The 72,089-nt window shown below is 42.4% G+C and overlaps 2 protein-coding genes across 7 annotated transcripts in view; both read right to left on the bottom strand.

Moving 5' to 3' along the window:
- COL22A1 (collagen type XXII alpha 1 chain) overlaps nt 1-2,789 on the bottom strand; it is a 221,579-nt gene extending 218,790 nt beyond the window's left edge. For all 5 annotated transcript variants that reach the window (XR_006017383.1, XR_006017382.1, XR_006017384.1 and 2 more), the window contains exon 1: nt 2,434-2,789. The gene's annotated coding sequence lies outside the window, so the exon portion shown is untranslated. The remainder of the gene's footprint in view (nt 1-2,433) is intronic.
- Nucleotides 2,790-26,684: 23,895 nt separating this feature from the next.
- On the bottom strand, nt 26,685-46,043 carry LOC121668491. Of its 2 annotated transcripts, none has more exons than XM_042036373.1 (2): nt 45,885-46,043; nt 26,685-28,730 (listed from the first exon to the last, which is right to left on the bottom strand). In XM_042036373.1, the coding sequence occupies exons 1-2, from the start codon at nt 45,924-45,926 to the stop codon at nt 27,717-27,719; spliced, it is 1,056 nt and encodes a 351-aa protein (XP_041892307.1). In that variant the 5' UTR covers nt 45,927-46,043; the 3' UTR covers nt 26,685-27,716. The 2 variants fall into 2 exon arrangements, with proteins under 2 accessions (XP_041892307.1, XP_041892308.1); XM_042036374.1 differs by lacking the exon at nt 45,885-46,043 and adding an exon at nt 43,665-43,687.
- Between the last annotated feature and the right edge of the window lie 26,046 nt (nt 46,044-72,089).

Here is a 72,089-nt window from a genome sequence, read left to right on the forward strand (position 1 = left end):
CCTGGAAGGAGATATTTCAGTGTCATAGGAGATAATACATAATTAAAGCTCATGTAAGAATGACTGGGGAATTTGGCATTGCCTGAAGAGCTGAAATAGTCCAGTACCACCCGTACCATTCAGGTGTGGTGGTACAGACAACATGTTGATATAATGTGAGCTTTTTTCTTAAAGATTTTGATCCTCATTATGAGAAATAGGAAGAATTTAAGAATGGTCTTTAAACACGAGGAATTGTGATCACCCAGCAGTGATTAATCAAAACAGGTTTTAGAATAAAGCATTGCAGTATGACAAATTGAAATATCCTTTGAAGCCAAGATAATAATGGAACAAATCTCAGAAATATATTTTAGCAAGAAAGTTATCACATGCTGGAAACAAAAGTGTTCTTTTATTCCTATTATTTTCAGTATCATAATCTCCAGAATCAAAAGCTAGCTCCGGCATGTAGCGAAGATGTTTGCCTTAAAACCGTATGAAATGCCTGAAGAAGTAAGAAAATACTTCTGTGTATGTATTGTATGTATAGGTGCTATAGCCATGCTCACCCACACATTCTCTGGGTATCTGAGCTCAGAAAAACCTTCCCACAGACCAAAAAAATAAACTAATCCTTCCACTTCATTCTTCCTCTGTTAGATCCCCACTGGGGAGCTTTTCTTCCACTGTAGTAATATGAGTCAGAGTAACATGAGTCAGACAGATACTTCCCCTGCAATGAGTCCTCCATCAGATGTGCTATTGCAACCCAGAAACTCTTCTCATTCATGGCACAGGTCTCACTCAAATTCAAGAGACAATCACTAAAATCAGAGAGACTATCATTTTCTGTTAAAACAAACAAGATTTGGCCCCAAACTGATCCCAGGAGAGAGAAGCACTGTCATCTGCTGGTTAAAAGTCAAAAGACCTGTTTTCCTCCCTTTGCTTTGCAATGTGTTGAGGACCGCCTTTCTGCAAGTTACTTGGAGTAATTCTGCACAAAACCAGATGACATTCATCAGCTGGTGGGCTGCCCATTCCTAAGCTCAGAACTGGACTCTTCTCCATTTCACCAGAAAAGATGCCAAAATATCCAACATTGCCTCTTCCTGGAAGCAACAGAACACAACATACTTACTGAAGATGCACAGTGAATCTACAACACATATTCAGGAGTTTCTTTTGTAATAGTATTCTATAAACACTTCATTGATATAAAATCTATCTTCATGTACTTGATATGTCTAACTAGAAGTTACTTCAGGACACTGTCCCAGCTGTCCAGACCATAGTATTTGTATATTCAGAATAGCAGCATCTTGGTGGAAAATACATATGATAGTTGGTAGGATTGAAACTTTAGCTAAAACTACTAAATTCTTACTCTTCAAAAAAACAAACAAACAAAAAAAGTGATATAGTTTTTGAAGTGGAATAAACCTTGCAATTGCCTGCCTGACCTATTTAGCAACACTTCTTCCTATTATTTTATCAATTATTATCTATACAAACTCCCCCAAAACAGGTGTCTAACCAGTCTTTCATCAAAAAGATTCAGGCATGCACCCACAGTAATTCTGGTTGGTAACTGAGCACATAGTAATACAGATAGACTTTGCAGGTGCATCTTCCTGAGAATGATCCTATTAGTGTCCACACTGCACAGATGGGCTGTGTTATTTTAAGATTTTAATCAAAATACATGCAAACAGGCACAGCACCACATGCATGCTAATGCTGTGAAGTGTCAGCAGTCACTACACTTTTAAGAACTCTAGCAATGTGAAAACACAGAAGAGAAGGATGATTTAGGCAGTTTAGAGGAAGGCTGGGAGGTTACAGCTAGAAGGTGATGCACAGCACATTTGTAATAAATGTGAAGAAAATACCTTGTTAACACAGCAAGGTATTTCCAGATACTGATATAAACTGCACTGACACAAAGACAGAATACAAGAAGGTGTTAGGTCACAGAAATCCCAAGGTATTTATGTTCTGAGACCCAACACTGAAAACACTGATTATAGTGTAATCTTGACATCTGTCAACCTCCTGTCAATGGCTTTCCTCAATGAAGGCATTACACATCCCTCAGTTGCTGCTTTATCACCTGCAATGAAGTCTTCTACATCTGCTAATCCAAATTTGAGGGCTGACCAAACCTGATTCAGGTGACAGACTCACCTAGCACACTCTAGTCTGAAAATGTTGTTGACTAAATGAGAAATAAATAAACCCAGCTTAAGAATAATGGAACACAGATCCTTCTGGATTTCCTTTGTAAAAGACAGACCCTGTTCCTGCATGTTTGCATAGTTTAAAAAAATTAGTCTTCTGAATTTGATATTCCTCCCTGCTGGAGGGAAAAATGAAAAAGACACAGCAGAAGTTGTGTTCAGTAACAGTGCCCCAGGTGCCAGATTTGCAAACCCAATAATGTCCTCTTACCTTCACAGACACAGCACCACCCGAAGTGGTACCTGGAGCCCGGCTCCTGATCCGGGTGCGCTCTGCAGAGCTGTCAGCCCGGCGGGGATGGGGTGCTGATGGGCGGGTGGGGCAGGAGCGCACGGACAGACGCACGGACACGGACTCGGGGACAGGGACACACACAGACAGACACACTCCCCTGAGCCCCCCTGCGCACACACGCGCTCACGGGTCCCTGTCAGCGACACGGCAGGGATGGGCAAAACGCTGCATCCCCTGTGCACCCCCACCTGCGAGAGAAGAGGAAGAGAAGAGGAAGAGAAGAGGAAGAGAAGAGAGAAGAGAGAAGAGAGGAGAGAGGAGAGAGGAGAGAGGAGAGAGGAGAGAGGAGAGAGAAGAGAGAAGAGAGAAGAGAGAAGAGAAGAAAAAGAAGAGAAAGGATGGAGCGGAGGGCAGCGGGCGCTGGGGGCAGCGGCGGGCACGGAGCCGGGCCGGGCCGGCGGCGATGCCGGAGAGGGGCCGGAGAGGGGCCGGAGAGGGGCCGGGCAGGGCGGGCGCGGGTTTAAGGAGCGAGGGGAGGGGAAGCGCTGGGCGGGGAGGGCTGCGGGCCCCGCCGCTGGCAGGGGAGGGGGGGGGGGGTGTCCGGGGATGGGGCCGGGACTGATCGGTCCGGGGGTGTGGGCTGGGGGACGGGGGGGTGGGAGATGTGGGCGATGAGAGAGAGGTTCGAGGGAAGGGGGCTGGGGGTGCCGGCCCGAGGGGCTGAGAAATGTGTTCCCCGAAGGGCAGAGAACTGGGGGAGCTGTGTCCCCGCAGTGTGGGAAGGAAACGCCCTTTCTATCTTAGCAAACAGGTGGTTTCTGCTTTTACCTCCTCCCTGAGCTCAGTGTCTAAATAAAAAGCCCTTAGCTGGGATATTTTTGCTTGAATTTCAGCTCTGACTTGTGAGCTGGAGACACTCTTCCTTCACCCCTCCTCCAGACAAATCCCCGGTCCCCCCTGCTGCCGCACGCCGCAGCTTCTGCCCTGGCGGAAGCATCTCACAGCTGTCCCCGCGGCCCCATCAGGGCGGGTGTCCATGAGGGGACGGATGCCTGCCCCAAACGGGAGGTCTCAAAGCAGGCCCAAAGGACATACAAAGGATGTCATCAGTGCCCATGTAATTCTTTTAGCATGACTGTAAACATGTTTTCTCAGGTTGCTCAGAAAAGTGGTGGGTGTCCCATCCCTGGAAGTGTTCAAGGCCAGGTTGGACAGGGCTTGGAGCAACCTAGGTTAGTGGAAGGTGTCCCTGCCCATGGCAGGGGGGTTGAAACTGGATGATCTTTGAGGTGCCTTCCTGTTACAACAGGGATACTGTAACACGCCTATATCAAACCAGGAGTCCCGTGGAAAAGAAATATATATATGGACAGATTCTTGATAGCTGTTTCAGAGATGTTTATTTCTCCAGCCGCATGGCCAGGGCTCTGCAGAGGAACTGTTCCAGTCACGGGACCAAGGGTCCTTCTGCCCGCGCAGGGAACACAAACCAACCAATGGGAACGAGGCTGAGCAGGGGCAGGGAAACCCCATGTCTGTGCCCTCAGGGCCCCTCTCCCAGGGCTCCATGGCAGGGGAGGGACCCCAACACCTTCCAACCCAAACCGTTCTGATTCTATCATAAACAGTTGCGTCTAAAACAGATCGGTGGGTCAGGATCTAGACCAGGTTATAAAGATGTTCCTGTGTCTGCTGTAATTTCCCAGTGCAGGCCTGAGACCTTAGGTATCAGCAGGTTTGTGGCTGCTCAGATCCATGAAAGCCCACACAGCTTTGGTGGCAGATGGCAGGGTTTATTTCCCTTTTTTTGGTCTATCTACTATGTGGTAGTAACAGACTCAGAAGGTTCTTTCTGTTGTGTTACAGCTCACCCTCAAGCTGAAGAAGCACTGCAGATGCCTTTCCACAAAGTTTTCTGCTTTGCTATGAGAAATCATTGACCAAATTCAGTTTTCTAAACTTCAGAATTTTCTGGGGAACATGCATTCATTATTATACATACTTTAAGTTGACATGTGCTTAAATGGAGCAGATTTCTACCCTGTCAGGTGGTTGCAAAGGCAGGTCTCCAGTGTCTTCTCTAACCCCTTTTGCCAGTTACATGCTATTTTCACTCAGCCCAGTCTCATCCCTGCTACTGCCAATGAGACAAAGTGTAATTATGTATAATATATCCTTCATGTGATATTAAGACCAATTCATGGCCATGCTGTGCATTTTTTAAGAGACCTGTTCACCTCCCAGTTCCTCCGTTCCTTGGACAGAACACATTCAGCTTCTATGTGGCTACAGAAAGACTTGGCTAGTGGAGAAGGATCACCACCTTTGCTGTTCCCTTTCAGGTTTCCTGCAGGGATCTCTACCTCAATGTAAGTTAGAGACTGAGTCTCCAAAGCACTTTGCTGAATTTACTGAATTGGGACTTGAGGTTTGTGTTCATCATATGGCTGTTTAAAATTTCTTGACAGGATTGCATTTTAGGCACAGGTTATTAGACAATCTGTTCAGTGGTATGAAAGAAAATATCCATGAGTGCAGGAAGGTGAGAGGTTTCCTGAGGACTCACAGCCTTGATGACCTCTGCCCAGCTTTCGGAGTGGTTGCATGCTTTATTCACATCTCTGCCATCAGAATCAGCCAGAATCATTGGTCTACAAAAAGCAGATGAAATACTGAATGCTGGATATGCATCTACAAACCTGAGAAGGAATCCACTGTCTCCAGCTGATCCCATTCCAGCACTCATAAATTGCATCAGAAGGGTGGGCAGGCATTGGAACAGGCTGCCCAAGGACGTGGTGGAATCACGATTCCCGGAAGTGTTCAAAAAACCTGTAGGTGTGGTGCTTATGGCCATGGTTTAGTGGTGCAGCTGGCAATGCTGGGTTAATGGTTTGACTCAGTTTTAGAGGTCTTTTCAACCTTAATGTTTCTATGAAAAGAAAAAGGAGGGCAGGGGGTTGCTCAACTCTAGTCTGAAGCAGCAAAACAAAACTTTTCCCATAATAGAGTGCTATGTTCTTTATGCTGACTTTCTGCATAACTTTTTCTTCAGGCTACTTCACTTCCCAACCCAGTATTATATCCAATATTATCTTTACCTAATGTTAAGCCTATGGGATGCTGGTGGTTTTCTCCCTAAAGCTTCACCTTCCCAAGAATATTTTGCCTCACACAAGAATCTTCTCACTGTCACATTAGCTTGATCTGTTGTAAGACATTAAACCAAGTGGTGTAAAGCAGATGAGTGTTGTGTACAACAAAGAAAACCTAATATCCTCCCTTGGTCTGTAGAAGGTTTGTATTTAGATCTTGCAGCAGTTAGTATTTCATCTACTGCACATAATAATCATCTGTCAACATTCTTACAGCAAGCTCAGTTGTTAAAGTTGTTGCTTCTCTTTACAATGTACCAAGGTGATTAACTGAAAGAGAATCATTCCTCTTTGCAGGTACTTTGTCTCCAATGATCTGGAAGAAGTATAAACAAGTAGAAGGCAATTCAAGCTGCTGTCTTATTACGATTTCTGTTGGAAACAGCACTGAATCAGCAGCTCAGAGGATTATGACAAACATCGATGCGCAGATACATAACTCAATTTCCCCACATTTTTCAGTTCTTTCTATTCTGATTGTGAGCCTTTGATTTCCATTTTCACCCTGGGGTTAGGAATATAAAAGATGGATGTACTGCATGGAGAAGAAGGTCTGTGTAGCCTGATATCTTATCCCCGGGAACGGATGGCTCAGCAGGTGTGTAGGAAAACAGTAATCATTCCACAATGCTTCCCAAGAATGATGTCTCGGTCTGTGATTGTTGCAGAGGGATTTCCTCACAAAGACATGGTGTGTGACTTGAACTGCTCACAGTCCTTTCTTCTCTAGTAAATTTACCAGCCACATTTGAAGCCAGATAAATATTGTTTACAAATTTTTTGTGGCGACATATCCTGCAATAGTTCACTCCCAGGAATTATGCAGTCTGCAAATCACGGTGCCTTTACCTCCTGAAACATCCAGTTTGATCACAGATATAACTGGCTTTTCCTTCTGCCCAGTTAATGGTGTCTCAGGGCTCTGACAGGTTTCTTATACAAATTCCCTGAAAATTCTCATGCTGTCAAGGCTCAGATCAGTAGCTGTGTGCTGGCAACTCATAAATTCTTAAGAAACAAGGATTTGCATCACTGGGGAATACTCTTGTCCTTTTTTTATCTTTATATACATTCTCTTGTGCACATTGTGTATTATAGTCCCTAAAGGCTTACATTTCAAGGCATGAAGCAGATCCAAATGGTCTCTCCTAAGAAAAAGTCTACCTAGCAAAGAAATGTTCTCTTCCCTGCAGTGTAGAATTTTCTACGCCAAAACCTATTGAGAGCAATGAAAGGAAAAGACTAAATTCTGCAGAAGAATATATTTTGCATTATTGTGCTGCATGTATTGGTTTAGTTTGTTATAGGTTTTATAGGACTTATGTATCATGAAAGTATTCTGTTTTGGTCTTGTTCTTACTTCGTTGTTGTTAGTGAATTACAGGATTTGTATTTCCTAAATCCTGACACATAAACTACTTCTGTTGGATGAGCATTGCATGCAGCTTTTCATCCAATGCTGCAAGTTACAAAGTCATGAATTATGGAGACCTCACAGTTTAGTGAAGAAAAGACTCATAAAGTTAATTTAAAAACAAATAAAATTTCTACTAATCCTACAGTAAGTTTCAGAATAACACCTTCAAGAGTGAAGAGCAATGGCAACAAAAATGGAAAAATCTACCATCAACATGAGCAAAGACTTTAAAAATTTCCTTCCCACTCTTCAGAAAAACCAGCTGACTCTTGAGCCACATACAATTTGTTCCTATATTGATAACCCCAGTTGCATCTAAATCCCATTTAATATAAAATGGTTGTAAGAACAATGATAACTCACACAAATACTGTTATAATTATTTCTTGTTTCCTGACTTATCTAAGGCCATTCTCATAGTTCTCCATCTCTCTAATGCACAGTGTTTATGTTTATCCATCTCTCAGTCACCAACTTCTGATTCTTTGTTCACAAATCACATTTTAAAAAAACGTAAACTTTGCTTTTATAAGTTAATACCTAAACCATATAACAAACATAGTATTTCATAAAACCCCTTTTTGTCTTCTCTATGTAATTTGGGGGAGAAAATACTATGGTAGAGAAAGGGAGAAATCTTTCCTTATGGTGACCCAACCTTCTGAAACTCATTTTGTAAAACATAACTGTTTTAAGCAGTTCATTGGGCTGACCTATGAAAAGGATGCATAGTGGAAAAAACTTCTCTGTATGTAATAAATGTGATTTATCACATGGCTCCCTCCACAAAAGTCTGCAAAAGCAATCCACAAGCCAAACATATAATTGAGTTCTTGTTAGTTATATCAATATCAAAGAGGACAAAGTATCACATCCTTGTCATAGGTTTAAGTTATTTATTACAAATTACTACAAGGACTAGTGGTAGATTTAGTAGCTTCTGTAAATCTGATATCTGATCACTGGTGACATTAGAGAATCACATGATCACAATATTCTGAGTTGGAAGGGACCCACTGGGATCATCGAATCCAGCTCATGACTGATGACATTACCTGACTGATGACCTGACAGCATTACAAGGTCTATAATTAAATGTTTTTCCTTCTCTCCATTTATAGGTATAAACTTCTGTAATGCCGAGTTCTGGAGATCATAGTAACTCACAACACACTTGAAATCAAGACACTTGTAAAGATATTGATACAGTGAAGGCTTTCTTCTGAATATGTCTGTGACTCAGTGGCTCAAATAGTCAATGAATTGCAAAATGAAGCTTGTCTGATGGACTAGTATGGAACAGTTTTCTTCCTCATTATTGAATTCCAACACAGGGCCTGGAGTGCTCTTCAACTTTGCATTTCCTTGTACTACAGTAAATCAACCTTGATGCCTCTTTCCTGGATTTTCAGTGAAGTCAGGCAAAGTGGGTTGGGACTGGGGTTGCTGCAAGTAAAGCCTAAATGCATTGTCTCCATCTCTAGGACAGTGAAACACCTTTCTTCCCCTCTTCCATTACATTTTAATATTTTGACCATCATCACAGAATCTGGAATTCCACAGCCTAATTCATTTACAAACACTGATCACTGAACTCAAAAGCATCACATATGCTCAGGACAGAACTCAATGTTGAACATCACCAATCCTTTGTTGTCTGCACTTCATCTATAAACATGATCAGAATGGCTTTTTTCTCTCTCTTTTTGAGAATGTAATGCAGACTGAGTGAAAAGATACAGACTACACTGCCTCTCTAGGTAATTTTACTTTTACATATATTGTCTATTTCTTTGAAGTTAATATTGCATTGAAATCAAGGAATTATTCTTTATAATTAGAGACAAGCAGAACAGGAGCAAGAAGTAAAGAATCATAGAATAATAGAATAATTTAGGTTGGAAAAGTCCTTCAAGATGAAGTCCAACCATTAACCCAGCACTGCCAAGTTCACCACTAAACCATGTCCCCAAATTCCACATCTACATGGCTTTTAAGTAGCCCCATGGATGGTGACTCCACCACTTCCCTGGCCAGCCTGTTCCAATGCTTGGTAACCCTCTGAGGGAAGAAAGTCTTCCAAATATCCCATCTAAATTTCCCCTGGTGCAACTTGATGCCATTTCCTCTGGTCCTGACACTTTTTACCTGGGAAAAGAGACCCAGAAGAAGAAGAGGAAAAATACATTTATGAGTCTAAAGCTAAGGTGCCAGTAAACATTAAAAATTCTGTATTTTTGAAGTAGACAATTAACCAGTTTGGTGTCCTTGTGTCCTGGCCTTCAAAGTCAGATTGGATGGGGCTCTGAGCAACCTGGTCTAGTGGAAGGTGTCCCTGTCCATGGCAGGGGGTTCCAACTAAATTATCTTCAAGGTCCCTTACAATCCAAGCCATTCTAGGATTTTGTGACTGTGATTCTTGAAGTTATCATGACCTTTTAAAAATACCTATAAGAACAGAAATTTATTCTGATAGCATAGTCACCACTGTGACCCTTATTTGTGCTGGAAGACCCTTTTCAAGCAGTTGATCTGACATGGTTTCTTCTCCAGCTTGTACTGTTTGATATATCCTGCAACAGCTTCCCACCTGTAAAATTTCTTCATGTTCTCAGCATCCTTGCCTAATTCTAGAGCCACACTGGAGATCTTGCAACCGAACTAACCAGCAGCATGACAGCAGGAAATCAGGTGTAGGAGCCTGTGCATGTCAGACACAAAGGAGATACATGAGGATGAGTGGTGCTGTGGGTGTAAAACCTTTCAGTGTGCACATTTGAGATGAAGGGATAACTCAAAATACAAAGAAACTGGGCAGCCCATGCAAGTGCTAATCATCCCTTTCCTTTTTCACTCTCTTAGCCTGTCAGCTGATATGTTTTTTAAAGGTTAGAGGCTGGTGTTGTTTATCCTCTGCACCACAGTTTCCCGTTTTTACACCACCCAAGTGTCCTTCTGTATGAAGCCATTATAAAAGTCCAGAAATATTTCTGAAACCTTTTCCTCCATATATTTTCAATGCAAAATAATATTTTCAATATGGAAATAACTTTCCACTGGGAATAATTTTGCATCTTGGTAGCTCCTAGGTCTGTAAGTTATATTTTGTATCCCACTGAGAGGAAAAAATCACATTTTAACCAAAGATAAAGTCAAATTTCTTCACTATGACTTCCAGAAAATAAAGTTGTGTAGATTTTTATATACAGAAGACAAAAATAATGACCCAGACTGAATATGGCTTATTCATGGCCTCAAGCCAAGACAAATATAGAAGGAAAGTTTTAAGGATTAAATTTGAGAGATGAAGAAGATATTCTCATACAGGAAAACTTACTTTCATGTCAACTGACTGGTATTTTTCCCAGGTTTGAAATATTGCAATTAGTCTGGGAAGAAAGGTTAAAGGGCATCAAGCTGGTGACGTTGTCAAAGGGAAATAATACACAAATTTATTACATGGATATCCATAACTCATGCATAGTATATTTACTAGGCAGAGCCTATTTTTCCCTTTCCATTGGACTTCAAAATACAGAGAAAAGTCAGTGTCAGTGTTGATGGTAACATCTGCACCTAGCTGCAGTATATTTACAGGTTGAGCAACGCGGTGAAAAAACCCCTATGAATATGAAATACATTTTCCTATTGAAAATACTGATGTATTTCTTTTTGGTGCCTTTAAAGAAATATCAAAATTAGATTACATCATTTGAGAAAAAAAAGATATTTTGAAAGAAAAGAGGTAGAAAAAAAGTTAAGGTTTGTTCTATCAGAGAGGTGGGATGAGTTGAGGTAAAAGCAGGGAGAAGAGCAATTTTGAAGATTATTCTGTGCATATAAATGCACCACACAGCTGAGTGATTGACAGTGCAAGTTTGGTCTTCGGACACAATATAAAATATGAACAGATGGAAAATTTGGGAGGAGAAAGAACTGTGAGTTTTCTGAAGGAGCACTTTAAGAAGCTTGAATTTCACAGAGTGAATGTCAGACAGCTTAGGGCAGGATGGTAGGGTGACTAAGCAGTGACAAGCCAGAAAAATGATTTTACTGGTTGATTTTGGAGCCTGTGGGATACTCTATGTGATTTAGAAATTGGAAGAATATAAGAAGAGCTCTACAGAGTTAGACCAATGCTGCACTTAGTCCTTACTCTTCATTAATAGTTAATAAAACACTCCTAGAGAAAAGCAGGGTGAAACTACAGTAAAGCTCTCCATAATCATCTCCCTTGCTCCAGTAATTTTTATTTTTGTCTTTTCCTAGATGAGAGGATGGTATTTAACAACATTCAGTAGATTTTTCCCTCAGGAAATACACAATTCCTCTTTGAACTAACACAAGCTAATCACACAGCAGGTTTCAAAACTTTACTGCATTGTGCAAAAAAACAACTCCTTCCACATATTTGACACTTATCAATTTTACTTGATGACCCTTAATACCCTTATTGGTCTAGAATGCAGTCCTTCCTTGTTCTGACTCTCCATATCTTCCATGATTTAATTAAGCCTCTATCATAGTCCTCTTCAGTCTTTATTTCTTGCAGGATGATCTGTAGCTCATTTGCTTGACCTTCTCAAAATTCTAATTATCCCTGCCAGTCTTCTCTGTGCCTTGGCAAATATCAGTTTATCCATATTAAGATGGGGAATTGCTTGGGAAGCAACAAGGGCAGGAGTCAGTAGTTATGATTTGCTCCTGCCATGATGTACACATGCAGTGACTTACCTGTTACTGCTTTGCTCTCAGTTCTTCTCCTCATAATTGCAAAATGCTCTTGTCTTTGACTGCTACTAAGCATTTCATGGACCTACCTATTGTAATCCCAACATCTTCTAACAACAGGGTAGAAACTTATCACTCTCTGTATACATTTGGGATTGGATTCCCATGTACACCCTTTTATACTTACCAATAAAGAATTTCATCTGCGGTTCTATATCCCAGTCCTTCACTGTCATTAAGTCTTTCTGTCACTATGTGCAGTTGGTTTATCTCTCTTCTAACACTAATGATTTACTATTATTAGATGATTTTGCCTCCTTGTTATTCCATTAGTTTTTGAGGACGAGATCTGCTCACACCAACCCCAGTGAGACTCCACAAGTGACTTCTGGCCACTGTGAAGCTCTGCACTGAGCACTATAGTAAGCTCTAAGTAAAGTAAAAGGCTGCCACTTGCAGTGGAAGGGGAGCCTGAAAAACAGGCATTATTTTCCAGCTTTTGCTGACCAAGTGTAGTTTCTTTCCAGGAAAGTGGTATATTTTAAAAAGACAATCTGATTGTCAGGTTCCTGATGTCATTTGTTGTACTCGGAAATCTTTGCTTCTTCCCAAACCCAATATAGAACTTTTCCCTGAAATGCAGACTGAAAAGGTAGACATGCTGTTCAAATCAAAATACAAGTTCAGCAGGTAAATTATGAGCTCTTGCTCCTTTGGCTGGTCTGATAAGCTGCACTCCCTCTGGAAGGTATCACTGGATCACAGAATCGCAAAGACCCTTAGGAGCATTGAGTCCAATCATTAACCCAACACTGCCAACTCCACCACTAAACCATGTCCCTAAGTGACACATCTACACATCTATTAAATACTTGCATGGATTGTGACTCAACCACTTCCCTGAGCAGTCTGTTCCAAAGCTTAAGAACACTTTCCGGGAAGAGATTTTTCCTAATATCCAGTCTAAACCTCCCCTAGTACAACTTGAGGCCATTTCCTCTCAACCTCTTGCTTGTTACTTGGGAGAAGAAACTGATTCCCAACTGCCTACACCCTCCTTTCAGGTATTTGTAGAGGGTGATAAGGTTCCCCCTGAGCCTCCTTTCCCAGGCTAAACACCCCCACCTCCCTCAGCTGCTCCTCATCAGACTATTGCTCCAGCCCTTTCACCAGGTCCTTGACCCCTCTGGACTCACTGTTCAGCAAAGTCTGCTGCCTCACTGGGACCCAGGTGAAAGGTGTGATGAGAATACTTCCTATATTGGTAAAGCCCTTGGGTGATTATCCATTATTGTTTTTTCATGCAGGCAGCGATGAAGTTGCCATAAGAAGTCCAAGAGCGAACACGAGAGACTTCAGAATCTTGGCCCAAAACAACATCCAGTGTTCCAAATGAAATCTCACGGGGTTTAATTGCAATGGAATAATTGATCCTCCTGCCCATTAATACTTTTAAAAAATATGATTTTTCCTTTTCTGGAGTAGAATTCTGTTGCCTGTTGCTGGAAATCTACATCTGGGAGTTACCGGCAGTAAATCAGATACAAAATGCACCTTAGAAGAGCATGGAAAAGGAAGGCAGCTTTGTTAGGGACATGCACACCCGCACTGACAGTCACTGCAAAAGAAAAGGTAAAGTAAGACAAGCCAAAGAAATTCTGGAGGAGGATAAATAGGCAGACTACCGGAAAAAGAAGACAGCAGTGGTTTTCTGGATTAGACATCAGTGTTTTGAACCACACATGGGTGTGTGAGGAGATTCATTCAATTGTCCTATGAAACAAAGATGTGGCAATAATAAAACAAGGAAAGAAACCCAGCAGCATCAAATAAGTTGAAAGGCCTCACTAGAAGTATTTTCTGCAGAAAATTAACTTTCTCACGCAATGTTTTTAATGTGAAAATTTTAGTTTTAAGGACTTTTGATAGAAGCTTATGTCAGGGCAAAACTTTGTGACGCAATCTGACCCTCTTTCTAGATTCTTCACAAAACATATTTTTTAACCAAGTCCTCTAAACTACCTCAAACACAGAATAAATCTCTGACCTTCAGGTATGGCTTTCCCAGGATACACAGTCATGACATGCATGAAGGAAGGGACTGCACTTGGGGACTACCTGGGCAAGGCCAGACTCTTTTCTGGTAGCGACAAATGTGGTAAGCACCAGACACAACAATCAATCATGATCAGTAAGTGCAGCTAAGAAATGGGAAGCCAGATTTGACCTTTACCACATCTTTGCCCTCCAAATGTCAGAGCGGTTAAATTGCTCTTGTTTCATCAGACAGGACATTAATATCTGCCTGCTCTTTCCAGCTTGTTGTGTTCCTTTTACTGATATAACCGTTTTGTGGATCTGGTGAAAAGTCCCATCACTACACATTCTTCATGGGTTTTTTATCGTTTTTTCACTACTGATGAAAAGAAATATTACAAGGGAGCCAAAAACTGGTTCAGTAATTTTTCAGTAATCTCCGTAGGATCTAACTCATGATATCAAAGGAAGCCTGAGACCTTCCCCTTCTTCTGTCAATGCTGAGAGCTCCTCCCCTGAACTGAAAGTCCTACTTAGGTGATACAGCTTGTGATGACTGTAGGATGCCTCAGCCTCATCACAAACTAAGCAAAATGCCTTCAGTGAGCATAGCAGCACAGTTACATTCTCTTCAACACGGTCACAGGAGGAGTCTGCAGCACCATTTAAACTCCAAGGAGTGGCAATGCAACATGGTTCATCAGTGAGCTTTGTTCCATGAGTGTCACCAGTGAGGGTGTGCAGAACTCAATACACTGTACAAAAATATGCATGTTGCCAGGACACTGAGACCAAAGAGTCTTAAAGATTTGGAAACATCGCTGTGGTCATTGTCCAGCAGCCATAAATTCCACCACATGAATGGGTGACTGAAATACATACAACTCCGAGAGCAAAGCTTCTGTTCATCTCCAGTAAAGTTACAGTTTTAAGTCACTGATTAAATTACCTCTGATTTAGTGTGACCATGATTTGAGGCAAATAAAACAGCTTCATAAGGTACTTCCATTTAGCAGGAAGTTGGGTGACAAAGTGGCACAAACTGGCACCTGATGACTTGTCTGAACAGCAAACCTGGCTTACATGGATAAGGAGAAGTGTAAGAAAATCTTGCTTGGCAAGTTGCTGCAGTACCATTCTGGGTGAGTGTCCTGGTACCGAGCAAACTGCTCCTGCCCCGAGCGGGACAGACGGAGCCCGACCGCGGCGCGGGGAAGCCGGCGAAGCACCCGCTCGTGTTCGCCTGGCTGCCCGACGGCTGGTGCCCAAAGGAGGCAGGATAAAGCAGAGGGACTCCACGTGGGGAAAGACAGTTTATTGCAGGGTAGAAACCCACCAGGAAAAACAAGCCACGTGCCTGGAGGGATGGTTTTGTGGCCTGACAAGCAGGCGTGGAAAACACACAGTAACCAATGATACATCGGCCAGGGGGTGTTATTGGGGTGGGGAGAAGGAATTACAGCCAATGGGGGAAGTGGTAGGAGAGGAGGAGTAACATAGACCAATTAGCTACTGAAGAACATAGAACTCTTTGGAAATGCAACTGAATGTGAGAAATATGGGGAAGGGAGAGCTGCAGCTACAGGTAAGGCACGGATCGCAGCTTTTGGGGTGCTCAAGGCTTTTGGGGCTTGCCCTGGGGTTGGTCATGGTTCACCGCAACAGCATGTGATTTATTTCTGAACTAACTACTCTATAGAAAGTTAGGATTCCTCTAGAAATTGTCTCTCTTCTCCATCCCACCTGTGTCATCTGGCCTCAGCTGCCTTCGCAGGTGACTCCGAGTTTTGGAAGCTCTCTAGTGAGACAGTGTCACTGCATGTGAGTGATAGTCTCATGCAGCTGTTCTAGCTCACATGTCTTTAAGCTGCTCACATGACATTTACTGCTTGAACAGTCTTCTACAGGAGTAAGACTGTGAACTAGATAAAAGTGCCTCATGGGCTGGGTGTGCCCACGAAGTGAACTTGATAAATCTGACCATCCCACTGGAAGCCTGTCCAACCTGGATAATGATGACTGCCCTCAGAAATTATTCTTTTCTTAATACTTTAAACTATTACTCCTTGTCCTATCACAACATGCCCCACTAAAACATTATTCCTGAAGAATACTATTGACTTGCCCCTCAGTATTCTTATTTCATATCCTCAAAAGCTTTTGCCAGCCTTGCTGCTTTTTTTCACACCTCTCTAATTAGTCTCTGTATTTAAGTCTACATCAGTAGCTGCACATAGTCATCCATTCATAGACATAAATAAATAGAAATAATTTATTCTCAACTTTTTTACCCTGTTGTTAGTTGCACATTTACTAACATTCACTCTCTTCCATCATCAAAGTCTTTAATGAAGATAAATCAGTAACTGTGGATTCAGTACAGATTCTGCTATAAGCCTACTCAGCATCTCCATTCAAACTGACTAATACTTTTGGGAGTGATTTTCCAATCTGTCATCCACATGTCATCTTTTGCTCATTGTGTATATCTGAAAATGTCACATCAGGCCTTACCAAAAGCGAGTATAACTCATAAAGTACCATTATGTCACTTCCTCTGTATCTGCTAATCCATTACTTCTTAAGTAAGGTGAATAAATTGTTTTAATGGGATGTCACAGATTGCTGGACCTCAAAATTTATCAGTCTGAGAACTTGATCAAACTTCATGAGTGAGGATTATACCAGGCTTTTAAAAGAGTACATAATCTATCAGATTTTAAAGCATTAGCCAATCTGTCTCTCTCATAGGATTGAAACACTTTTCCATGCCCACAACACCCTACAGTGATTACCTATGAGGTTAATGGGACCATCTTTATGGAAGATGACAACCATCAGACAGAAAATCCCCCCTCTGAGGACTATGGGTCTGTTTTTTCCTATGGTGCAGATAGGATGTGAAAGAGAGACTTCTAAATGCTTTTCAGAGTACATTCTTCATTCTGCTTTCATGGGTTTGATCACATTCCAAATAAAAATTCCTATAGAGTTACTTGGAATACAGGCAGATAGGTTTAATCCCCTCACCTCTTCACCTGGAGACAGCATTACAGTACAAACCAAGCAAAGTCCTTGTTGAATTGACAACAGCCACGTGGCAGAACAGGTGCTGTCATCTGCAGACTCAAAGTTATTCCTCCTAACTCCTAAACAGCAGCTTTTTACAACACTCAGGGCTGTGTCCTGCTTTGGGCTCTGCATTACAAGAGTGAAGTGGCTGAGCTGGACTTTATTCAGAGAGCTGGATGGATGCTCAAAAGTCAGGAAAACATAACCTAAGCAAACAGATTGAAAGGAATGAATTGTTTAGCCTAGCAAAGAGGAAATTGAGGGTGGACATGGCAGAAATCCTGAAATATGTAGGAGGTTGCTGAAAGGAGAAAGGCGGTGGATTTTCCTGCATACCCATCTGGGTTAGGTCAACAAGCAATGGGCTTCAATTGTCTTTAGGGAGATAAACTGTCAGAGAAAAACAGAGAGAAATAGTAATGAAATATTTATTCTTGAAAATATAGGTTGCGGGGGCTGGGGGTTAGAATTTGAAGAAGCACTACTAGGACAGATTTGTGTGGAGCAGAAATATGGACTAGGAGGGAGTCTCTGACAGTCCATTAAACCCTGTTTTCTGTGATTCACCACACAGTTGGCCATAACTTCATCACTTTATTGACTGCAGTGGCAAACATCCAATTGTTTGTCAGCTTAGTTATTGCAGAGACAGCAGCAATGGTACCAGTGAGCCAGTTCTGGATGGGCTTCCCGGTGTGTCCTTTATGACTCTTGGACTCAGAGTCCCTTTTTCCCTTGTTTTATTTCAATAGTTGGGAAGAATTGGTATTTACCTACTTTTGCATACAGTGAGACTGAAAGATTTCAGCAACCTAAAAGACTTCCGGGCACATTTGTGTTTGAAACAACCTGAATCCAACAGTTTCCAGTTTTTGAAGATTTGCTTTCTTTACTGTTGAGCACACTCACTTTAAGTCACATATCTGAATGCTCAAGAACTGTCAGATCGTCTCATTTGACAATTCTTATTTCATCTTCCCTTCTCCTACTGAGACAAATCAAATCTGGTTGTTTAGATATATTCAGCCTTTTCCCTTTGGTTCTAGGGAAGGGGAACAGCACTTGTTTTAGCATGACCCACAAAGAATTTATCCAGAATAAGATAGTTAAGTGCATGAACTTAGGTCTGTTCAACCTCAAAAAGAGGAGGCTGAGGGGAGACCTCAGTGCAGTTACAATTTCCTCATGGGGGGAAGAGGGTGGGCAGGCACTGTTCTCTTCTCTTTGGTGACAGTGACAGGACCTGAGGGAATGGCCTGAAGTTGTGTCCAGGGAGGTTTAGGTTGGATATTTGGAAAAGGTTCTTCCCCCAGAGGGTGGCTGGGCACTGGAACAGCTCCCGAGGATAGTGATCGCAGCACCAAGCCTGGCAGAGTTCAAGGAGTGTTTGGACAATGCTCTCAGGCACATGGTGTGACTCTTGGGAATGGTGCTGTGCAGGGCCAGGAGTGGGACTCAGTGATGTCCCTTCCAATTCAGCAGATTCTGTGATTGGCAGTACCAGTTCTTAAAAAGGAGAGCTGAACCGGGAATGGAGTTTTAGTGGCTTTTCTTTAGGCAATTGTGAATCTTTCATGTCAGCAATTTGCTTTGCTTTGTCATATTTGTCTTCCTTGAGCTCCACAGGGTTGTTTTCACTAACGAATTCAGAGTGGAAAGAGAGCTGCTGTATTAATCCATAGCCAAAGGAAATAAATCTCTGCTCTTTCCTGCAAATGTGCTGCTGCATGATGTGTTTTCCTTGGGAAAGTTTTATTCCTGACAGAAGCCAGCCATCTGCTGGAGTGCTGCTGCAATAACCCTTTCTAGGGCTGCAGGACACAGCCACTTGCTGATGTTTGAAAACCTGAGAAATCTTTTTTTTTTCTTCAAATTTCATGAAAAATAAGCAGCTTGGTAAAGAAAGTTGGGAAACTATGAAGAGATACCTTAAAAATAGAGCATTATGCAGATGCTAAATGCTGATGGAGGTGAAAACATCTATGATGGGCAAACAGAGCATAAAATGTTAAGCACAGATACAGCATCCATCTGCATGTTGAAAACCTGAACAATGATACCAGACCCATGAACAGAACTTCAAAGGAGAAGGACTAGAACAGCATCCTGGAATGGAGCCCACCAAAAGGAGCCAGCCAAAGACATTCTGCCCACAGAAAGCCAAGCTACCTGAACAGTTGGTTTGCCTAAAGGGATACAGGATTTAACATGAGAAGAGCATTTTGAGATTTTGTAAAATTCAGGATGGAAGATTTTAAGGAGATTGTGTAAATGTGCAAAATTAATTATGGGATGATTAGGGGAAGAATTGGAAGTGGGGAAAGGGAGGGACTAAGGTGAACTGAGGAGAAAAAAGACAGGAAATAAAGGGGAAAGGAGCTGGATATGTGTTACCATGTTACTGGTGAATGGACAGTGCTCGATCACTACAATCTGTCCTATATCCTCATTAAATCCTATTTCCAGCTGCTCTCTCTATTCTAAATTCATGTCTCAATACCAGTGAGCTGCCAGGTGAGTTGGTTGGTGACTGGGATAAGAGACCTGGGTGCCGGCACCTGGAGAACGCTGAGGTTCAGAGGCTGCTTATTGAGTAGGAGGGACATCCCAGATGAGCTGCTGGTGAGATCCACACTGTGGATGTGTACTTCAATAGCAGCCTTCAATCCTGATCAGCTAGAGGGGAGGAAAGGATTGAGCCATCTTTGTTCATTTTTCTGAGTGCTGAGTGTGTTTGTGGGGATGTTGACCAAAAAAAAAAAAGTAATCTCTTTCTGCGTTGATCTGTGTGCCTGGGCATGTGTGGAGCCTGTGGGGTGTGTGTGTAACTAAGACCAGGAAATTACCAAAATCAAAAATCACCCAAACGACTTCACAGCATATATTCAGTTTCCAAAAGGGACTGAAGGAAGAGGGAGGCAGGTGGAACAAACTGGTCACCATGTTTAGCTTGGAAACTAGGGCTGTGATTTTATTCTTCTCCTTGTGGAATCTGTAGCTCCTGGTCCCATGCCTGTCTTTGCTACTTGTCACCACAATCAGATGGAGAAGAGATCATGTTATCTCACCCCTGAACACTCTGCTCTTTGCCCCACAGTTCAAGTTGATTTTTAGTAATGGTGTAGGAAGTCATATATCAGAAGCAAAAGGCTGAATCAGCTTCAAGGCGAAGCTGATTAACACCTTTCCTTGGGCAGAGAGGTGTATCCCGTTAGCTAATGGGGCTGAAATAATAATGACTTGCTTAATAGTCTCTGGCAGTAACCTGCTGCAGCACTGCTTAGAGATGACAGCTGGATGATAGAACAAACTGGTTGATTTACCAAGTGAATTACCTCTGGAAGTGCACCCAGACCTCAAACTGTGATTTTTAACTTAAGAACAAAGTTTGCTTCCCACCCACACAACGCTGGCTTGCTTACATTTTCATTACCTTCCACTGACAGATCTCTAAAATGAGAAAACCACAAACAGAGGAAACCTGGTGATGGAAAAGCATTAATTGAATTAGAGGCATGAAAAAGCATGCTCACTATCAAGAGGAGAAATAAAAAATATCTTCCACACCTCTGTTCCTAATACAGCAGTCTTGGTTTGTTGGGACAAAGAGGTTATTAAAAGTGGTTGGCTTTACTTCTGTCTGCCCCTGCTGAAGAGGTTGCTCTGCTGGCTGGGTACACGTGGCACTGATGGACAAGGTGTAGTGGTGCACTTGGTGGGTCTGGGTTGATGTTTTGTTGGATTATCTTCAAGGTCCTTTCCAACCGAAATGGTTCTGTGATTCTGTGATTCTCTGACTAGACCATGGATTATCGCTGGCATTCATGTCTAGGGAAGAGTGTCAGGGCTTCTCTCTGTGCACCCAGTGGCACTGGTGTGGCCACTGGGACTCATAGATGGAAAAACACTCACAGCCAAAATGCAGCCTCTGAGAAGACAGGAAATCCACAGTGTGATCCGTTACCATCCATGTGGGCATCCCAGGACAACTCTGGAGTGTACTGGGTGTACCAGAGATGCCCAGGAGCTGCTGGCATGGAGAGTCCCAAGGGGAGCAGCCGTCCCTGAGAGGCTGCAGCCCAGGAAAAGGCCCAGCCTGGGGCAGGGGGGAGGGAGGGGCATCCCAGAGGGGCTGAGAGGGACTGACTGCAGTGCTATCCCACCATGGGGCAGAGGAGTCAGGAGTGAAGGGGGGGAGGGGACTGGGAAAGACCCTTGGGTGGAGATAAGGTGTTGCTTGAGTATTTGTGTCTCACTGTCAGAATCTATTTTAATGTATTTTTTTCTTTCTGTTTCAAATCTCTTTTGCCCTTAACAGTAATTAGTAAGGGATTTTCCTTTCCTTACCTCAATGGGCAAAGGGGAAATGCAAATATAAGGGAAAAAGCTCCTCCCAAACTTCCATTTTGCAGCAATTTAACAACAGGAACTCCACACTTCCTTCTCCACTAAGTAATTAATCATCAAGCAAATACTTTTCAGTAATTTGTCCCCCATATTCTGTGCTCAGTCTGCACCTACATCTTAAAATATGCAGCCTAGACAGAACAACCACAAGCCAGATAAGTCAGCCAAGTCACCTGAAGCTGGAAGTGTAGAGAGGATGTAGCTTACACAACCCGAGTGAATTCCACCTAGGACATTCTGGGGTTTGCTTTTCAGGTGGTTTTAGTGCCTCCAGTCTGAGCTGAGATATCTTCCCCTGTGCATTTGACTCATCTCTAACATTCTATGTAGTACTATCAGAACAAATCCCTGTCTAGGTGTCTGTCAGGAGCTGGATAAATGTAACTGCAGGAGGCCTAAGTAAAAACGTTACCTCAGAAATTCATTGAAGTCCTGCTGATTGATTCCCATTGATTACATTGCCACATAAAAAGTCTTGGTCACACCAAGGCCTCGTGTACTCTTTGCTCACCTCAACTTTATTGGACTTTTTGGATCTTTCTTGCTCTGAAGACATGGCTGATGCTTGCATGCTCTTTTCTGTTCCTTACTGGGACAGGAACACTTAGCGGGCCTTTCATAGCTTCTGTCCCTCTTTCCATCAAGAATTAGCAGGAAAAGAAATATGAGGAGGAAGAAGGCTCTGTGTGTTTTGTACCTCTAACAGCTCGTCTGGGTTTGCTTCTGGGTTTAGCTGGTGGCTCCACACATCCTTTATTTTAACTGAACCAATTTCAACTTCCACTGTTACAATAAATTTCAAGAGATAGAAGTGTCAGCAAGCTGCCTGGGTAGAAGACAATGTATTCAAGGAACAAAGTTAAAAGTACTCCCTGCTAAAGATTTTCAAGCACTGCTCCTTTTATTGCTGTTCCTGCTGCAATTGCCTGAAAGCATGTCACCCCTAGAGCCTCGGTGAATATCCAGAGGAAACAATTATGTTTAAAATCATGTCTCTCACACTGAAAATTAAGGCAACCTGTTGGCACAAACATCCTGAGAGCATCAGCACATGGATCTCAAAGGCAAACATAGTGCCAGCTCGTTCCTGAAGTTGTAAGGCTGTTTTCCAAGGGTTTAGTGTGCCCAGGTTACACCAGCAGGAGCAATCAGAGCCAGTGTTTGTGCTCTCCCAGCCCCACAACAATAACTAGAAATCTCAATTTAGTATAGCAGGATTTTCCCTACTGCTGCTAATTGTTGAGCTCTTCTGGAAAGAACCCTGTGGCTGCTTAAAGTCAGGCAGTAGCAGTGGGATCACAGACTCCGGAGTGGGATCCTGCTCCCTGTGATTCACCCCAGAGAAGTGCATGGACAGAATCTTGTGCAGTCGTTGATTCATTATTTGTGGGCCTGACTCAGGCTCCTCCAGACTGGTATGAACTGCAAGATGGAGACTTTGGGATATTTAAAACTTCTAGATTTTACAATTTGAAGAGATGGGAGAAAGTCTAGAGCAAGCACTAATGGCAGTCAGAATGAAGACTATCTCTGTAGTTCTTGGATTTGTGTTCTGGTTCTTACCTTTCCCTTCCTCTCATCTGTTGATGACTGTGTAGTCATTTCCTGTAATTCTCCACAAAATCCATATGACAATCCCTGAAAATGTAAAGGCAATTGCAAAGAGACTCTAATAATAAGCAACAATAGAGAATAAAAAAAATACTTTTTTTGTAAAAAAAGGGTGCTCTTTTAGATCCTCACCTCTAAAAGCTTTCCTGAATCTCTTCTCTGTTTTCCATCCAGGACTGAGTTATCCTGTTGCTGACTGAAAGGAGAACAAACTGCAAGCAAACACCCAGGCAGTGTTTTCAGGGACATTTCTGCATGGTGGAGGGGACAGCCAAGACATTTGGCTATTTCACAGTGTTCCTATCCATTACAAGTCGTGACTGGGATCCAGTTATCTCTGGGCTGTCCTCTTCACACTTCCAGTGAGGGACCATGTCTGGCTCTAGAGGTCGATGAATCAATGAAGAATTTACCCTTTTTTTCTCATCCCAGTGTTATCCTGTTCTTCTGTGAAGCCTGTAAGACTCTGTGGGGGTGGAAGGTGCTGTTTGTGAAACATGTGCTGTTCCTAAATTAGGTGATTGTGACATTAGCCTGTAAATTTTGCTCATGACTGATTTGGAAGGGATCTCACTTGTCTGTGTTTGTTGTGTCTGCCCACTACCTCTTTATTTTACATTGAGGCTAAAATGTCTTTGGAGTGGAGACCATCTTTGTGCCCTGCTTTTTCACAGCCTAGGGAAAAGGGATAGAAATTGTTTTTGCATTACACAAAACAAATCACCCACTGGGTTCCTGAGCTGCAAAAACATTGGAAGCAAGAGCAATGGAATATACAATCAAAGAGGTTTTCTCTTGGAAAAACCAACTGAACAGAGACATGGATATAAATCCTTAAAGCACATTTATTCCTTTATTAAATTTATTTGCATAAGAATGGATCTCCCTCATTATTAAGTTGCTACATTTTTTTCCTTTATTCTCAATATTTGAAAAGGTCTTTACAGATCAGTTAAATCTCAGCTCCACTGATTGCATCATCCACAGTTCAAACGCTGTGGTTTGAAGTTCCTGAATCATTTTCTGAAGTCAGTCTGAAGATAGGGCAACTGAATTGACTCAAGGGACTGATATTCCATGTACAGCATGTAAATGGGAGCAGAGCTTGGTTCCCCTTCCACAATACTCACCTTGACATAGCCTGAGTTAGGTTGAAAAAAACCCAGCCTCTTTTGCCCTAATCTTGCCTTTTCAATGGGATTCTTCTGAAATTGAATTTGCCCTCAAAATGTTATTTTATGTGTGCACAGCACTGCTTTTTCTCTTCTCACTTTACACACTAGCAAGCATTAGATAACATTGAAGCACACTTTTTTTACTAGAAAAGGGCAATACTTTGGAAGCATTAGCTCTTTTTGTATAGGCACCAGAGTTCCTCTGATGCTCCCACACTGATACAATTTGGTGTTATGGGAAACATTACTTCCATCATGTTTCAGACTAAATAGATTTAAAACCTTAAAAACAGTTGATCAGAAGAGTGAACAGATCCAGAACAGGGAGTGGAGCAGCCAACACTGGACAGGCATTTCTAAACCAAGCCACCATTATTCTTCAGTCTCAGAAGTCTGAGGGTGGAGCCCAGGTTGTTCAAGTATTTGTGTCATGTCACAGAGCCCACTGTGACCCTTGGCACTTCAGTGCAGTAGTTTACTGCCTTTAGAATATAATTTAGATACACTTCAGCATGACAGAAGACCAGTGAGTGAATGTGTGCTTCCCTGTCCTTGCCTCCTTCATACTGACTCAAGCACCAGTGAATCAATTCGCTAAATCAAGCCTGGTGCAAACCCCAGTTAAATACTCATCTTTTGGGGGAATTTTCTATGTTAAATTCACTGTTCCAGATCACTGTGCTGCTGTTTGAGAAGCACTGCCAGCATAAGGGGGTGGTGAGAAGGTCTAAGCAGTGCAAAGAGCCAGGGCAGGATGCATTTATATTGGACAGCAGCCCAACTTAAAATGCTGCACCCAATTCCTATATGAATTTCTCAAGATTCAATTTCTGCTAAATTATTTATATCCTTTTTTTCCTTCTTCCTAAAAAACCTTGTACAAACTACAGCTCAAACTTTTTCCCTGTCTCATGGAAGATTAAGTTTCCCAGAATTCAGATGAGCCCTCTATCACTTTTCCAGTAAATGAAGGTGCTCTTTGAAGCATGGGACACAGCATGAAATTCCTTGTAAAGCTGGATACTGAGTCCTGGGGGCTTCCATTTCCTCAATGACCTTGTTATGCTGGAGATGAAAAAGCTTTTAGTCCCTTTCCCCAGTCAAAAGTCTTCTACCTGTTTATCCAATAACAATTTGTCATTGCAGCCACAGGAGAAAGTTGGGACCTCTAAGTTCTTTTCAGTCTCATTGGTTCACATTTTTAAAGCATCATCTAATCATTTGTTCCTTAAAAATTTGTTTTAAGGCATTTACTTGCATGAAAAGAGCTCACTAAAAAAGTAGAGGAATAGAAAATCATTCTGACACCTGTAGTGGCCTTCCCACAGACAACTGAAGGGGTTGTTCATCCTGGTTGAGTTGTCACTGTATTTCCAAGGCAAGAGACCCAACCAGATGGGCTCAAACACCCATTTGAAGGACCTTCTTACATCATGGCTTAACGAAAGGCAGCAGCTTCTCAGGTAAGCCAGACCAAGCTTAACTCAGCTGTTGCCTCATGCCATCCATCTTCTACTGAAAACTGAAAGTCTTAGTAGCATGTTCTTTGGATATCCCATTAATACTGTCTGTCTGGGAACTTGTGAGATGCCAACAAAATGCACGGGAATTGCAGTTTCACATTCACAATTAAGCTGCACTGAGTCAGAGATGCAGTTGAGTTTATTAATTAAATTTTTATTTCTTCTCACTGCCTAGACATCACAAGGAGGACATACAGCTCTTTTTTTTTTTTTTTATTCCTGGTTTAACATCTCTTTTTAAGTCCAAGTTATTTGTTCAACTGCTACAAAAATTCTTATTCACCTGGAATTATCTGGCCTGCATAGTTGTGAGCCTCATTCCCCAGGTATTCTCAGCATAGAAAATTGACAGATAAAGGTGGTGGCAAGTCACAGGGTGACTGATTTGTATAAATTCAGCCACTGCTACTGTGACAAGCCTGGGAAGAGTTTCAATCCTGGCAATGTCTGTTTTCTCTTCAGCAAGGAACACTCAAGCAAATTCCAAAAGAATCTCTGAATTGTGGGTCTTCCCTTACTAAGAGAACAATCAGGAAACAAACAATCAAAAAAAAAGTTTCACACTTTCTGATATTGTTGGAATGCAGAAAAATACTCAAATATTTTTCAAGCCCTCATCTGCTCTTTCATTGTCTTCATCATGTACATAGAAGAAAGAATTAGAGGCAAAAAAGGCTCACTTCTTTTCTATATCAAAATGTCTTCATCTTCTTTTCTCATCTCCCACCAACCCCAGCATGTTTAAAGACTGAGCTCTGCTGCTTCTACCCACCTTTTGTTTCTCTAGACATCCATGTATTTTTACCAGCTCTTGGGGTTTTATGGCAAGTCTCACCATTGGTTTATTGAAGTCCCAGCCTCTTAAGATCATTTCACCACCTTTAATAGAAAATCAAACAACTGAAGAAGTGAACTACCAGAAGACATTGAGCATCCTAATTCTTTCTGTAAAAGTCATTTATAAAGCAAATGTTATCGTATGTTAACCTTATTAATAATATTTGCACCATGCTAGAAACTCTGCCACATTGTTATAATACCTGTCCTAAACCCCACGAAATAGGTTTTTCCCCCAAAAAAGATTCTAAGGGGGACTAAGTTGAGACTGCATAGGTTTGGTTTATTCCGTATTATACATAAACCCAATACTCAATCTTTACAAGATGACTAAGATCTTAAAAAGTGACCAAAAGTGAAAAGGTAAAAAGGGCAACACAAAAAATATATGGATGAACTGTTCCTCCATTTACCAAGAAATTATGAAAGAATAAACAGAAGTCTGAAGAAACCAAGGGAAAGCAGCACTAGATGCTTCCTTCTGAAGAATTCAGTTAATATCTTGGCACAAGCTGCAAGACAATGAAGAATCAGTGAAAAGTGAAAAGTTGCATTTATTGTATCTTTTTGCACTACATGGCTTAGTTTGCAGCCCCACAGGTAGACAACTGAAAAGATAGACGATACAATATAAGAAAATTGAGACTGAAGGACATTACAGATCATCCGGTCCTTGTGTGTGAATGAAGGATTAATTCATCTGAAAACATCCTTGGCAGGTGTTTGCCTAATGCATTATTAAAAATTTCAGTGACAGAGATTCCCATCTTGGTAAACATCATTCTTCGGTGTCTGTTGTACTTAAAAGTTTTTCTCCTTTTCTGACTTGAATGTCTCCTGCTAAACTAATGCTAATTATTTATTGTTCTGCCAACAGTAGATATGAAGAACTTTTTAATCTTTTTTTCTGAAACAGACTTGCCACATCTGAGAGTGGAAGAGCTATATTCTCAGGAGCAAAAAGCCCCAGACACAGCACTTTCTACATTCCTGTTTTTCTCTTGATCCCTCCACCCAGTCCACATCCATAGTTTTCCTGCATGGTCCATATGTGTCTTGAAAAGTTATACTCCGTGCTGGGCTCAGGATATTTGAGGCCTTTCTAGTGTTGAGCAGAGCGAAATGTTATTTTCTCTGAGCCGCTTGTTTGAGCATCTCAGCAAATGATAGAGTTGTTCAACAATATCGCCTTATTTTTACTTGGTGGTCTACTAATGTCTCCAAGCACTCTTCTGAAGACTTCTAGCTAAGCAGTCATTCTGAAACATTTTTCTGGGTATCTGTGCTGTAACATTCAGTCATCATCCACCTGTATGATATCTCCCAAGGCCATCCTTCGAATGGACTGCCTCCTCCCAAGAGAGGCTTCATCTATTTCCCTTTGCTTTGCTCCTCGTTCCTTCTGCTTTTTGGACACATTTTCAATGAGCTTGCTGGCGTCACTGAGGGTTTTTTGTGTCCGCTGACCTGCAGTTTCCTTCGTGCCTTCTCCCACACTTGGATCTGTGGCCTTTAAGGGTTTGGCTTTCCCGTAGTCTTCCTGCTGCTCTTTCGTGTGTCTTAATCTGAATCGGCGCCGAGAAACATTTTGGCAGGGATCAGGGATGCTCTCGGGGCTGTTGGACTCTCCATGCATGTCAGACACGTGGAGAGTGGGGATTAATGGCTTACAGAGTGTCTTGGGAGCCTCCTCAGCACCTGCTTGTTTAGTCGACTTAGAGGTTGTCTCTGAAGGCAAAATAATTTGGATTTCTCCAAGGGGTTTGCCGCTTTTAGGGGGTAGGGGATCATCTTTGCTCTCCAGAGCAGCCTTCTCACTCAGCTTCATCTGTTGAAGGTTTCCCAGCTCCCCCTGTGCCAGATTCTTTACCCGTTTCACATGGGGCTCATTCCGCATGGAGTTGATCACCATCAGCTTCTGGGCAGCCATTTGGGCTTCTCTCTGGATGCTCATAATCTTTTGGAGCTGGGCTTCTTTTACTTCCACAGGGATCTCCAGAGGGGCCAACTTCACTGGCCTCTTCAGGCTAACATTCTCTGTGCTGCACAACTCATTTGCACGATGCAGGCTGGGAGACAAAACTCCCTCCTTTTTCATCTTTTCTGGCCACAATTTTTTCTCTCCTTGGCATAGCCTCTTCTCTGAAATCCTTGGAGAAGGAGGCTGGAAACCAAGGTTTCTATGTTCACTTCCTGGCTTCCCTCCTGGCAAGAGGAGAACTGGATTTTTATCAGGCTGCAGGTTCACAATCGTGACTTCACTGACAGTGCAGTTATACTTGGGCTTTTCTTCAGCCATTGGGGCACTCTGAAAGAAAAACAGATGTGGAGATCACTATCCTACATTGTATTAATCCTCAGTTAGGTTTTCATGCAATGTTTGGAAGTTTGAAAAGAGTGAAAACTTGGTGTCTCTTGAAATGTACTCCTCAAAACCTTAAATCCTAATCACTGTGCTCCTTAAGCTGTCTCACCCCAGGGTAATCCAAAATAAAGGGCAAATTTAGTCTCCATATCTGGACAACAAATTAACCTGTCAGCTGAAGAATCAGGGCATGTCTCCTCCATGTCTGTCACCAGTGCAACTCAAACATTACCATTCCTCTTCCTACTCTGTCCTAAATATTGAGTCCTTTCTAAGCAGTGAGCAGCACCAGACTGTACACTACACTCACTAATTTAAAGGAAGTTTAGGGTCTCTAAAACACATGGCAAATACCAGAGAATATCTATTAATTTGGGGAATCTCGTAGCTGAGGGTCAGGCATGAGGTCCTTCTCTTTTCCTCTGACATTCTGTAATGTGGACTTTTGCATATACTGACGTGCTTAATAGGGTAGGGAAAGTATCTTCATTTCCACCAAAATTCTGCCTAGTTTCACAAGGTACTTTTCCATAAAGAATAGACTGTCAAACTGGTAATGGTTTTGCTTGTGTCAATGGAAAAGACCCTGAAATGTGCCAAGATGCTGTTCAGAATGCTGTGGATATTGTTCAGTTTCAAAAACAGTGCTGGGGTATTAACTAAAGACACTGCTAAATGGCAGATGTGGCAAACCTGGAGTTATTTATTTGCCATTGTTCAGAGAAACTTTATGTCATGGTTGGGAAATAATATAAGAATCAATAATCAATAATCATTATTGTCAATAGTGTAAGAATCTCATGGTAATCAGGCCTCTGATGTTCAACTTTCTAGTCCTGCATAGGCAATGACAGGCTTATGGGCAGCATCAGGAGATGGGCTCTGTTCCTGCTTCTGCCCAAACAAGGAAGTCCTCTTCTCTAAGGTACCTTTTCCATTCCCACTCTGGTTTCTGTACAGACTATACATTTTATGGGACAGACAAAAACAATATTCTTGCCTGTATCTCAGACTTCCAGGCCTTATTATCACAAAGATATTTTCTTAAATTATAGTATTAACCTGCTTTTTGTCTGACAAACAGAGAACATGAGCTCCTTTCATCTCATCTAATTAAGTCTGTATTGGTAATTCCTGTTCACTGTTATTGGTGGGATTTTTATTTTTGGTTTAAGTACCCAAGCTTAGTATCATTGTAAATAAAAATGATACTTGTCTTGCCCTTTCTGTGTCTTTCTCTTTTCCAGGAAAACACTTAAAGCTGCCCATGACTCTGTAAATGTGAAGTGAAATAAAATAAACATAAATAAACCCTTGTCCTAAGATGTAGGCATATAAAGCAATGGGACAGAGTGAAGGTTCTAATGCAGATGGAGGTATGGGTGTGGAAACAAGAAATGGTAAGCAACATAGTAACAAAGTTTTGCCATTTTGGAAGATATTTTAGTTAAAAAGCCTTTTATTTGCCTTTAAAAATCTAGTACCCATCTAAAACCCAGCCACCTAGCCAAGCCTACAGAACAACCTGCCTAGGCAATCTATCTTTCTGCTCATGACCACTTTTTGTTCTCCTGCTGGTTTCAGACAAGAGTGACCAAGTGATTGGTCCATTCCCTGTGCACTCTTCTGAGGAAAATTCAGACAAGCTAAGAAGGCTTGGAGAAATGTTACACACCACCTAAATCCAATTGGAGTCCTAATGTTAATACACTTAAACCTCACCCAAGGCTGATGTGCAAGATAAGCTGCATCCTCTGTTGTCGTGCACACATTACCCAGTACCTTCCAGAAATGTCCATCTGCTATGTATATCCTCCCACTTAAAATTTAATTAAGTAATTGGCCCAATCTTGTGTGGGTAATTGCTCTGTGCCCAAAATTCCCTTTGCAGTCAATGAGAGACTCGTGTAAAGAATGACTGCTTCAGGTTCTCTAGATCAAAGTATTATGATGGTGGTATTATCAAAGGGACCATCAGCCTTTATTTAGAAGCCACAACCTTCATGTAATTTAAACAATTTCTTTCCCAGTCTCAGCTTGCTGATCCTTCTGGTATAAACTGCACAGTAATGGGACAGCAGAAACAGAAGGGTCACAGTACATCACTACTAATTAACTAAATTTATTGTATGCCCAGTGGCAAATTGGCGTTGAGTGGTTTCAGATCTAGGAAGCCTGGTGTCCCCCATAAACAGGAATCTGATGTCCCTCTAAAGCCAGTACCCAGACTGGATGGTACTCAGAGAGAGGTGCTCCTACTATTTTTAATTAATTTTGGTTACAGGAGTCTGCTCATTGCAGGGCAATAAACACTTGATTTTGGCTGAAAGTGAGATTTGGAAGAGTCTTATAGAAACCTTGTTCGTACACTTGATGACTGGATCAAGAGAAGGCATTGAGCTGAGGTTCCTTTCCAGTATTGGTCCTCACCTCTGTTGTTCTACATCTGAAAAAATCAGATACAAAGCAGCCTCAGGCACCCTGAGGTGTCCTATTGGCATGCATCTGGCAGAAATGGGGAACCAAAGTGAGCCAAGCACATAGCATGTGTTTAGATAACCTGACAACCTGCTGGACTTTAGCCAGGAAGTCAATCTGTCAGCAGGGAAAAGCAGCAGGTTGTTGTGCTGCCACAAAGCTCTGCAGGGCTTGAGATCCAAACCACTGTTTCATGCACGTCACTTCCCCATATGGCTCCAAAATACTTCACCGATTCAGTCCTGTCGTGGATATACTTGTCAGGAGGTAATATTTGGTTGGTAGCATACATGATTATAGATACGTCATGAATGAAGGGAATCCTTTAAAAATCTTAAAGTGTTCAAGGTCACGTTGGATGGTGCTTTGAGCAATCTGGTCTAGTGGAAGGTGTCCTTACCCGTGGCAGGGAGCTGGGAATTATCTTATCTTGAAGGTCCCTTCCAACCCAAACCACTCTTTTATTCTCTGATCTTTGCTTCCTTTAAAAATCCCTGTTTTCTTTATCACCTTCGTGAGGTTTCCTCTCCTTGCTCAATGAAAACAAATTTATAGTGCATTTCATAAGAGTTAAAAGAAAAGAAAAAACGTGCACACACACGCACACACGCGCAAAACCACCACTCTAAATCCCAAACTCTTTCTACATAACAAAAAGCTTTAATCTCATTGCTACAGAATAATCTGTAGTGATAAGCAGATGTTACACAACTCTGATGCTTTTCCTTTCCATCATCACGTGTATCAACTGATTGCTGCAGTTCAAAGGGGAGGACAGAAATACCTAAGAAAGGAAGTTCACAGATCAAATCCTCCAGCTTATCTGGCTGAAAGCTTCTCCCAGAGTGGATTTTATTTTAGCTCAGTTCCAAAATAAACACCAAGCCTTCAGTGTGCCTTAATTCTCCATGTGATGCCTGAAGCACTGCCACTGAAAACCCCTCTGGCATGTGGAGATCCATTACACATGCTGTCATTCATCAGGAGAAAGAAACAATTCAGTTTAAACATCTAGGGATGAATGGCTTTGCTTCCACTGCAGATTATGTATGTACAGTAAATAGCGCAGGTCACCATGAATGAACAATGCAGAAAACAGAGCCAGCACTTGAATAATTCCCAGAAAAGCCTTAAATACGCAGCCTTGCTGTTTGTCAGATGGCATTAATTATCACACCTGCAATGTGAGGGACTTATATCATCGTTTGCTGCGCTAGAAAAATTTAAGTTATATTGTCTGTGAGCCAGTGAGTCTGAGAAGGTCAGAGGGTCCATTGGGCTGGGGAAGATAAAACATAACCACGTTCATAATCATCAGCACTGAACACGGTGCTAACATCACACCTGGCTGTCTTGGATCCCAAAACAAACAGGTACCAAGGTGGACTGAATACAGGAACTCCATACAAATAAATTCCTGCTGTGTTTCCTCAGTGGAGGATCCAGAGATCCTGTGTCATACTGCTACAACTCCCTTTGCACCATTGGTATCTTAAAACAGCAGTGGCAGCAAGAAGAGTTTCCAAAGAAAACAAAGAAAAGATATTTGAGTGGTCTGAAAAACAGCTCATTATCAGGGAATCTGTTTCAAATCCCTTTTCCACCACAAGCTGCTCATGGGATGGCAGGGAAGATGTTTTGTCCCTCCCTGACTGTGTTTTTTGCCTGCAAATTTGTACTGACCCCAACTCCTGGACTATAGGGCACTAGAGAGCATAAGCTACTCAGCAACAGGAACTCACATTAGTTTGAAATGAAGTTACGTTAGTTTCCAAAATAGGTTCCAAAATAGGTTTGATTCTAGATAACTTAATTTTCAGAAAACAAGTGCTTTATAAAAGGTGGTACCTATTGAATAATCAAAGACCGAAAGAATCTATAATCACTCAAAAATTGTGTCAAGTACAAGTTTTGTTTATAGAGGAGTTGTTCTTACATTATGGGTTTTATTTTGTGAGTGACTGAAGGTTTGGGGCAAAACCTAGTATTTGCAATCATTAATCTGAAAGAATGCTTAGTGAAAACATTTAAAATTTGTGCATAAAATTTGGGGGATCTTAAGAGGAATCATCAGATTTTATACAGTTTAGAACACTCTTATTCCTAATGTTATTATTACTTTAATAGCTCCTCCCTGAATTAATGAGGAGACCAGTTTGAATTCTAGGAAACCCACAGCAGATTGTCCCTTGCAGGCACACTCAATTTCCGAACCATGGAGTCTCCAGACTTCCCATATGCCTCCCAGATTTTACTGAGCAACCTCTGTCTTTGGAAGCTTCTTATTGGGATTTGCAGTATTGCAGGAAAGAAGAGGAAGTGCAGAACTCCAGTCCTAATGACAAGTAAGTCATGTAAACGAACTTTTCCAACTTCCACATCTAAATAGGGACATTGTTCCTTATTTAGATCAAGACAAAGATTTATAAAAAATGAGCAACTAACATAGACTTCTAAATCCAGATTTAAGATATAAATAAATGACCTCTTTTTCAACAGTGGCACTGGATTTTACTCCTTAAATTCAGCCAACTTATTTAAGGATCTTGACTGTAACTCAAAATTCCACCTTCAGCTTCAAAACTCTTAGTGTCAGTTGTTAGAATAAGGTGATTGATTTCCCGAAGTTCTGAACACCTCCAAATCCCTGCCATCTCAGCAAGACTGTATGAGAAGTAAAGGCCTGTACATGCAGTTGGACCACTGCTGACCAGGGTGTGTGTCTGACATCACAGCACAAGCCTAAATCTTCTCACTGCTGTGAGGGAAGAGGAGCAGAAATGAAAAATGCAGTATTTCCTGCTAACTACCAGCTCCTGCTTACATTACATGCCCAGAAAGATCACAGCACAAGCAGAACGTGCAGACAAAGCGATTGAGCTCTCCCCTTGATGTTTTTTTCTTAATTTAGAGCTTGGCACTGTAAAATCCAGACTGATGGAGCTATCTGCTGTGGTGGAAGCTCATACCTAGGAATTAATGTGGTACCCTGCCCTATCCCACTGATAACAGAGGCCAGCACCTTGGAGTCAGAGAGAGCAGCTCTGCCATCATTCAATGTCTGTTCTCTAGGTGCCACTCATCCACTGCACTCAGAAATACCAAGGAAGACAAGCACCTTTTCTCAGTTCTCCCAGGCAATATTTCATTCAGAACAGAAGAATGAGCATCCCTGTCTTCTGAAAAGGAGGTGTCAGCAGTGCAACTATTTTTCTTAAAACATAAGGGCTAGAAAATTCACTTTCTCAAACAGAGACCCTCAAGCCGACATATCCTATCTCTCCACAGAACCGGGGGTTCATATCTCCTGCCAGAATTGTTCTTTTGTGTTTTCTTTGGCCAATTAGGCCAGAAGTGAAAAAATGACATGACTGCATGGTCTGGTAGTAAGGGCAGCTTTGGATGAACCCTTTGACAAGGACAATTTAATACAATTTGCTTCACTGCCAAAATCTTCTAGAATGTCCAGTTATAAGGCTAAAAGCTCCTCTCTCACTTTCTTACCCCTTGCTGCAACATGTTTTTATCTCCACATCTCTAGCAGAAGGATTTGAGGTTGTTTCTAGCCCAGGATTGTCTCATGTTTTCTTTAGGACATGCTGCTACTGGGTTGCTCCCGGTTTAATTTCATCAGAACTGTGGATTCTGTATAATAGGAGAGGCTTTGTGGAGGCATCTGGGAGCTATTTGAAGGCTGTGAACAATGGACAGGAGCCAGCTCTGCCCTCTTGAGCTGAAAGAATCCAGTCTGAGGCAGATGCCTGAGGCACCCTCCACTCCAGGACTGGAGAATGACCAGCTCTCAGATTCTGAAAGCAGATATTCCAGACATCACCTCAGACTATGAAGTGGCTCATTTTCCAGGAGATCCTGTCCAATTCAATGATTTTGTGGCTAAAGGTAAAGAAGGGAAGCTAAGACCAGGGAGCCAGCAGTGATCTGGAGCCTGCAAAGCAGACCCCAGCCCTTTAATGGCTGGGGCCATGGACGGGCCCTGAATTCTACCCTTTGTGATAATTTTCTTACCCACATTCTATGGCTATTACTGACTTCAGACTGTCACTCCTTAAATACATTTTTCACAAGTTCCTATTAAACTGTGGGTAGCATATAATGTTATACCAGTATTGATGTTAGAGAATTACCTGCTAGTCCTGCTAATCCACTGATGCTTTGACAGCAGGAATCTTACAAATAGAGATTCTTCATGAAAAAATGATTAAACATGACCTGAAAGGCCGCAGCTTTCCAATTCTCTGAAAACTTACCATTTCCTTGTTGAATGCTGTAGCATTTAAAGCTAGAAGAATCAACGACAGCCCATCCTCTGATCCACTAATGACATGGATGTTGAAGGATTTTGATGTCACTTTTTTTATCCTCAAGCCTATTATCTGTCTCTTCTGCCTTTCGCTCTTCAAACAGAGGCCGCTTTAGAGAGATTGCAGTGGGCGGGCAGGGAATGTAGGAACTGTTCTACTTTTTGTATGGACTTAGTCCACAGCTAGAGACAAGTCACTGAATATCTCTGAGCCTCACAATCAAGGGATGTCCTTTAGAGATCTTTTAGGAATTTAGTCTGTTAAATCTGCTATAACCTCTTTCAACCTCTTTAAATTGCTATAACCTCTTCCAACCTAAATTTACCTCTGGCTTCAGCAAGACAGTGTTTGGTGTATTCCACTTGGCCCAGTGGTCCTAAAGTGATGCAGTGTTGTTCAGTTCCTGTGCTCTGACCTGGGAAGGGCTACATTTCAATGACATGTGGATCGCTGCACCATTTGGAGACCACTGTAGGACGTTCCAGATGGTAGGCAGAATTCATTCATCTATGTCATGAAAATTTAATTTATATGAAGGTAATAAATTGCTTATGTATAAAATAGGCAGGACTAATACATAAGCATTCAGGGCTGAATCACACCAGGATACAGTCACACACAGCTCACAGTGAACTCAGCTTTTTGCCCATTACAACAACAATCAATTGAACAGAATTATTAAGTGCAGATACTCTGTATTTGGGTAGAATATGCCAACACAATAGCTGCTGCACTGTTAAAACAACCCACCCCTCCCCATAGTAATTTTAACTCAATCTTAAGAAGCCAGCAGTGATGGAAGAGAGAAAAAAACATAATAATAGAGAGAGCATCTAACAGCCTGGGCTTGCTGCTGCATTTGCATTGACGTCAGAGCAAACAAGATTAAATGAAGGCAAGCACAGCTACAGAAATGTGACCTTAAACACAGCCTCAGAGTTGCAGATAATGCCAGAATCTTAGCTGTAACTCCACCTGGCTGGCTGACGTAGGCACAGAGATAAAATCTGTGAGAAGCAGCCGGAGACCCCAGTGGCAGCTGGCACGGTGAGAGTTCTGCTCACCATGGAGCTCAGGGCACGGTGCCACAGAGAGAAGCCAGGGTGGGGCAGAAGGGATCGTGCTGACTCTGTCCTCTTCAAGGAACCGTTGAGGTTGGCAGAATTTGCAGCAGCCTCTTACTGCTGGGGTTGCTTCAGTCTAGTCCAGGATTAGGGAAAAGATGGAAAAATGCTTGATCTCATTTTCCCAGTCAATCACACTCTTTCCCTTTGCCCAGTGTAACCTTGTGTAGTGGGTTGAACCTGAGTTGATGGACAGTCTTTTAGACTAATGACACTTCTCACAATTTACATATTTAAACCACACAGAAAGGTGGGAATGGTTTTTTGTTCCAGCTCACCTGCCGGAAGGTGGGGGGGCTCCGAGCCTCCAGGGCCTGCCGGGCTGGGCCAGGGCCCCTGCCCCCCCATCTTTCCCAACGCCACGGCACGGACCCTGGGTCACTGGGGGGGAACTGTCCCAGAGCCACAGGCAGCTCAAACCCAGCCATGGACTGGCACACAGCTAAACCCAGCCATGGACTGGCACACAGCTCAAACCAGCCATGGATTGCCACACAGCTAAACCCAGCCATGGACTGCCACACAGCTCAAACCAGCCATGGACTGCCACACAGCTCAAACCAGCCATGGACTGCCACACAGCTAAACCCAGCCATGGACTGCCACACAGCTAAACCAGCCATGGACTGCCACACAGCTCAAACCAGCCATGGACTGCCACACAGCTAAACCAGCCATGGACTGCCACAGAGCTAAACCCAGCCATGGACTGCCACACAGCTAAACCCAGCCATGGACTGCCACACAGCTAAACCCAGCCATGGACTGCCACAGAGCTAAACCAGCCATGGATTGCCACACAGCTCAAACCAGCCATGGACTGCCACACAGCTAAACCAGCCATGGATTGCCACACAGCTCACACCAGCCATGGACTGCCACACAGCTCAAACCAGCCATGGATTGCCACACAGCTCAAACCAGCCATGGATTGCCACACAGCTAAACCCAGCCATGGACTGCCACACAGCTAAACCCAGCCATGGATTGCCACACAGCTAAACCAGCCATGGACTGCCACACAGCTCAAACCAGCCATGGACTTCCACACAGCTCAAACCAGCCATGGACTGTCACACAGCTCAAACCAGCCATGGGCTGCCACACAGCTCAAACCCACCCGGCGCGGCCTCCTGGGACCGGCGGGTCCTTCTCCTCTCCATGCGGAGCCGGCGGAGCCAGCAGGAGCCGGCGTGGCCTCCTGCCTGAACAAGAACACTCTTCATGGTGGCTTCAGAGTCAGAGAGAAAGTGAGCCATGTGAGACGGAGCTGAACACGGCGATGGGAGAAAAGAGGGCGGTGCCGCGATTCTCGCGCGTAGCTTAAAAAACTTCTTGCATGCCATGGTAAGAAACTGTACTATCACAAACTGTTTGTCTCTTTAATCCATTTGGAGTACATGGGGGGGATGGAGAATTCACGTGTGGCCCATGAAGATTTTGAAGAGTGCCTATGCCAGGCTATATAGAAGCATTGAGAGGATTTTTAGAGACTTGTGGCCAAAAAAAGCCTTTGTGTTCAGGCCAAAGTAACTCATCCTTAAAAAGATTAATAACCCTGTGTGATAGCCTATGTTCGGCAGTGTGAAGGAACTGTGAGATTTTTCATGGGAGAGATGTTTTACACCACAGCAGATTGTTTCTTTCCAGGCAGGTCTGCTGTTGGTGGCAGTTTGGGAACCATGTGCAGCTGAAGAAAACCCTTTTTTCCTTAAGCATATGAACACTGACTAAAATTCCATGTTCTTTTACCCTTTGTGTGAGTTGGGTAAAAGGAGGAAAGTCCTGGAAAGGAGGAGGGGATTTGCTTTAATTTCTTGTTATTTCTCTTTTAGTTCTTTTAGTAATAAAACTCTTTCTTTGTGCTGCAACTGTTAAAGGTTTGTGCCTGCTTTGCTTTCTCCTAATTCTTATCTCACAGAAGGAAAATAAGTAAGTAATGGGTATTTTGAACCAAACCACTGCACCTTGACACTTCTGAGATCCAGACTTGGAAAGCCAGAGAGAGAACCAGGCCACTGGGAACAATGGCTAATGGCACCTTCAAACAGCTAAGAACAATTGCAGCTAGAAGTTTGTTACCATAGGAGCAAAGCCCATTCAAGTCTACTCAATCAAATAAAGCATGATTACATGGTGACATTGCCAAAATCTGAACCACTGTTCACTGAACAAAACCACAAAAAATTGTCCACAACCAATAAAGAAAACTCTCTGGCAAGAGAGCATCCCTTCAAAAATCCTAAGCAGGTAGATCCCAATCTTCCCAGACACTATGATTAAGAGTGGATGAAAGTATTTCCTTTGATTTGAAGGACAGGATTACCTGTTGGGCATCATTCAAACCCCTCAAAACCAGGCCGAACTGAGATACAGAAGATTTAATGACTTCACTGGATCTGACTGCTCTTAGCATTATTTCATTTTACATTTGCCACAAAAGAGATTCCACTTTGGATCTGTGGGGTAAAGCACCTTTCTAAAGGCTCAGATGGAATCAACCAAAGAAGCAATTTCAGGCTGTTTCCCTGATGTGGAGAAGATATCCAAACACAATCATAAGTCTTTTTTCATGTCTCTCTATTGACAACTTCTGGAGTGGTTCAAGCACATGGGGAGAGCTTTGGCAGACAAGTTATGTTGCAGGACCTTCCCCAATCAATTTGTCTCAGCTAAAGAAAACTGGAGATAGTTTATCTGTGAACTGCTGAGAATTCAATTTTTATCCCATTTTCTCCTTAAGGCATCTGCAGACAGCTGGGCAATTTTGTGTCACCTGCAGCTTAGAGTTCATAATAAAACCAGGTAGGTTCCCTGGTGGGGGTAGAGATGCAATAATTAAACTTAGCCTAATAACTGCATTACACTCAGGGCTCCAACCAGATTCTCCTGTTATGGGCCAAGCACCGTGCAATGAGGAGCTAAAAACCCTTTCAAAATTTTGTCCCTGTGGCATACAGAGTTCATGGAGGCTTACTGCCTGTCTGGTCTTGTTTCAGGCACAATATTCAGCCAGTATTTTTGGGAAATGCAGGAGCTTTTGAGAGTCTTTTGGGTCAGATTTCAGGATCTTGTATCACTTTCTGATCCCAGCATGAAGAAAAGGAGATTGTTGTGTTATGTTGTTTTGGTTTTTTTGTTTGTTTACCCATGTGTTTTTGTGGGTACAAATACCTCTGCAGGGATATTTGGCTTGAATACTGGTAGGTTTGGAAAATCCAGTAAATCTCTAATCTAATCAAATTTCACCAAGCAATTGTTCCCCATCCTTTGGAGCCCAGGGATCTAAGCTGTATTATGCTACCTGCCTTATTACTGAAAGGTCACTGAAGACTCAATGGATTCTTCGCTGCATTTCTTCTGTCCTCTCTTTGACATGTCAAAGAGCTGTTGTTGCAATAATTGCAACCAGTCCTGTTTTAGGACCAAAAATCTTAGAATATCCCATGCAGAATGTGCTGATCCTACCCACATGGATCACTGGTGCTGTCCTGGAGATGCTTAATGTACCATTGAATGCCATAGAGCAGCAGGTTTTATTTCTTCTGAACCATGAGGTATGAGATCTTGGCACTTGTGACTTGTGCTTTCAAGCCTTTTCTAGTCAATCAGCCAAGAGTTGCTTTTTTGATTCAACATTTAGCAGCTGACTTTACTTAATTTGGAAGCACAAACAGACCCTTTGCTTCACTCTGTGTGTTCAACTCTTGGCCAAAAGACAACCAACTTTAAACCAGACAAAATTCCTTGCAACTACAGCACTTGCTCCCCCCTCTGTCTCCTGACTTATAAGGAACCATGTTATTGGAATATGGACCACCTAATCCACCAAGCCTGGGAGCATCTGAATTTTTATTTTTATGTGTTGGTGACATTCCAATGTGACCTTGCCAGTGAATAGGACACCCTTAATTGCAGATGCCCCCATTAGTCCAGGTGTTCATGTGGGAGGAAGATCTGTTAATTTCATTATGGAATTTCTGAATCTAGTCCTGCCAGCTCCATAGGAATTTTGATGACTGTACTCATCTCCACTAATTTATTTATTTTTCTCCTGGTTATCAGCATTGCTTTGTGCTCACGAGTTAGGATGGAAAGGAAAACAGCTTTTTGTAGATGCTAGCAGGGCCTGACAGAGTAATTTTCCTGTGAAACTTTCCTTTCTCATAAGAAAGCAGTTAGAGAAATCCAGCTTCTCACAGCTTCTCTGTGAAAGCTTTAGTTCTCTTGAGAACTGGATGGACAACAGTTTGTAAGAATGTAAACCATTTCTGCACCTGCAGGTTGTTGTGAGAACACTACAATTATTTTCAGTTTTGTGAGAATGATATTTGGAAATGGGTGTCTTACTGCTCAACCTATCACCTCTGGAGGTGGTGGGCCAACAGGCCAATCATGTAATTTCTCTTTTGCAAACCATTCTATAAAGGTTATGAGTGATTAAACGAGGTCTCTTCGGCCATACCTTGCAACCTGGACTTGTGTCGTGATTTGCCGTTCTCTGGGGAATAACAGTGGCAGCTTTTCTCATGGAAGTTGAGCACATCTCACTGCACAGGACAAACAAAGCCTGGAAAAAGAGCAGCTTTCCAGCACAATGCCAGGACTAAGGCACCTGTGTGCTTCTTCAGGTAAACTGCTGTCCTTCAAATTCACAAGGACATTTTCTGCTATTTGAGCTGGTCATGGAGACAATTTCAGCTCTCCTGGAGAGCATAATTTAAAGTTAGACCTTCTCCAGTATGGTCCATACCACCAATCAAGGTAATTGTATTGTCCATAGGTTTCAAGACTCTCATAAAAATTTGGTTTTGTTCTGCCCTTGTGTTCAGAAATTCACCTCTCAGTGGAAATCTTTATGTTCACTTTGGTGGGTTTTAGCAGTAAACCAGCAAGCAAATCTTCAGTATTATCCACAGTTGGATATCTGTACTGTAACACAGAGCTACACCCTGGGAAATCCTTCCAGATCCCAGAAGGACTTGATTCTGCTCCCTTCTATAACCAATGATGGTACTGCCCTTGATTTCAACAGAGGCAGAATCAAGATGGGGATTGTTTCAAATTCACCAGGACAATTCTAAAAGTTGTACATAGTCTTCACCCCATTTTACGTGTGGTTAAGGAACAAGGATACCTCCTACACATATTCCTCTTGGGCATTCCATATGTCTCTCAGCTGAGGATCCAGTGAAGCTCACTCACTACATATGTGCGAACAGTCCATTCAAGAATTCTTAAAAGTGGAGAAAAGTGAATATGAAGCCTGTGCCTGTTCAGAATTCCATGCAAGGCCTCAAATTCAAGTGTTAGTATACTGAGTCTTGTTTCCTCCTGATTTTCTGGTAAGACACAGGGTTTTCCTCATCAGTAGAACTGTGCACTCATTAGTTTGAGTAGGATGAACATCTTTGGTCTGTTAAAAGTATCTCTGTCTATACCAACAGTTTTATTTTCAGCTTCAAAAAGTCACCCAAACCAGCACTATCTCCCAAAGACTCAGATGCTTGCTCTTGGCACTGTTTAGCACCTCAGCTTGTTCTTAGCTCATGGACCTTGAGTCCATCTCCTCAGATCTGTGGCTCTCCTTGCTTTGTCTCACCACAGCTTCTGCTCCCGAGCCCTGCAATTTACTTGAGAAGGAGGCAATTTCTCCCTATAAGACTTGGAATGCTTTTGGGACTTATTTTCTCTGATGAGAGGTACAGTGGGCTACCTTAGCCATTGAGGTGGTGTGTCTTGGCACACCCACACATCTTTTGTGTGCCTGTATTGCTTATTCTAATTCAGCAGCCTACTGCCTTATCTAGTCAGAGTGCTTTGAAAGGCAAATCCTATCAGAGCATAATGGGAAGGGAAGTTAAAGCTATTAACAGCAGATTTTTAGCGGGTCAGGGGGCAGAAGAGGAGCTCTCTAATCATCTTCAGATACATTTTCTTTCCTTATAGGCTTGAATAATAACTAAATCTCAGCTCCTCTAGATAGCTTTAGATGCTATTAGCACATTCAATCAGTAACTCAGAAAGGGATAGAAAAGCACAAATACATAAAATCACACAGTCGTAGAATCACAGAATGGTTTGAGTTGAAAGGGACCTTAAAGATCTTCTAGTTTCAAGCCCCTGCCATGGGCAGGGACACTTTTCTCAAGAACAGCTTGCTCAGAGCCCCATGTGAACAGGCGTGGCAGGCCACCAGCTCTGGAGGAGCACTGGCTGTTCATTCCCTGTCTCTAGAACATCTTCAGGGGAAAGGGCCCGCTCTCGATGGAGACACGTGCTGGCTGTCTTTCCTGATAATTGTGTTTCTGGTAGAAAAGAATACAGGCATGGAGAAGCCTAGAGTGAGCTGGGAAGGGACATCATTCCTGTGAAAAGGAGGCCTCACTGAAACAATATTTGCTTCCCAGCATTATCCTCTGATCAGGTAACAGAGAGTCCTCCTTCTGCTGTCTCCTTCATGGCCCTGTACTGTATCCCCTGGCTGAGCTCCTCCCCTGAGAAGCTCTATCATAGTGACAGGGAGAAATTTTTCCATGGCTACTGTCATTAATTACCACGATAATTTCCCTCCTTAAACTTCAAGTCTGAATTATTACTCATTTCCCATCCTGCCCAGCCCACTATCCTGCCTAGATATCTCATTTGGCAGCTAGACCGTATGAGTGTTGCTCCCTTGATTAAATAGTTGGTACAATGTGTATCTTATTACCCTCAGGTAAGTCCCTGGTCAGGGTTTTTTTTAAGCATCTCCTTCCCAGGAGTGGTTGGAGCAAGGGTGAAGGTATTCAGGGGAATCAGGGAAGGTTGTCAGCATCATTCAAGGTAATCTTCAGCCATTTTAGAGCAATGAACAACACCTTGCGTACTGGAGGTGTGTATAAACTGTATACTAAACACAGGGATTTTAGTTCCTCTTGCCATACCAGACCAATTTTGGGCGTAAGCCATACCTCTTACTTGTTTTGAATAATTAAAAATCAAGCCCTCTTGGTGCCTTGCAGGACATTTGGTCCACTCCATCATGGCAGATTAAAAAAAAAAAAAAAAAAAAAAGGAAGGAATTAGTAGATATCAGCTCTTAATCTCCAAATGCTCAGACTCAGGAGCATAAGGAGACAACATCTTTTGATGTGGTTCCCATATTGCAAGCAAACTAAATAAATATCTCTGGGGTCTTAAGGCTAACATCCAACCATCATCTCATAAAAATAAGATGCTGACTGAAAAGTGTGTGTGTGTATACTGGGGAAAGGTGTTCTTGTGGATTGGTCTTACTTCTGTCAGTTTGTGAGGAAACATTCCCAGAACACCACCATCGTTGTCTATGTTGTGATAGCAGCACCACAGCCAGTCTACCTTGTATTATCCAAGAATTCGGATGGTACCACACACCTGCAAAGCCGCCAGCACCCCACATCCCACATGTGCAGGTTTTGTCTCACAACACAGTCCTGAAGGGCTTCTTTATGCTCATGAGCTGTGGAAGGCTTGTGTAGTTCAGGTAGAGAACGTCCCCTGTGCCCTCTGCCACACACAGATTCCCTCTCAGCGTTGAGCCCCAGGCCTCTCACCGTTTTTTGAGTGCTCTCCCAGTTGCTGGGAAAGCAGCATCACTGAAATTAGAATAGAAATGCCAGCTCTTTCCCCATTACTCCAATAAGCACCTGAAATGCTTTCCTCATTTGGAAAACCACCCAGTAAGACCCCAAGTTTACAAAATCACTGTGTGTAATCACCTTCTTGTGGGGCTTTCCTCCTTATCTGCATTTTCATATTGTAGAAATAAGACCAGTATTCTCATTTGTGTCCCATCAATTTCTTTGCTCAATTCATTGATCTTGAAGATCTCCTTAAGGAAATTAGGCAAATCAGGTTTAAATTTCTCCTGAATCCTTTCCCTGATAATGAAAATCTGATGGTGGTTGTTATTAGCAGCTTGGCTTTAGAGTTACATAAGTGATGGGATAAGCTGGTCTATTTTAGTAGCTATTTTCTAATCTATCAGAAGATACTGGAGATCTCAAGACAAATACATCATGAAAAGCTATAAGCATGCTTTACTTATAGAAAAATCCTAGGGAAATGTCGTGAGAAAGGATACAGGACAGTTGTACTTCCACCATCTTTAAGATACATAGAGTTTAGTAGAGCTCTCCTCAGTTTTGCACCCATCCTAGAGGACTGAATAGGAAGACTAGACATTCATAGATTCATAGAACGTGTTGCAAGAGACCTTAAAGATCATCTTGTTCCAACCCCCTGCCATGGGCAAAGACACCTTCCACTAGACCAGGTTGCTCAGAGCCCCATCCAGCCTGGCCTTGAACACTTCCAGGGATAAGGAGAGTCCACGACCTCTGAGTGACCTGTGCCTGTATCTCACTACCTTTATAATAAAGAATTTCTCCTAATATCTAATCTTCCTGATACCCAGTCTAAGTCTACCCTTCTTCAGCTTTGCTAGGATTCAATGAAGTTGAGGGGAAGTACTTTGCTTTCACAGATACAGGCCTCTTCCTCTAAAGAGGATACCAAGTGGTCCTTCACGGAAAGATGCCAAAGGCTGAACAATCATATTGTATAATAGGAGACAGCCTCTGCAGATGAAGAAATTTTTAGAGCCTAAATATCCAGTTTCCAGCTGTGTGAAATTGTCACGCTGTTCATAATGATCAGAAGGATTGAGATTGAAAACTTATCTGGCATCTTTTTTGCCAGCACAATTTTCAATTTTTACATGCTTCAAAGATCACAGGTTCCTGTTCACAGCCCCTGTTAAATATCCTGAAATACATCTCTTCTAGAAAACTGTTTTGTTTTAGCCATTCTTTAAACTAGATGCTTCCATGAGGAGGGATTTTTGGCCCATTTTTGCTGTACAGTTCATTGTCCCTAATCTCCCCATTGCCATTGCTATAGCAATCAAGTGCCTGTCAGATGCCCCAACTAGAAAATGTTTTTTTTTATTTCATTAGCTCCCAAGTTGAATCCTATTACTTATTAATAACCTCATTCCACCCATGCTCTGCATTGATCCCTCTTATCAGCACTGGCTCCTGCTGACTTCTCAGCTTTCTCAGAGTAATGTTTTCAAAGGTAAAAATTTCCAGCCATCTCTCCAAGCAAGACTCCTGGGCAATCAATAAGAAGCTCATCACTTCCACACTTACCAGCCGCCCCGGCAGCTCTTGCTTTGCTCGTTGTTTTATCATTCCCAAAAGCGTTTCCTCCTCCTCCTGATGAGATGGATTTACTCAGCAATACTCAGCCTGCTATGGCAGGGAATGCAGGGACCAGGTGCCTTGCTTGCTCAGGAGGACTGAAAGGCTCAGAAATCTTACAGAGAGATAAGTGGGAGATTAGGGCCAGCATTACTGCAGGCACTTAGGGGCTGAACAGATTCCTGTGGCAAAAAAAAGCGCCTGTGAATGTGTTGTATTCTTCTCCTTCCTTTAAAGAGAGGAGTATTCTTACTTTAAGTACACATCTTTAAAGAATCCCCCTCCTCCACCTTTCTCCATCATGTCCTTTTTCCATCCTTTCATTCTTCTTGCTTCTCTTCTGTGCCCTGCTTGTCCTTTACCTTGTCTTTGCTCTCTTCTTACAGGCCAATATGGCCCCAAAATCCTCACATCTTGTGTGCCCTGCAATTAAGGTGTTGATTCCTAAAATTATGCCCCCACATTTGTGTTTCAACATCTGAGTAGAAACTGATTTTCTGCAGAACCAGTGATGGGGATTCCAGGCATGTTTGGGTTCTGAAAGCCCAGTAATTTATGTTATATCCTAATTGCAGTGCATGATTTGGGGGGCCTAAGTCCAGGGAAATCTGGTAGCCTACAGTGAGGAATGTTGAGAGAGAGGTGCTTCAAGCCTTAGCAAACCTTACTTGCTCAGATACATTATGAACATCCATTGCATGGAGTATAAGAAGTTTTCTAAGATCATACTGAAGGTGCAGCAAGTTTTAACAGCCCTGATTCCACTGACAGCACTCCCAGCTCTGTGCCAAAAGGGAGCAAGGCAATATGAGTGGGCAATGAAAGCCACGAGACCACCTAGTCTGCAACATCTGGGAGATGGCAGGAATGCAGGTAGGGGCTAAATTAGTTAACAGAGACATACAGTGCATTTTAAGTTCATTGTATGTGTTCATTGGGTCAGGGTCTTCACTTGGAAGTGGACAAACTAAGAGGTGTGGTTTTCACAATATAATGAGCTAAGTCCATCTAAAGGACACAATTTTTTCTGATTTATCTAACTTGCATAAAACTTATGGTACATTGCCAAACACAGAATCGAGTGTCTAATTCAAGGTCTCTGTTCGTTATCTTTTCACTTGTTCCAAAATGGTTCTGCAAGACCTTACTGGTTAGTTTCTACTGTTTTCTGTGATTCACTGTGCAAAATCTTTTCTTATACCATTCATCTTTCACCACCAGCGGTCCTTACAAAGCACCAGTTGGAGGCATGACATGTGAATCCCTGCTGTTACTTGATAGCTCCGCTGCAGCAAGATGGGCACCTGAGTTTAGGCTGATCCTTCCCACTTCTTAAACCAGCCTCAGTTTGCTGTATTGTTTGGCTGTGTTTATTTGGTGCTGCTTAACTACCCCTGAGTGTCACTTATGCCCAGCTCTTCTGAATTGTCCTCTTCCCGTGTCCTGCCACCTCCAGGCTTTGCTTTCCTGTAACACAGTCCCGGTCAAGGTCGTCAGAATTACATGGATCTCCTGACAGTACACAGATGCTTTGGTCTGTGCTGCCTCACATCATGAGTCTTTAAAAAAGAAAAGCCTGATCTTCAGAATTTTTAAAAATTTTTTTCCACCGATCCTCATTTGGAGAAGATGCAGATGTTTCCCATTTGGCCAACGCCTCCACGTATCCACTGACAGATGCTCGGCAACGTCAGTGCTTATTTCCAGCCTCTCCTCAGATGTACTGATGAATGACATGTTTGCAGCAGTCTTGTCTCCAATGTTTTTCTAAGCCATGCTATTGTGGCAAGCAAACCTATTCACAACTGCTGTCAACCAGTGGGTATAGCCTTAGAGTGGTTCCTGAGCCTATTTATTTTTGTTTCTGTCTTGAACAGCTACAGGAGCTGGGGTTTTATCAGCACCAGCAGAAATAGATAAATTCAGTACCAGGCATCCAGCCTAAAGGAAACATGAGAACTTCAGAAACATTCTGGAATTTAATCAGGCTGAATATACACTAATAAATTAAATACGCTTTGGTACATTTTTTTTCAAACTGAAGCCAGCTATTCAAAGTGCAACCTGCCAGGCCTGGACTGCTGATCACAGTGGTATTGTACATGGAGAGAATTCAGTTATACAGCCAAGGACAATGTCTGTTGTCACTAATGCCACTGGGGAGACCAGTGCCCTCTCTCTTCTGGTTTGAAGAGTCCATGATCTTAATCTGAAGAGACTTTATTGCTTTTGTAGGGGAGTGTTTTACAGGGAGATAAATGAATATCCAACATTTTCCCTATATTCTCTTTATTCTGAAAGGTCAGTCACCTTCTCTGCAAATAAATAGAGGCTATATCATCACTCCTGCTATGGTATCCACTTTTCCCATCCATCACTGGGTAGGAAGATTACTCTGCCACAGGTATGCAAGCCAGGGAAGCTGCGAGTATCTCTGAGTAGCAGCAGATGAGCCTTGACTTTCACCAATAACCACAGTAAACCACATCACTCAAACAATGTGGGACAGCACAGACAGGACCCATAATATTCCTCAAATTAGGACTCTGAAGAGTAACTTGCTTAAGTGCATGTTCCTTCTGTCTGCATATCAACCTGGGAAAATCAGGGCTAATGATACTTTTGTTCTTAGACAGTTTGATTCAGGAATGAAAAATTCACAGCAGTACCAATTCCTAAAGGCCAGCTTCATCCAGTTCACACACCCAAACATGAAGAGCAAGAACGATTTCAGAACCTGAATGTCCAGCTGTTGGCTGATGTGGGATCAGTGCACGCAACCCCCAACTTTCCTGTGGTCAAGTCGGCCACCAGGAGTTCCCAAAAGCTCCTGGGCCCCGTCATGCTGGGCACAGTCTAAATACCACTGAACAACAACCTCTTGAACATTTACAACCCAAATAGAAAATGCAGAGTCTGGGGGAGGATGTGGAGGCAGCAGAGGGGAGGTGATCCATTTCAGTCCCCACAGGAGGTTAATTGTAGCCATTCGGCCAGCCCAGATGATGCTGCCTTCCAGCTCCCCAGCTGATATGGACTGTGTGTTTCTAACCCTTTGGACTCTGCTTCTTACTTGTCACAAAAGCATTTTTCTTTGGATTATTATAATTACTATTATTATTGTTATCATTATTATTGTTGTTATTATTATTTTATCCTGAATGAGCTGGATGGTGCATGATAACCTTGGAAAACTCAATCCTGGGCCAGCCCTGCCTCCAGTGAGGACCTGATGCTCCTGAAGGTTCCCAGGGCTTGGCTCTCCCAGAAGGACCAGAATGACTTCCCAAGCTGTGTTGTAACAGATCCTTCCAAACAGTGGTGCTTAATGGCTGTAAAGATTCAGTAGTCCCCGTGTCACTTTAAAAAAGCAACAAAACCAGGATATATGATTTTTCCAGAAATAAAGATCAAATAAAATACTGCATTTTGCTGTTAACATGATGATTTGAGCTAAGCACAGCACTATGGAAAATGGCTGTTTAAGAGAGTATGTTCTTTGCTACAGGACTTTCTATTTACTGTGCCAGGGTCCTTTCCACAGATAACAGTCCATAAGACAAGTCCTTCAACCCCTGTGAAAATGGGCTATTGATTTATATTTTAATTTAAAATGATGTACTTTTTCATCCCTGATGTGTTTTTCTGTTTTTTGTCCAGAGTTCACTAAGTTTCACTGAAGTGAACAGATGAGAGATATGTGCTTACAGTTTGGCAGGGAATTGCTGAGGTGGGGAGTTTTCAATAGCAAAAAGAAAGATTGAAATGCCTAAGCAGTTATTTTAATCAATTGTTCTTTCTAATGAGAGCAGCTCAGGGGGTGAAGTAAGCAATTCAACATTATGCATTAATGTTTAAAATCCTCCTAAATCAAAGCTTGGAACAGACTCTCTGGATTGGGAGTCAAACAAAAATAATCAAGATATGCCAATGCATTTTCACCAAAACTTTTTGGGAACCCTGGCTTGTGTAAATTAACATGAATGTGTAGGTTAACATGGATGTGTATAATAAAACGATCTCTTTTTTTTAAATCACAGGCTTTAAAATATCTGAAAAGCATTGTGGAAACAGCAGTCAGCATCTCTGGGTCAGTGCAGAGGGTTACTGAAGGCTTTACCTTTTTACATGAGCAGATAGTGATAGACAAGGGGGAGAGGTTTAGATTAGATATGTGCTGGTTTGGGCTGGACCCAAACCAGCACAAGATACTAGGAAGAAATTATTTTCTGTGAGGGTGGTAAGGCACAGGTTGCCCAAAGAAATTGTGGATGCCCCATCCCTGGAAGTGTTCAAAGCCAGGAGCAACCTGGTTTAGTGGAAGTCCTGCCCATGGCAGAAGGGTTGGAATGAAATGAACTTTAAGATCCCTACCAACCCAAACCATTCTATGATCCCTTGGTTATGTGATTCTTGCTGGCTCCTCACAGCTTTTTCAGAAACATCAGCAGCAAACCCACTCCATCAGGCACACTCACTCTCTTGCTCGTGCTTGTGTGGACACACACAGAGCAACAAGAGCTCAGACACATTTGGGGGTCTCAAGTCAGTGCTCTTTCCTGGTTTTTCCCCTGCCTTTGAGAACTAAATATTCAGAAATTGCCTCAGGCACAAGTGGGTATGGCTCTCAAAAGATTACATGGGGGAAAAGAAAAGGCTTTTGCAAGAGAAGTTAGAAAGAAAAAGATTTCAGTTTTTCAAAAGAAACACTATACACAATCTTGTTCCAAAGAATACGTGAGGAATAAAGGAATAGCAAAAGACAAATTGCTCTGAAGACTGAAATACAATGAAGCTGGGGTTAATCAGCTTATGGGCTGCTTTCATACAAGAGAGAAAACCACGTGTAATTTTCAGAGACATTTTCAATTCTCACTACCTTCGAACAACATCCTTATGTAAGCAGAGGCTCTTCAGAGCAGACCTCTTCTGTTTTCTTCTTTCATTTGCACCTTTATAGACATTCGTGACAAATCTGATCAGAGTCTTCTATTATAATGAAAATGAGAAGTAATTTCAGCTGCATCTGTTGCAGACTGCATGCTAAATTACAGATTTGTTACTATCTGCACAAAAGAAGTCTAGATGACCTCTTGCACCTATGTACAATGATTAAGTTAACAAATTATTATATACACATGAATTTTCTTTTCAAGTCAAGGACAGTTTTTTATGTGGGTTTGACTTCATGAACTGCTTGCTCAAGGAAGGGGGACTTATACTCTTCCTTTTCTAAAAGCTTTGCTCCGGCCTAAATGTTGTTGCAGCCAGAAGTTAGGAAGTTTGAAAGCAGGCGTGAAGAGGAAAAGCAGAGTCAAGTGCACTCTCCTTGGCTAAAGTTCACACTTTTATGGTAACTAATAAATTAAACAGAAAGCTAGCCAGAAATATCAACAGAGTGTCTGCACAGGTAGATTTTTTCTGGCTAAGACTTCATACAATATATTCCCACTCCCTAGAACAGACAGATCAGATTTAATCTCCCATACAGTTTCTCTCCAGGCCACTACTTAACTCACAGGTCTCTGGTGTGAAGCCCAGGGAACTGGAAAAGAAAGAACCAGAATGCTCACTGGTACTTTTTATAGATTGATGATGGACTTCTAAGCTGTCACACTCAGAATCCTGCTACGGGTAAGGAGAGAGCATACCTCACACAGACAGGGAGCTACATGAATCCATTGTTAATCCAGTCAAAATTTTCATAATTTAAACCAAAACAAAACTCCATTTTTTTTAGTATCTGTGCTCATTCTTTCAATGCCTGTCTGGCTCCTATGGCTGACCCTCTCATCCTTACTCAGGAAGAATGGGAGATGGGTTGTGACATGTTGCCAGTATCCTGAGATGTCTGTCACAGGAAGTATAGTATTTGTGATGGGACTTTCTCCACCTTTTCCTTTGGGAGATGTGTGAGGTTGATGCTGATACTTTGCTCTTCCTCAGTTTAGGGTCTGCTTGGGTTTATTTTTATACATTTTCTTAACACAGTCTTTCTTCTAATTATGCTCATTATGCAGCTTTTCTCTTTTTGTTATCTCCAAAATTAGCCTTTACCTGAGCAACATAGGGCTGCATTTCTGCAGTGACCACTGACTGATCTTTGAGATTTGTGCTTACAGTTTGGGATCTCTGTTATCATCCCGTGCCTGTAATCTTTTACACCGCATTTTATTTCGAACTTACAGGCTGTTGAATCTGCACTGTAACTCCTTGTTATCACTGTGAACTGAAGCTGATCTGAAACAGACATGGGCCATACTTACCTGACTGTTAGACAATTGCTACTGTTAAAAAAACAAAGTTAAAATCAACTCAGCCTGGCAAGAAAAGACTAGCCATCAGTCTGGACTGACCAAGCCTCGATGGTAAGGTCAGGGCAAAGCCTGTCTTTAACTTGTATCAGCAGAAATCAGTTACCGGGCTGCAAAGTCTATCTGCTTTACATATGTCAAGACCTGTCACAGAATACTCTAGAAGAACACATTTCTTGGGATGTTGCCATTTGTAGGCCCCAACCATCTGATAAGCCCTGGCAGCTCCCACCAGCTCAGCTGTGGTACCAAAGCATCCCTGAATTCACATCAGGTGGCTGCTCCTTGGCTGCTCTCTTGCTGCTTGGCTCCCATTCACAAGATCAGGAGGAGGATTTTAAAATCTCCCCACTTTCTAAGTGTTTATCTGCAGCCTTTAATCACCGCAAAAGACCCTCTCTAACCTAATGGATTAATCATAAGGTTGGTTTGCCAGAATTTTATGTTACACTGCCATGCTTTCTTGTACTTTTAGCATTGATCTCACCTGTCTCTAATTGCAATACGATTCTGTGGTTCTTCCTGCATTTCTGTGTGTCTGTAAATCATAGAATCAAAAAATCATGGAATGGTTTGGGTTGGAAGGGACCTCAAAGATCCTCTTGTTCCAACCCTCCACCATGGGCAGGGATACCTTCCACTAGACCAGGTTCCTCCAAGCCCCATCCAACCTGGCCTTGAACACTTTAAGGGGCATCCACAGCTTCTCTGGGCAACCTGTTCCAGTGCCTCACCACCCTCACAGTAAAGAATTTCTTCCTTACATCTAATCTGAACCTACCCGTTTTCAGTTTAAACCATTCCCACTTTTCCTGTCACTACATGCCCTTGTAAATTATACCTTTCCTTGTATTACAAACCTAATAAAAGAACTCTTCCCCTCATAATCCTCTTAACTAACTCTTGCTTCTGTCTGTTTCTGTCTCACTACAGTACTCCAGTCTTTGTGTGGGTGCAAGCTGCCATGAAGCAGACACTGACTTTTCAGCAGTTTCTTTCATTTCTATTCATAAATTTGAAAGTGTTACACAGAACAGCTCCCAAAGTCTTTGACCAAGAAACTTCTCACTGAACTGAAAGGTTAATTAAACATCATGTACTTTGGCTCACTAACTGCATATGAATTCACAGAATCAAAGCCTAAGCTGAGTTGGAAGGGATCCACAAGGATCATCAAGTTCAGCTCCCAGCCCTTCACAGGACCTTCCCCAAGAGTCACACCATGTGCCCAAGAGTATTGTCCAAACACTTCTTGAACTCCAAAAATTAAATTTCATTTCCTAGACCTATTAAGTTCTTGGTACTTTTCTTTTTTTTATATCAAAGGAAAGTCGAGGTATAAAATAAAATTCTTAAATGAGACTTCCCATGCCACAGATCAAACCGCACAAACAAATAAGTAAATAATAAATCAAACCAAGCTAGTGATTTGGAAGTTTCCTGAAACTTTTTGATGAAAGTACCCAGAATTACAGAATCACAGGACCTCTAGAGATCATCAGATCCAACCTCGTTGCTCCAGGCAGGGTCAGCTAGAGCAGGTTGCTCAAGGCTGCATCCACATCCCTGCACTGTCTGACTCACAGCACAGCTCAGCTCAGAGCTCTAGGGCACTGCTCAGGCTGCTGTGCAGTTTGGCCACAGAAATCCTTTCAAAAAGCAGTTCCTTTCATACTTGAGGGCAGTGCTAATATTTTGTTTCATATGTTCTTGTGTGGATACTTGCAGAATGTAGGAGAGTCAACAGCTTTATGAATCCCTGAATGCCTTCGCTCATCCTTTGGTGTGGGGCGTGACCTTGCTGTTGCCCTCTGCATAAGGACTGACTGGGACCCTGCCAAGCCCAGAGCCTTCTGACACGATGTCACTCTGATCTTCTGTGCTGTGACTTCTTCTGATCTCATATTGCATTTTGGTAACAGCTCTGGATAACCTCCTCCCTACCCTAAAACAATGCTGTCATTTGCAATCAAAATGCCTGCAGGACTCTCTGATGGCTGGTACAGTGTATATACAGTGTATATACAGTGAGTGATATACTCAGGAGACGGGCTGGTGTCCCCAGGCTTTCATTCTCCTACAGTGCTGCTTTAACTGATGTAGTGATGTCTCATTTTAGAGATGACAGTTTCCCCTTCAGTGGGCTCACTGGACCACATCATATTCTGGTTTTTTGAGAAAGCAAAAGAGTGTAAAAATTTGGCCTTCTTCTATTTGCCATGTTACTGTGCTGTCTTTTGAAATTATTGCTTGCTGCTAATTATCCTTAATGCTAGTATTAAGATATCACACTCAAGCTAAGTTAATTAGGGGAAGAAGAGCATCTATGTTCTTATTAACTAAACCAGCTAACAAGCACAAGCAGATGCTCACTTGTTCCAACTTTCTCCTATTTCCTACAATTTACCAGTTCAAATGCTGTTTGGTGGCCTCCAGGGCACACTGGACTGAAGCTGAACCCTTATCCTTTACATCTCTGAGTGCTTTATCAATGTTCACACTGAGAGTGCTCACAAGCACCCATCCTCTTCCAAATTTCCCACACTGAGGAGGACTCTGGGACTGTACGAGCTGACACAAAAAACATCCCCATCCAAAGTCATTATTGATGAGTGTGCAAACAGCAGTTAAATCACTGTGGGGATCCTTGAGGGTTTATAACATGTCCCATGTTTGACATCCAGATACTTTGTTATTTCTTAGTACTATCTCAAACATGTCTTCTGTGATAGCAGTTATCTCCTGGAGCTGTTTTCCTTATCTTTTGTGGAGGGTTGGACTAGCTGGACATCTACAAGATGCATCCACATCTGATGTTGGTCAGATCTCAAGCCACAGCTGTTCATTAACAGGCACAAACAAACTTCTCCATGTTCTGGAGATGAAAAGTGCATTTATTCTTATTAATTGTACTCTGGTCCTCACAACCAGACATCCACCTTCTTCATCAATATTTTTTTACTCCACTAGAATGGCTGGATGAACTTCCAGGTAAATAGGGCACAGCTTCTCGTGCCCATCTCAAAAGACCTGAGAAATCCATATTGCAGCTTTTCTCTACCTGACAGTCTCAACACCTCCATCAGGGCTGCTTTATGCTTCTAGAGCTTTACCTTGATGTGATTGTGTTTCTCACCTGTTTTCTCCTTTGCCTGAGTGTAGCTGAAACTGGGTTTTGCCTATTTTTTCTCACCCAATTTACATTCTTGGCCAGACTACTTATTTTTCCATCTCCTCTGTTTCCTTCATCCTGAGCCTCTGCATTCATTCCTCATTACTTGTTTATCACATTGTTTAGACAAAATGTCCAAGGTTTGATCCCTTACCAACTTGATTCTGTTATCAGGAAAACAGTAGACCAACAATTGATCCAGCTGTAGTTGAATATAAAGAGCTCTTGGTGTCCCCATCATTTTTTCCCTCCTTCCCCTGCCCTCTGCTCTTTTAATTCCAGCCAAATCTGTGCTGTCTCAGGAGATGTATAAAACTCCCTTCACAAACTTCTGCACTTTCTATACAAAGAAATGCCCTCTATCCATCTTTGAAATTATAGATGAAAATCACTGTCCATTCCCATTGGACTAATACAGGATTGATTGTTCCACACAGGATATTATCCAATCTGACCAAAGAGAACACAAATGACAGCTGGTTTAGTGATTTTCCTGGGAGACTATGACACATCCTGATCAGTGCCTTTGTAAAGAGCTTGTGCTGGTAATCAAATTCATTTTTTCAATTTTAGATTCAACCTGTTACTGTGAGTTATTTTCCATTGTACAGTCCTTAGTTAATTCATCATTATTATTGTTGCTGTTTACATAATGAAGTGAGGAGAGGAAATTCTTGGCTCCAGTAGAATGTTTGCTGGTTTATATGTGTCAAATAAAAGTCTCCCTTGCACTGAAGAGTTTATAATCTCTGTAGGATTTAAGATGAGGCTGTTGCAGTGAGGACTCATGTTGTAATTGCTGGACTCTGCCTAGCAGGCTGCTGCGTGTGGAAGCTCAGCGAGGGTTTCCTAGGGCCGTGCCATCAATCGCATCCCGGAGTCCATTTCGGACAGCCCTGCAATCTGGCTCCGGCAGCCAGCAGCGTTACAATGCAGTAGATGGGAAAGAAGGCAGAGAAGGGTCTCTCATGAGGGTTTGAGATGGCTTTAGACACATCTTGTACCGGCGATGTTCAGAGGTAGAGGGACAACGTGGGCTGGGTGTGGGGTGGTTTTGTCAGGGGCCCAGGGGTGGTCCCTGGGCGGGGTTGGGGAACAGGAGCCAATAGGGAGAAACCGAGGGAGCGGCCAAGGCTAGGGCAGGGACAGGGGGAACATAGAGAATCAGGGGGTTAACAGGCCACCACAAACTCATAGTACAAGGATAGCAAATTCATATAATATCATATAATGAACCAGGCTCAAAAATAGGCAAATTATCCTTTTGAAACCTGATGTATACTAATTGATTATGAAAATATTTAAAATACTTCTGAAAAAATTTAGTTCTATTATTTTCTAGGGCCATAACTGCTATTCTTTTGTGTTTACACCTAGATAGTCTCTGCCTCAAGATGTCCACAGTGTAAATAAAGGGATTTTCAAAGATACAGAGAGAAATCCCAGCCTCAAAAAAACAACTTTCCTCAGTATTACCTCTGAGTCTTTATGAAACAAGTGAATCGGTCTTCAAATATCTTCATGAGGAATTCAATCTGACGTCTAACAGAGTAATCCACATTGAAGCAAAACACAATTGGGCAGCTGTGGATTTTTGGAACCAGATGATCCTTGAGGTCCCTTCCAACTCAAACCATTTTGTGATTCTATGGTTTCGAGTTATAACGATGTAAGATCAGAGAGAGTGATGCAAGGTCACTGTTTCTGACTTTCTTGCATAAAGAGTGTCCATTACACAAAAACTCAGCCTACACATACGAAATCTTATCAGTCTAAGCTCTTAGCTGAGCTGTCCCGGGATTCCAGTGTCGTGGTAAGTGGCTGAAGGGCTTGATGAAGGGCTTGACTCCTTCCCCATCTCCTGCTCCCAAAAAACCAATGGCATTGCTTTTCTGGGTATCCTTCTCAGCCCAAAATCTTCCTCAGAGCCTGCAAGTTCTCATTTTGTCTGCCTAAATAGGTCCCTCAGGTACTTGGACCCTGTAAAATTGCCTTTTATCTGCCTATGGCTGCATAGATCTGCAGTGACAAAAGCAACTGCTTTCAGCACAAAACATTATTTATTTATTCCTTTAAGGTACAAAGCTTTCAGAACAAAGTATGACAACCACAGTCAGGCTAAGAGCAAGTTCACATTCATAAATTCGCATCCTTTCATGCCTTAGAGGTAGAAATCTCACTCTCTCACCACACTTTTGTCTCCCTGACTTTCTGTGTGACAGGAAAACTGTCAGCCTTTTACTTACTCACATTAACCTTACTTACCCAAGCTCCTCCCTTCCCTCCAAGCACCATTAAAATTTTAGACCCCCTTTGATTTTTATGTCAGTTTTAGCTTTGGAAGAGTAACACTTTCCAGCTGAATGGAGCCATCTAGAATGGAGCCATAGAATTTCTCCCTGTAATTCATGACCAGCTGTTGCTATGTAACTCCTTAACCATATACCTGAGCTGCTTAATCTATGTGATGGTTTCATCTTTCTTACTTGGTACAGTGTCTTTTTGCTTCAACCAGACTGGAGAAAAGGGAAAAAAAACCCCAAAACTATCTACAATCAGATTATCAACTTAATTGACATAAATGGTGCATAGAAAGAATAGCAGGTCAGCATAAGTTAAAGAATATTTAAGTTAGGTGCCTGCAAGCCAGGGGGGACTGACGAACTGCGCTGCAGGGTGCATCAGTAACTACCAAAAGGAATCACTGCATGATAAGAGATTGTCTTTAAGATCTTGTGGAGGAAAATTATCAGGAGAGAAAAAAAGGGCAAACAGTGCTGTCATGGAAAGAAAGGTGAATTCCAGATGAGTCAGCCTAACTTTGGCTGAGTGGAAGCAATCTGTTTTTGACAAATCAGTGTTGAATGTTTCTTTATCACTTTCCTTGAGGTACCTATGTATCAACTGTTTTTTTTATTTGGTCCATTTTCTTTCCAAGCATCAAAGACAGGACAACATTAGTTAGTAAGGAGAAGTACAAATGTTTGACTTTTCTCACAGCTATGCTCCACCATCATTGTTAATGTTGTAAATTCTCCAGATTCTCACATTGTAGAAATGTAGCTACATGACTTTCAGCAACCTCCTCTGGGTAGACTGTAACTTTTTCATTTAGTTTAAATTTTAAGGGTTTTTTTTTTTCTTTTAAAATTTGCTGCCTAATTTCCCAGTTTATTGCAGTTCTGAGTTAATGTAATGGTGATTAAAGTACTGGCGCTGCTTCCTTGAGATCTACCTGTTTACCCAGTCAGTGGTGCCAAGGGAATGATACAGCCTCAGCATTATAAATAAGTCTGAAACAGATGCATTTCTTGGAAGGAGAACATTTCCTTGTCCACAGAGAAGAAGCATGCACATATTCCTGGACAGAAAACCATCCAGAGGCAGCTCAAACCACACTTATCATCCATGTGTGGACAATGGAGCCGAGCCCTGGGTACCCTGTGGAGAACCAACCAATATAGTGACAGAGCAGAGCAAATGGGGGAATCACTCATTGCCCATGGGGCTGTGCACATTTTTACCATTTGGGTGATGCCCTGTGATCTGTAAACTGCAGATTGCTGTTGCCAGGGAGGGGAATCAAGGGCATCTCAAAGGGAGGCAGACTTCAGGCAGGGTGTGTGCTATCTCCATCAGATAAATTAAATGTAATCTTAGAAATTTAATTTGCACAGTGGCAGAAACACCTCCGCAGGACTCTATGGCTCCTTAGTCAACATAGTCCATGGCTCCTGGCAAGAGATTCAGCTCACCCTACTGCAGACACCATGGTTCATCTCATTTGTACCCAGAGACATGATACAGAACCTAATAAAAATCCTACCTGCTGGGACTGGTGGCCAGAGGTGAGTTGATATTCCCTGGGCAGCTTCAACAGTCCTGGATGGCTTTCCTTAGGCACTCAAACTTTGCCATACCTCTGGAGTGGCTAAATTAAGACACCCTGCTGACAGTCAGACACCTGTCTGTGGGCACAAAAAGGTAGGACTTCATCTGGACTGAATTCCACCTTTGTTCACAATTTCACTTTTGAATGAAATCAGGCACTTGCTGTTAATGCAAGCCTGGAGAGTCCCTGCAGGGAACTGTTGTGGAGAAGCCAGAGTATCGCATACAGAAACAGATTTCACAGTGCCTCTATTCCGTACTCAAACCCTGTGACACTGCTGCAAACAAGGTACATGGCACTCAGGGACTTCTTATACACCATCATTTACCTAGGGCCCCTGGTGGAATTATTCACTGAACCTGACAGGGTGGAGACTCCAGCAAGAGAACTGTGTCTGGTACTCAGCACTGCTCCACAGTAAAAAATTTGACAATTTGGAGGGAGCCCAGAGCAACAGGAGTGATGCAGGTGCTGAAAATATGGATGATGAAGAAAGAATAAAATAATTTGGTTTGTGGGTCTGTGGCTGTGTGTTAATCACCTTCAAGTGTCTAAAAGGTTGATATCAAGACAATTCTGATTCATTGTTCTCAGTGTCCATGGAGGGAAAGAAAACCTGAGTGGTTTTCAGCACAGGGATAGGCCAGCTAACAAGAAAGGGAAAACAGGCAAGAAATTTTTTAACATGAAGGACAGTGGAGTTCTTACACTACTTGCCTCAGAAGGCAGTGGATTACAAGCTAAGATTCACCTAAGATGTTACACAAATTTCTGCTAGTAGTGGCCAAAATTTATTTCATTTTTCTGCAGTGTGGAAAAGTGAATTCTTCTCATCCACCCCTTCTCATTCTACTTAATTTATAAATGTATTTCAAGCCTAGTCTCTAACCATTTAACTTTGTTGAGTTAGACAGATGAGAACACAGAACTGAACAGGGAAATGGGGGTGCTCGTGTGTTTCATCCAAAATAAGAAAATCATGTTCCCAATTTAATGGTCTTTCCTACAGACTCTATCATCTTTACTGCAATGTAATGAACTCCTGATAGCACCAGTGAAGTTGCCTTTTGGCCTGACTCTTCCTTACAGCACAAAGAAGAGGATGGACATGGTAAGACATCAGGGAAATGCATGAGCAGGGGAAAGAAGAAGAGGAATAAACAGAAAGTAAAACTGGGTAAAAAAAAGGAATTGGTGGAAGGAGAAGTGATGTGGAGACGCAGAGTAAACAGTGCAACACAAAAGATGGTAACAAGAAGAAACGCCCTGTGGCAAAAGAAAGCAGAGAGAAAGCAAAGAAAACTGCAGCAAGCAGGTCAGTGATGTTGCATTAGCACAATTCAGTGTATTTCCCTTGATAAGGAGGGAAACAAGAAGTTAAGCACTTTTTTTTCCATTCGAAACAGGTGTAATGTACATGGCCATCCACTTTGCTTTATTGAGCAAGACAAAGTCTGCAGATGAAATGTTGTCACTGGTTCAAAGGAGAGTGGGAGAGAGCATGGCAGGTTTAACCATCACATGGAAAAAGGAAGACAGAGGAGTGCCAAGAAGGCAGTGCAGGTGCCTGAGCTTGCTCCAAGGCCCATGAGGGTCTCACTGAAGGACAGAACCTGGTGGCTCACAGTGTATGGCCCAGCACAAGCTTGACAGTAAGCTCACACACTTGTGGCGAGAGAGGATGTTTTTTCTTCCTGTAACTGGTGAGGAGACTCATTTCTGTCAGGCAGAAATTATTCATCTTAGCTCAGTGGCTTATATTCCAGCAAGCACTGCCTCTCTCCAGGGCAAGCATGACTGCAGGGTGCACCATTCCCATATGCTTTCCAGAAACACATCCATTTTTCCAGGAAATTATGATGCCCAAAAATGCAGCCTGTATTGCTGTCTGGTGCAGAGCAGCAGCAGCAGCAGCCAAAAGGCAGATGGGAATAGTGACTGGAAGAGAATGGTACCAGGCACTGGGCTGTTACCTTATGTATATTCAGATGTCATATACAGTTCAGGTTTGCAAATCCCTCACACAGGCTACATTAAAAAAAAAAAAAAAGAAACAGAGAAAGGAAACACTATGAGAAAGAAATCTCCAACTTGGTATTTGGAGATGGAGCAGTAAGTAGGGGGATAGAGGGTTGTGGTCACCCTCCTTTGTAAAACCGTCTTGAAAGCAGAAGTACCAGTACATGAGAAGTCCAGCATCTCTATTAGAAAATATGCAAAAACACAATTTTTTCATTCTCAAACATTATCCTGCTGTGTGTGTATACTGATCTCCCACTCATGGCAGTATTTCTGTATCAGGCATATGGATAGTACCAGATCATTCTCAATGACTCAGTATTTACGTGCAAAATGTCATGAACATCTGAGAGTGTTTTACACCTGGAATGCTATATTTGGCAGCACTGAGTGACTCAATTTTGCCAGAAATGTTAGCAACAGTGAGAAAAATAATTGGCAATTTTAATTACATTTTATAGATATTTTGCAGCAAGAATTTTGATTTTGGCAAATAAAGACATCTGGAGTCTAAATATTTTACCTTCTCTGCTCCCACTGCTTTAACATGGCAGGGAAGGGATTCTGTACATTGCTGTTCCCATATGTATTTGCTTTGCTATTCACAGAGGCATCAGAAGTGTAACTCCAGCCAGAAACAACAGCAGCTCTGTATAGTAGTCACAGGATCTGCTGAAGGCAGATGATGGTGCAGAGGTGTTTTTAGGGTGAGGTTAAGCCGTGCACAGGACAGGGAGGATTCATCAACTGCACGTGTTCATTTTTTGCCTTCCACAGCTTCCAATGACAAGGCACAAAAAAAAAAAAAAAAAAAAAAAAAAAAAAGCTATGGTTTTGGGCTTTATTTAAGCCATGGTCTTTCTAAAAGAAGAGCTCACAATTTTTCTCTCCTTCATTGCTAAATATACTGAGTACTATAAAAAAAAGTCATTCCATGTGCTGGAGACTATCCATAAGGGACATTACTTTAAATGCTTTCTCTATTGTTGCAGCAAAGAAGCCATTAGATCCCACTGCAGAGCAGGGAGGGGGACAACACCTCCTCTCCTGAATTTATGATCTGGGAACTAATGCTCTGTCTAATAGAAATGGTTAGTGACTAATGAAAAAATAGAGAATGCAGACAAGCTTGGCCATACATTGGGAAGTTCATCAATATGCATTTTCCCATAATGCTCAAAGACATTTCCCATAAGAAGGCAGGAATCAGGCTGTAAGATATGAAAGCATGAAGCAGATATCCCTACCCCATTTACTCTGAATACTCACCATCACAAAGTACCCTGGACATTCCAGAAACCGTAACTCATACTTTAAAGTCTGAACCTGGAATAAATATTTCATCATCCTCCTAAAATTTCTCCTCTAGCTTCAGTGAAGCTGTGCTTTAAGATCTGGTATATCAGATTTCACATGGGAAAAAAACCTTCCCTTCAGAGATGTGGATATATAGGTTCATTTGCTTTTTAACCATGGATGTGGGAAGAAGTAGGTCTGCTTATACAAAATACTCTTTTGCAGCTAACTGTGAAATCAGAGACAGCTGATTTTAGCAAAGTTCGACAAACTGTGTTAAAGGACTAAATAAATAAATAAATAAATAAATAAAATATACTGTTCCCCACATTTAATTAACTGAAATTGGGGGAAGGGACACACATGAATAGCAGAGCGACTAATTTGCTCCTATTTGACTGAGTCAAAGCCCCAGCAGCATCCTGTGTGTCATTTACCCGGCTTGGTGTTGCTAGGAAGCCTTTTGCTAAACCCAAATTTTAGCTGAAAACTTTCTGAAGCACATCAGGTCACGTAATGGACAGAACTTGAGTTGAGCAGGGATAAGTTAAAGTCTTTAATTTGTTCATCTTACCCCTGATTTAACTTTTCCTTAAGCAAAAACAGGTCAACCAAACCAGGAATATGTGAACTAGGAGTCACATATTTAAAAAAGAAAAATTTTAAAAATAGTATAGAGCCTTGATTACCTGCCTGTACACTCGAATTCTCCATGTCCAGCTGCAGGGTGGTTGCCCAAGTCATTTCCCAGATTTGGAGACTATCCACCGCCAGACAGCTGAAGGTTCTTTAGTACCTTCCACTGGAGGTTTTCACACACACAAACACTACCAGAGCCTGATGCAAAGGCTTCTTCTCTGGGCTGAGTGTGAGGTGAAGGTCTGTATCTGTCAGAAGCTTTAGTTAATAGGTCACTAATGATCTCCTTTGCAAAAAAAAAGTGTCCTCTTTGTTTGGATCTCATACAAAGGATGCTGAAGACCAACAAACAATCTCACATTAAACTAAACATGTCTTTAGCACAGACTTGAACATGGCCCGTCCCTGTTTACCTGTTGCCATGATGTCCATCACAGTTTTGACCACCCTTTCCCAGACAAAGCTGTGCTGACTTTGGAGCTCGCAGGATCAAGGGATACTTCCAACAAGCAGTTTGGACACGGCCACCCTGCTCACCCACAGAAGCACATCTCAGACACTCACCAGAAGGCCAGAAACAGCCCTCGGCTCTTTCTACTTGTTGACATAGATGGAGCTAAGGAAGGTGAGTGGTCAGACCAGGTAGTTAGGATAGTATCCCTTTCATTCCCCAGTCTGGTAAATAGTAAACTAAAACTGTGCTTCCCCTCCCATAGGATGCTGTCAGGAGGCCTCTGTCTTTCCGTATTCCAAGCTATTTGGTATCTCAGCCAGCAGATCTTCCCCCACCATCCACTTCTGCCACCTCTCTTTCCAAGCCTGCTATCAGGGGAAGCATTAGCATTGCAGTGCCACACTCAGTATCCAAAATGAGGGCTCAGGGCATGGAAGGAAGGAGGAAAATACTGTGATGTGACTGGACTGGATGAGAAACTGGTAAAGCAAAACCTAATCAATCTTCTGAAAGGCATAGTTGCAGGTAGAGGTAGGGTTAGTGCCAGAGTAGAATAAATATGCATAGTTTTTCATGCTTTCAAAAAATACTCTCCAAAAGTGCTAAGGGACTTTTCTTGCACAGACCCTGACTGGAGCCATTCTGATGCCAAGCAGGTAAAGACCTGCTGTGGGGTTCAAGTTGCTCTGGGCTGTGTTTCTCCCAGCTGTTCTACAGAGGAAGGCTTCAAAGTCAAAGCAATCTGAGCATTGAAAACTGCCATGAGTGCAGAAATATTCCTGAGTCTTCATGAGCTGCTGCTCTGCACTGACTCTCCACCATCTTCTAGAGACACTTCCACTGCCCACAGAGAAGCAGAGGGAACTGGGAGATGAACTTTGTGTGAAACCTCACACTCCAGACACTACAGCTGCTCAAAGGATCTGCTGCTGCTTTTAAATCTATTCAATAACCAAGGTAGCAGGGGTTTTTTATCAAAAAAAGGAGGATTTTTGTATATCCAGATTAACTCTTCACTACATGTGCCCTTAGCTCAAGTGCCCCAGATGCATCAATATGCATCATTGGACATGCAACTTCTGGGACACACTGAGCCCCTTAGCAGGATAAACCTGCAAGGCAGGAGCTTGTGCGGAGTGCAGATACTCTGTCAAAACACCAAATCAGCCAAAAATAATGGAAATGCAATCAGCCTTGCTAAGATCCTCCCTGCTCTTCCACCACATTTACACTGGGCACAGTATTGATTGAAGCCCATTATTTTCAAGCATCATTAAGAGTACAATGAAGAGTGAAAAATTATTATTTTAATGGGAATATAATGGCATAAAGACACTTTTGAAGTAATTAAATTCTCGGCCTTCAGAGTTTGGAGTGCCTTTCTCCCATCAAGCTCATGCAATGCTGACACTAGTGGGGCTTGGGATGTGCCAAGGGAGTGCTGCGTGGAGAAATACCAGCAGAGAAAGGCTCAGCTCCCAAAGAGGGAGAAGCTGTCTTCAGGATTTCTGCTTGGTCACTGCACGAAAGGAGCATGGGATAGGCAGGAGGGGAGAGCAGGAGACAAAGTCTTGGTTACAGTGTTGGTTAAGTGTTACTGCCCATGACTAACAGGCCCAAAAAGTGTTCCCTGCTATTTGCACAGTTCCCTTTCCCTTCCTGCCACAAGAATCATGGGAATATGTTTCTGAAGTGAGGTGCTTATGGCTTTAAACTCCATTCCCTGCCTAACACAGAGCTGCTTATGACATCCTACAGAGCACAGGCTAGGTCTAGGGAGCCATGTTCTTGTGGGCCTCAATTTACCAAAAGCAGTGACTGGGACCTTCTAAAATCTCTCCATACACACTCAACCACATCAAATCTAGAGTATTCCTGCACATGAAATGCCCTTCACATTCCCCTGCACCCAGAAATCCCAAGAACAAGCTTGGGTTCTCCCGAAAGCAATAAAGGAAGGTGTGAGCACAGGGGAGAGCTTTCCAACAAAAGCCAGGCAGCTGCTCACTCCAATACCCTTCAGGCCCTGGATGCTGCACTGGCAGAGAGGTAGTGCCTGGGTAGACAGAAGCCAGGCTGCTTTGGGGTCAGCATGCACTGATAGGATAAATAACCTTGTGGCCATGAGTACAGGGTACTGGTGTCACCAAGTGCTCCTGCTGAAGAACCTCTGCTTTTCCATATTAAACAGGATGAAAGCATCAATCAAGTCAGGGATGGGAAACATAAAACTCACTTCAGTAAATGGCTCCAGAGCAGACACCTTGTGCAAAGCTGGCAGATGTTCAGGTGGAAGGTGCTGTAATAGAAAAACAAAGTATTATTAAAAAGTCTAATTGTTTAGCTGTGGGGATTCAGGACACCAAATTGAGTTCCTCCTTTCTCCAAATCATTGTAAACAGACCTCTGCATCTGACCAAGAATGTCTTCTAAGTTTTAAGTCTTCTAAAAAATCAACTGCTTTTCTTGTTACACAGTGATTTATACAAGGATTATCTCCTCTCATTAGTCTCTCATGATGATTAAAGACTAAAGTAATGGCCACTAACTCTGGGATTAAAGCTAAAATGTCACTGCCTGGAACCAAAGACAGCAAAACATGGCTGCAGGAATACTGACATGTCATTCTAATGAAGATAAGGGAGTAGCAGCCAAACAGTGATTAGTACATGATGGGGGGGGGGGGGAGAGACCAGAAGGGACCATGTGCCAATTAATTTAAAATTAGATTGAAGAAGGCTTGAGCTGCAATCTCTTTTCTGTAAGTACAGCAGCTGGTTGGCTGAGGAGAAACAGCTGACATTGCATGAGAACTAGAATTTTTTTAATGCAGAGTCCCTCAAGAACAGCTAGTGCAGTTCACTTGTTGATGAGATGTTTAATCAGAAGCAAACCCATTGGTGAGCCTACACAGAGAGGTTTCCTCTCAGTTTAGGCATAGTATAGCTACTTGGCACTCTTGCAGCCTTACAGATTGTAAGAGCAGTGAACTGCAAAACAATGAGGCTAGAGGGGACCTCATAAAATTTAAAACTGTACTGTGTAATTCGTGGCAGTCACATTTAAAGCTCTTAAAATGGGATGGAGCTGGTAATGTTATGGTGGTTTGTGGAGAAGTAACAGAAGAGAGGTGTTTGCCACATAGCAGGGGTTAAGGCTAAAGAACCATCACATGTCCACTGTGTCCAGAGCCTATCCAGGGCCCTACCAAATCCTTAGGGGTCAGTTCTGTCAGATTCCATGTGCTGAAGTCTATCCCTGAACCATCTAGCTCAGTGTTACAGCAGCACCTGCAGACTGCAGTGCCCCTTGCTATAAACCCTCTGGGACAGTCTGAGTTCTGCAAAACCTGGCACAGATGGGTCTTGGTCTGTAACTGAGGTGTTTACTTGCTGTAGTGGGGCAGAGATCTCCCAGTGATGGTTTGAAAAACATGATGTGGCAGAGAGTTCTAGCACATCTGTTGTCCTGCAGTACCCAGGTAGATGCAAGGTCCATAGTACAGAGGTTGTCCTCTTAAATAACATTTTCACCAGTGGGTAACACAGTCTTTGCCATGGAGATCACTCTGACCTTCCCACACAGAGAGGACCTTCCCAGTCTTGCTGCTTGGCCCTGTGCTGGAGATGCTGTTTCTTCATAAGAAGGGGACTAGGGGGTTGGGATACAGTTTTTCTCTGGCAAAACCATCTTTTTCCGGACACCTGCCCTTTGTGGAGTTCTTATTTATTTAACAAATAAGACACAGCCCTGTCATTTGGTACATTCAAAATGTTGCTTCCTCAGAGGGATCTTTATTAGCCAGAGGTATAAGAGCATCTCTAGCAATGAAGGATGACAAATTAATTGCATTAACGTTTTCAAAGTGCCTGGAAGGTTTAAACTTCTCTATATGTTCAAGTAAATTAATAATTAAGATGATCTGAAAGAAGAGACAAATGTCACCACAGGCCAGGGCATTATAGAGTCCCACTCCTTCACTGGCACTCATGATCTTCATTTGAGTGGTGAATACCCAGCTGGATGTGCACACACCACTGGGTTTGTTGGTGATGCTGATCACTGGAGATTTTCCTTTTGTACCAAATGGAATGGTTCCAATGACAGGGACAGGGAGATGTTAAAGAGAAACAGGACTTCATTTTTGTTGGAGTCGTTTTTGGTTGGTTGAGGTTTTTTACGTATTTAATGCAGGAAACCAACATGAAACTTTGAAAGGGATGTAGCAGACAAGGTCAGGACCGTTGAATTTTGTGTGGAAGATGCTGTGAGAGTTGGTACAGGTACATGGGGCTGGAAGAAGTGGGAGAGGAAAACAAAGCTGGAGACAAACATGTTCAACAGTGGAGGGAGAAGCAGCCAGAGCAGGGGTGATCAAGAGCTGTGAGTACACACACAGCAAGGCAAGCAGGTCCTTCTCTTTGCTCAGATGTAACTCCCTGCACAGCTCTTGGCAGCAGGAAGACACATGATCAGCCTTCCATTTCACCTCTGCACACATCATTTTCCCCATCTGCAACATGACAGAAATGAATATTCCCCTATGGCTGGGGAAGTGAATTTTTGATTGCTGGAGGATGCTACAGGAATGCAAAATGGGTTGCTACGACAAGTGTGTGCGTTTATTTTGTGGCTGACACACTTTCCCCAGGCAAAGCAAAGGAAAGGTGACTGGGTGAGATGTAGGACACAGAGTACAGCACACATTTTCAAACCAGACCAATGCTGCCACATTTTGCTGACTGCTGGCACCCAAGAGAGTGTGCCAGATGCCCATGGAGGGCATGGCCCCCTCCTTTCCCTTCCACAGAAGTGCCTTGCTCCTGTAACCTTGTATTTCCCAGGAATTTTCCACCTGCCCAGGTTGCTGGAACATACACAGAAAAGAGGTATTATGGAGAGTTGCTAAATCAGAATGGAGAGCCAGAAGATTTGTATTCCCTGCCAGGAAATATTTTCAGCGACTCCATAAAACATAGTTCACAGAACCACAGGGAATGACTCAAGGGTGGCATCAAAGGTTTGGTGCATCGAATACTTCTTGTGGCCTGGACCAGCCCCTGTGGTGTTCAACAGGAGAAACATTTTAGATAATTTAAAAATTTTGGTTTATACTGTGGGAGCATCAAAGAGACTGAAACAGATCATGGACACACTGTGCCCATGGAAAGGCTCCTCTGTGGACCACAAACTTAGAGCATGTTCTGAATATGAGGGCCCAGCCTCTTCCCTCCCGGTCTGCAGTGCTTCTAGAATTTTCTGAACCTGGTATTTCTGACTGGGGAAATCCTTCAACGTTTTGAGTGCTTCTCCCCATCTTCCTGCCTTCTGTGCACAGGGTTCCCCAACACCTGGGCTCCGCAGGAAGAAACCTCTGACCAGTGCTCAGCCTTTTAGGCTGCCAAAGGACCTTTCAGCAGGGCAAAGAAACTTCACTTATTCAGATTTATAGGGCATTAAGGACAGCTTTAGGTGCCTTTGCCATCTATACAAACCCAGATCACATAGACTGGAGAACCTTTGCAATGGAGAAGTGGTTTGGCAGCAGCTCAGGTCTGTGGGGATACGTGGAGGGAAGGGGGGGAACCAGACCAAAACTCTTACCAAAAGGAAAAAATCTGAATCGATAACCTTCCCTCCCTCCTCCCAGTCAATAGTTCCCTCCCCAAAGACATCACCTGACATTTTTGAGCTTTTTTTTCAACCTCTCCAATCAATTCCCAACTTCTGCCTGACTCTTAACAGGAATCTCAGAGGTTTTCAGACACAAGGCAGAGAGTTGGCTTTGGATGACGAGCTAACTCCCAACAGCTCCTGCTGAACAGGCATGTGGGCAGCAGTTAATGCTCTTTTCCAGTGTGCAACTGCACTGTGCTTTTGCTCCCACCAAAAGGCTGCACTCTCCACTACGTAGAGATTTACAGCAGGGCTCAGATAAACGGAGATGAGTGGTTTTATTATCTATATGAAACCATGCAAATGCAGAGTGCAGGTTACGAGGTGATGGAAAAAGGCTTCATTCAACGAGACAGAAGAGCCAGTTCGGGCAGTAAATAAAATGTTGGCACTTTCCCTCGCAGATATGGTGATAGAGGGGGAGGATTATTTCCACCTCTGAATGTGGTTTCCAGAACTGACAGTAAAAGACACCAGGGAAATGTAGTGGTAGAGGTGAGTTTAATGAGCAGAAATCTCATCAGAAAAATAGAAAGACTTTAAATAAAAAAAATGGGAAATGGAAAGACACAGTTTAACCCCTGGAGCTCCTCTGACTGTGGTTAAAAGTTTCTGTTGAAGTTAGGTAGTGAGGCTCACACCAAAAAAAAAAAAAAAAAAAAAAAGAGAAAACCAAAACAGTCAGACCCTGAGGAATCAGACATTCCACTTAAATACAGATATTTCTGCCAATTCCCTGCATTACAGATCAAGAGATGGCAGATATTACCCAGGCTTTTTGAAAGATAAGAAGGAACTTGCCCATGCAGGAAGGCCTGGGAAGTGAAAAAAATTCACGAGCTCTGGCTTTTACCCAACACAAAATAAGGAGCCGCAGGAACCATTGGAGGAAGAAGGCCAGTGAGATACCAGTGCTTCCTTTGAAAATCAAGAGCACATTTTTTGTAGCTTTAGACTGAGAACCCAAAAATGGGATCACATTTTGAAACAAGGCTATGGAGGGAAAAGAACTTGAAAGTTTGTTCCTGGAAGCAAGACTTATACAAGTCACACAGTGACTTCAGCAGGACTGGTTATGTGAATAATCAGTACTCTCATGCATGGGGGTAAGCCCCTGGATGGATAAAAAGCAAGTTAAATATAGGATGTGTTAGGGTGAAGAAATTGAGGTTAATTTAATTTAATCTAAAACAATTTTGTACCCAGTTAAGGGGCAAGAATACATCTCTACTGGCAATTTCCCAAAAGTGTCATCAGCAGAGTAGTAGTTTAAGAGATTCATATGATATTATCTTTAGACATAAATAAAGTGTTTAAGGATTTTAATGGAAATTAAGGCATGGTCAGGGACATTACTGAAGACTCTTGACTCTTGTTGACTTGGCAAGTCACTAATGCTTAGCACCCAGACCTTGGTGTGTGATGGGATCACACCCTCCAGAGGCAAAAGCCAGTAAGTAAATTGTCAGCTGAGTAGACACACTAATGATTAACTCCTATTAATGTAGTAGTTGTGAAGCTATAAGCAAAAATGCCCAGAATCTCTTAGTCTGGCACTTTTAAAGGTAATCCTTGGAGCCAAACACCAAATTGCTTTGCAAATTAGGAAGATTTGGCTATAGAAAATAAAACTGAACTCATGTATAATCCATGTCTCCTCCTTAAAGTGGGATTGGATACACATAATCTATTTCTACCCAGTATTTATTCACACTGATTTTAAAAACGCCCCTCTCTTTCCCAGTTCTTTGTTATCCTTACTGTTAGAAAACATTTTCCTCATCTAAAAATCTTCTATGATTTAAGCCCTCTACCTCTTGCCCTATATACCCTGGGAAGGGGAGTAGTATATTCTGTTACTTTCTGCAGCAAGAGTAATTTCTATTTTCAGACTCTATTTCTCCAACTTGAGAAAACCCAATTCTTTACATAATTTTTTTTTTTTTTGCCACTGTCCCCAAAGGAAAAATGTACCTTAGAGGAGCCTGGTCATTTCTATAATACTTTTTTTCCAATATTTTTTCCTCTAAATCTTTTTTTCAAGGTCAGTGGTAAATGAAGAGCAGTAGGAATGGATTGGTCATCATTGTTGTGGATTGACTCCATTCTCCCCTCTAACATGACTCCGTTGGCCTCCATGGGATTTGGTTCCTCACTCATTTCCTGTCCTGCTATCCTCACACACCATTGCAACCATGGCTGTGCCTTATGGACTCAGATTTGGGGAACTTCCAGCCCTGCAGATCTGTTGCTCCCCATGTTTGCTGCCATTGGATCTCTCCTCGCTCAAGCCTTAAAGCAAATTTCATCAATAATTTGGGCTTGGCTCAGCCATCGCCTACTGGGCACTCTCTGATCTCCAGTATTTCACCACTTAACAACATAAAGCAAACGTGTTACTGGAGCACCATCAAACCCAGTTTAGCCATGTGCAATGAATGGCTGACAAAAGGGATCTGGTGAAAGAATGAGACTCTGCTCACCAATAATTGCATTTCTTGCAAGAATTATGAAATGTTCAGCTGTAAAGAAACTCAAGTTATTCCAGATTTTCCCTTATTCTGTTTTATTTGACCCATTTTGTCATGTTTTTTCCTTCCCCTTTTTGCATGTTCCTAGCAGATTTTTATCTATAGAAGCGAGACCCTGAATATCTTCAGCTGAAAAAAAAAAGATATTTCAATAAAAACTA

The sequence above is a fragment of the Corvus kubaryi genome, unplaced genomic scaffold, assembly GCF_017639235.1.
Source record: "Corvus kubaryi isolate FWS band 111438036 unplaced genomic scaffold, C.kubaryi_AGA036_p1.0 37385, whole genome shotgun sequence".
Classification (NCBI taxonomy): Eukaryota; Metazoa; Chordata; class Aves; order Passeriformes; family Corvidae; genus Corvus; species Corvus kubaryi.

Coding starts and splice junctions, on each gene's coding strand:
- LOC121668491 (XM_042036373.1), bottom strand. CDS start 45,926: ATGATAAAACAACGAGCAAAGCAAGAGCTGCCGGGGCGGCTG. Junction 28,731..45,884: donor AAGAGCTGCCGGGGCGGCTG/GTAAGTGTGGAA, acceptor TTTTTCTTTCAG/AGTGCCCCAATGGCTGAAGA.